At 36.8% G+C, this 72,089-nt stretch overlaps 3 protein-coding genes across 4 annotated transcripts in view; 2 read left to right on the forward strand and 1 right to left on the reverse strand.

The window, feature by feature from the left end:
- LOC131166664 (uncharacterized) overlaps positions 1 to 2,782 on the reverse strand; it is a 2,830-nt gene extending 48 nt beyond the window's left edge. Inside the window, exons 1-3 of the mRNA XM_058125241.1 lie at positions 1,940 to 2,782; positions 171 to 704; positions 1 to 57 (exon numbers count right to left, since the gene is read on the reverse strand). The exon at positions 1 to 57 is cut by the window's left edge and continues 48 nt beyond it. Of these exons, the coding sequence (XP_057981224.1) occupies positions 1 to 57; positions 171 to 704; positions 1,940 to 2,782 (1,434 nt within the window). The remainder of the gene's footprint in view (positions 58 to 170; positions 705 to 1,939) is intronic.
- An 18,465-nt stretch (positions 2,783 to 21,247) lies between these two features.
- Positions 21,248 to 53,610, forward strand: LOC131166329 (mechanosensitive ion channel protein 1, mitochondrial). 2 transcript variants are annotated; one of them, XM_058124784.1, is made up of 8 exons: positions 21,248 to 21,451; positions 21,725 to 22,586; positions 22,709 to 22,986; positions 42,214 to 42,314; positions 47,539 to 47,646; positions 51,980 to 52,201; positions 52,629 to 52,775; positions 53,201 to 53,610. In XM_058124784.1, exons 2-7 carry the CDS (start codon positions 21,799 to 21,801, stop codon positions 52,740 to 52,742), a joined length of 1,611 nt encoding a protein of 536 aa, XP_057980767.1. In that variant the 5' UTR covers positions 21,248 to 21,451; positions 21,725 to 21,798; the 3' UTR covers positions 52,743 to 52,775; positions 53,201 to 53,610. The 2 variants fall into 2 exon arrangements, with proteins under 2 accessions (XP_057980767.1, XP_057980768.1); XM_058124785.1 differs by having other exon boundaries at positions 21,278 to 21,451; positions 22,020 to 22,586.
- Positions 53,611 to 66,393: 12,783 nt separating this feature from the next.
- LOC131166155 (putative UDP-rhamnose:rhamnosyltransferase 1) lies at positions 66,394 to 68,083 on the forward strand. The gene has a single exon (XM_058124470.1). The coding sequence runs from the start codon at positions 66,528 to 66,530 to the stop codon at positions 67,923 to 67,925; it is 1,398 nt and encodes a 465-aa protein (XP_057980453.1). The 5' UTR covers positions 66,394 to 66,527; the 3' UTR covers positions 67,926 to 68,083.
- The last annotated feature ends 4,006 nt before the right edge of the window (positions 68,084 to 72,089 follow it).

Consider the following 72,089-nt stretch of genomic DNA (forward strand, 5'->3'; position numbering starts at 1 on the left):
CACCATGGTACCATTTTTGTTCGTGGGTAAAACCCTGCAACAGTTTCTTCTTGGGGACTGTAAATTAATTATAGACATGTTAATTACTATATAATTAATAAATTAATTAGATCCACAAAACAGCATATTCAGAACACAAGTGCAAGGTGTGCTAATCCACAATTTGTTACCTTGTCCCACACGTCCGGGTCGGGTTTCTTGTAGACCTCCACTATGTGGATCCGAGAAGGGCTGGGCATCTTCCACCCGCAGTGGGCCGCCGGGGCCCCGTGCCTAAGGTACTGGCTGGGCATCCGATCATCGAACAAGGCGTCGGAGAGGAAGTAGACGAAGGGCGCCTGGCACGGGTTCTTTCTGACGGGTCGGGTATTGAATGCAAACCCGGTAGGGTCCGCCTTGGGGTACCAGTTGAGGAAGGTCCGGGAGGGGCGCTCCATTTCGCGGGGGGTGAGGATGCCCCGGATGATCTGCACGGCGTAGCCCCAGGAAACGGATACGGTCCAGGAGCGGGTCGGGTCGTAGCAGATGGACTGCTGCATGAGGCCCGCCGAGTCGAGCCCAATGGGGAGGGAGAGGCGCTGCAGGGCGTCCACCCGGTCCATGTCGGGGAAAATGGGCTCCACTAGGTCCAGGTGGTGCAAGGAGACCAGCGGCGCCACTGGGTGGGCCGCCAGTAGCCCAAATAGGTTTCCGTACAAATCGCACTATTCAGAATATTGGATTGTTAAGACTCAAATATAAAATTTTTATGAAAAAAAAAATAGCTATTATTAAGGACTTAGGAATTGAATTTAAAATTTAAATTTAAACATTCTTTTCATATATTTTAAACATTTTTTAATTTAAAATTTTAATAATTTGTTTAGGAGTACAAATTTGATTATTTAAATTTAAATTTGTATAGATTTAAATAAAATATTATATTATATTGAATTTCTTTGAAATTTAAAAAAATTCAAATTCAAACTCCTAAAATTATTACTCCTAAACATTGGCTGTTTTTTAAATTTTATTTTTAGTAATTGAAAATTTTCTAATAAGTTCATGGTTTGATGACATAGGTAATACTTTAAAATTAAAATTATTTATTTTGAAAGTTTAATATAATTTTGTGATGTAATTTTTTAATTATAATGATATTTGAATTATTATTTTGTATAACCATTAATCATAATTAGACTAAAATTTTTTGTAATGCTAATATAAGTTGATGTGTATCAACTTTGTTAAATTTTTTATTTTATCAATAAGAACATATTTTTATCATTATAATTCTTTTAAAACTAACTCATATATAAAATAATTAGTCATCTGAAAATAATACAAAATTTTAGTGTAATTTATCTAACGTCTAATTATAATTGAATTAAATTTGTGCAATTTTTAATTAAATTAAATTTATTTTATAATAATTATTCATATTATGTTTTAAAAAATGGTTGAGTAGTCCTCCTAAAATTTATCATGTAAAAAAAAATTAAAATCCTATCTCAATTTTATCTCAAACTAAAATAAAAAATCTAATATAAAAGTATAATTTTGACAATAAAAATATCTCACGAAAGTTTTATCATAATATAAAATTTAAATTAATCAATCAGCTTAATAAGATCACTTATAATCTATAGTTACTAAAGATCAATTAGGCTCATTTAAAATTTAAAAATGATAAAGAAGAGGAAAAGATAACATATATGAATTCAATTTTTAATATTTAGTTATGAAGAAAATTAAAAATAATAAAAATATATCAAATTAAGGAATAAAAAATAATAATTTATACATCATTAATATTTAATGTTATCAGTTTCTAATTTTTTAAAAAATTATCCTTTTAACTTTTTTAGGAAAACCAAAAAAAAAAAAAAAACAGAACAGAAACACTTTCCAAAAATAGAAACAAGTTGAATTTGATTGAGAGACGGAGAGAGAGAGAGACCTGGTGGAAACCGATCTCCTTGGTGAGAGGGACGCCGAGCTCCGCCATGCAAGCCTGAATCCGGTCGTCGGAGCCGTACAACTCTGGATACCTCTGTATACACCTGTCCTGCATCTTCTCCAAAGCTACCGCCAGCGCGTAGCTAATGGCGAATCCGCCGCCTCCATACGCCATTCCATACGAAAACTCTATGTTCTGCAAATGACTCTCCGACGAACTCCCTATATAATACATCTCTCTGTGGTCGTACTTCGCCAGAACTCTCACCACATTATCCACCACGAACACCGTGTCGTCGTCCCCCATCACGAACCACCGCACGTCCTCCATCCCCAACCTCACCATCTCCGACACAATTCGCGTCAGCCGAATCCCCGACCGGTGCCCGTGCTTGTTCGTGTATTTGAACTCCGAAATGTCCCCTGAAATCCTCAATTCCGGAAGATAACCGTCGTCTCCGGCGTCGTCCACCGGCCTATCCAGCCACACGGCGCCTCGCATTTCGCCGGGTCTCCACCACTGCTTTATGTACTCCTTCCGGTGGTCCCATAGCTTCGCCGATGCTCCGATGCCGAAAACGATGTGCCGGAGCTGGGTTTTCCCGGGAATTTCGGGATTCGTGACTGCGTCCGTCTGATTCTGAGTCGACCCAAAAATTGTCGTGGCCTGTGCTGGGGATGAAGAAGATGATCTGAGGGTCTCATGAACGTTTGAAGATTTTTTAGAACAGGGATGGGAAGAAAAGAAGAATTTGCTTTGGGTCTGTGCGCAGAATAAGTAGAAAACAGAGATGGCGAGGATGATGAAGACCAATACTTTGAGACATTGATTAGAAGATCTCATGTTGTGATCCCAGGGAGGGGGTTTTTGAAATTTAGTTTGAGGATTGTGTTTCATGGCAGAAAGCAAAGGGTTTAAGTTGCAGAGATTTTTGAGAAGGAGATGCGTGTTTTTAAAAGCAATGGGAGAACAGAGCAACTTGGGAAGTAGAGGCAGAGTAGAACTCTGCAGCGAGTGCTCACGGTTCGGGTCGAATGTGCCCGGGCTTTAAATTTAAATTGATCCCATCTTATCAGTTCGACTTCAAGATCCGCTTAATTAAACATTGAGTTAGTTGATTTGGGTTGACCGTTTGACTTATTTTACAGCAAAATAGAAAATAATTTTTTTTGTCAAATATAATAACATAAATTAGTTTATTAAAATTAAATATATTAAATTAATAAATTTATTAATAAAAATAATACTACGAGTAACATACTAAATACTTTTCAATTCGAATTTTACATTAGCAATACAATGTAAAGAAGGTTGCGAATTTAATAAAAAAAATATTATATCTATTTTCTAACATTATACCATTAACAAAATAAAATTAAGAAAATAAAAAAAAATATGTCAATTTTCTAACATGTATATCATTAATAACTAAAATGACTAAAATATCAAATCAATAAGCATTACTACAATAAAAATAAAATTAAAAACATAAAAATTAAAATATTCCATACTGCATGTGTGTATCCCATGGTGTATCTTATGCATTGTTTTCATAAGTTTAAGTACTTGTAGGCATATATATATTTATGAGTTGGGCCAGGTGGCTTAGACGATAAACTCACTAATTGATTCATATGATTGGCTTATGTAGAATTGAAAATCGCTAACTGACTTGTCAACAATTTGTAATCGACTTTTCGGAGTGGTCGAATTGTGTGGGTGGTCGGATTTTTGAACACTCCTAGTAGTGATGATGAGAAATGAGAGTCAGCTCTCTTAATAATTGGAAAAGGAAGAGAAATTTCAAATTTAATTATTAAGTAAAATAAAATATATTATAAATTACTAAATAAAATTTTAATTTTATACATCACTAATGTTTTCTTTAATTTTTAATTTTATTAGGATGAATGTTTGTTTTTATTAATATTAAATAATTTTTTTCTTATTTTTCTTTTCTTTTTTTCCTAAATGAAATCCTCTATATTTTAAAGGAAAAAACTAAAATTAATTTTTTTGTAAAAATAAGTTTATAAGTTTTCTTTAATTGTTTTAATTATTAAAAAAAAATTTATTTTTTAAAATATTACTAATATAGAACAACACTATACAATATTACAGTTAATTAAAAATAAACAAAGAATAAAGAAATAAGACTTATTCAAAAAAATGTAAAGGAAATAATAAATGCATAAAGGGTAAAGGAAAATTTAACCTTAATGAATTTTTCCATTAGGATAATAACGGTTTATAATAAATGTCTAATCCAATTACAAATAATCGCAACTGCTCAACAGAAAAGAGAATGGATGGATGCATTTTAATTTTTAAATAAAATTATGAGTACGATTAGATAAATATGAAAATGTTAAGAAGGATGAAATCATAAAGAAAAAAAATATTGTTTTAATTGAAAACATCAAATATGTCAGAATTGATGAAATTAGATTATATGAACAAACTAAAAAATTAGCACAAAAATATGTCCATAAAAAGAAGAGGAAGAAATCAATAAAACATGAAAAGAATTTGAATATAATTTTGTAAACAATAGTCAAATTTTAAGGGTTAGCTATGAAAAAATTGGAGTCAAGTTTCCATAATCCTTCATTTAGAATTTGGAAAAGAAAAAAACAAGTAAAAGAATTTATTTTTTTGATTTTATTATTGAAAAATAATATAATGAAAATATATAATTAATAAATAAATTGTAACTTTAAATATCATTTATATTTAAATTTTTAAAATTTAAATATATTAGAATAAATTTTTAGTCTTAATAATATTTTATATCGAGAGAAAATATTAAAAATGAGTTTGCTTCTTATTTTTCTTTCTTTTACTTCCCCAAATGAAATCTTTAATCCAAGTAGGTCATAATATTTTAGAGGGGATAAACAAATCTTTCAAAAAATATTTTAAAGGGGGAAAAGGAATTTTAAAATTTTATTTACTTTACCTAGTTGCTAATTTTTTTTATTTTTAAAATATTATAACAGTGTCAATATATTTTTTAAACATTTATAAGACAATAATTATAATTTAATAAAATATGTTCTTTCATTTCTATATAAATAAAAATTTTAAAAATATGAAAATTTATTTTTTAAAAAAATTCAAGGTAAAAGTATATATATATATTGGTCCATAATGAAAAAAAAAAAAAGAAGCTAGTGCATGTCTATGACAAAAGATGCTACTAGTTGTCACAAATAAATACTTAGGAGAAGATTCACAAATTTATTTTTAAAAAATATTCTAATGGTTTCAATAGACAAATTCCAGTTATATTTCACTCTATTTAAAGTGTTTAGTTTGGATTCAGTTTACTTAAAATATATGTTCTCATTTATATATAAATTTTAAAAATTAAAAAAGTTCATGATTTGTTATTAGTTTTAAAATTTAAAATTAAATTTTATGCATATATAACTAAAGATACTACTAGCTTTCACAGATAAATGCTCAGGATAATATTCATGATTAATTCTTCAAAAACATCTAGGTAGTTCCAATACAAAATATTTCAATTTTACTTTATTAAAGTTTTTAGTTTACCTATACTCTTAAATAATAAAATACAACAAAATTTACCACCTAGATTTGTAGAAAATTTTAATATCAGAGTCCAGTGCTTAAAATAATTAGTGTTGCTGAATGAAAAAGTCGAATGACTTTCGAGATGCTTTCCGATCACGATCACTTGAAAAAAAAAATAGAAAGAAAGAATGAACGGCTTGAAGGACCCGGGGTGTGCTCCGAGGGATCACTCTGATGCCTAAGGAAGGGATTGACTCGAGAGGTTTTATGCAACAGTAGAATAGGTTAGACTAAGATGATTTACCTTTTCGTAGTGTCCTCCTTTTATATTAGCGAGGTTTGACTCTATGTGATATGTCATTTATGAGCGTATTATGGCGCTTGGCGTGAATCACTTTAGTCTTTATGGTCACTCTTGAATCGCTCTAACTAAGCAATTAAATTAGGTGGTGCCCTCATCAATGTAGTGCAAAGTCTTATCTTGATTTTTGGTAAGTCTATTTATATGGTGATATATTTTTGGTATATCAATTAGCTAGCAAACTTGATTATGTGAAATGTAACTTTGCGTTTGAAAGTATGAATTTTAAGATTTGGATTTGGATTTGAATGAATTTCAATACAATTTTAAATTATATCTCATTCAAATAGAATATAAACATAAATCTAAGATCTCTTCAAAAATAAGGTAAAGTTGAAAAAGTTTACAAATTTTTTGTAGCCCAACTTGTGCAACTCAACAAAATTATGATACTAATCTAATGGTCTCTTTATATATATATATATATATATATATATATATATATATATATATATATATATATATAATGAAGGCTTTTCTGTAATTGTTGTTTGTGACTCTTGTACTTTGATTTTCTTAAGTAAAGAAAGAAAAAAGAAAAACATGAAGGAGCAGCACAGCAGGAGATCGAGAGATCGTCTACGAATACCCTGTGTTTGTCGACGAGAGGACAGCAAAGACTCATCGACGAATGTCTGTTCTCATCGACGAGTGGTCTTCTATGGATCGTCGACGAATCCTTGAACTCATCGACAAAAGGCACTTGGGCTGCGAACAGTTTTTCTAAATTTTAAATTTTTGAACGTTGGGTAGTTGGGTAAACGGAGGAAACCTCCAAGGAACTATTATATATGTCATTATGGGCATATATTGATGAAAGTGTGATCATTTGAAAAGTGTATTGTGTACATTGTGATTTCCATAATGAAATTTGTGTATCATTACTTCCGTGGATGTAGGCTTTGCCGAACCATGTAAATCTTGTTGTTGTTCTTGTTTGGTTGTGTTATTTACTTATTGTATTTATTCCACTTTACATTTTAATTATTCGATCCATATCACAACAAATTGGTATCAAAGAGAGATTGTTGTTATGGCATCGGGATCGTCTTCTGCAAGATTTGACATCGTCAAATTTGATGGAATTGGGAACTTTAGTTTATGGAAGAGGAGAGTGAAGGACATTTTTGTGCAACAAGGAATGGATAAGGCTCTATTTGATACCCAACCGGAAGAAATGGATGAGGCAACATGGATAGAATTGAAAGCAAATGCCGCTTCTACAATACGCTTGTGTTTGGTCGACGAAGTTCTCTATCGGGTGATGGAGGAGGATTCTCCAGCGGCTATCTGGCAAAAGTTAGAAAGTCAGTACATGTGTAAGAACCCAACCCGAGATAGGTGAATTAAATAAATAAGAAAAAAATAAGGAAAATTAAAAAGGTAAAAAAATAGCAAGGCTCGTCGACGAGGAGATACCGAGGGATTTCGGGAAATCCTAAAATCTCAGGCTCGTCGACTAGTGCGCCTTAATGATGACAAACTTCCTTCTACGGCTCGTTTACGAGCACGCTATCTTGTCAAAGGGTCTAGCCGAGTCAACTTAGTTATAAATATCTTTTGGCTTTACTTAAGAGTTAACAAATCAAAATCTTTTTTCTCTCTCTCTCTCTTTAGGACTCGAACACTCTCTTTCTCTCTCTAGGATTTCTGACTGTCTATTGCCAGAATCAATGATCCGACGTTGCCACATAGACTAGGAGAAGAATCTCTTCGAGGATAGCGGATCGAAATTTCGCTTTAAGGATTTTTTAGTTTTGACCCAAAACCGAGGTAAGGCTCTAAATTCGTTTTCGTTTAGGTAGATTTGTAGAGAATAGTATTGCAAGGAAGTATTGTTCTTCATTGTTTAGGTTTTGGGAACTCAGTTCGTAGTTTTGGAACCGTAGAGTTTGAGTTTTTGGTATTTGGGGAAAGGTAAGGGGATTCTATTTATATCAGTTATTTTTGAAATCGGAATAAGTAAACGTGTAGTTTACGATTGTGTGTATGATTTTGCTACTTATTTGGGAAAATCTATCAGGTGAAAATACGAGATTTTTGGGTTATTGTTTTGGGAAAATTTAGGGGTTTCGGGTATCATCTCTATTTTAGTTGGAAAATCGTATGTTGTATAAAACTGTGATATTGAGATGACCATACCTATATTTGTATTAAATTGTATTCTCAAATTGGAGCGATAAGATTTGTTGTATACCAAATAAGTGTGGAATGAACTCTTCTATGTAAAAATGTTGTAGGTGTGTGAAAACAGTTGTGACGGCTAATTACCGTAAGCTGAGATATATAGGAATATAAGTTCCAAAATTGTTCCAGGTTTTGTGAAATTTTCCAAATTTAAGCTAATTACCGTGGGCAAACACTATGTCTCGGCTAAATACCACGGGCGAGAGTGTCCAGGTCTATATCCGAGGGTGTGAAATATCGTCTGCTTGTTTCAGTTGGTCACTGATGGGTGTGAGTTGACACCGTATTAGCAACGATATCTCTGTGGGGGCTTCGGCTAATGCCAGGTTATCAGGTGCTCCATGTAATGCGGCCGGTTTCGGCCGAAGAGTGTGACGACACTGACCGTATGTTTTGTATCGTATGTACTGGAACTAGATTGTGAAAATACTCGAACTATATCGTGTTATGTTTTATGTCAAAATAACACTTATATGCCACACACTGATATAACATGTTTCTTCCTTACTGAGAGGTGTCTCACCCCGAGTATACAAATATTTTTCAGGTCCTTCGAGTAGCCGTCACTAGCGTCCTAGCGTAACAGGAGCGTGGTTGTCAGTTAGCTACATATAGTACTTATGTAAGTATGGATTTTGTAACCGAGTTATCATTGTTGGGTTTTGTAGACACCCGGGGTAAAAACTGTATTTTGGAGCGTAGACTCTAGTTATGTATAGACTCTGGTATGGTACATTGTATGTATTAGAAAGAACATTTTCGCTGCGTATGTGATGTGTATGTATGTGTATGTGAATGTGTATAGGGTATACGTGTACCCCACGGGGGTCAGAACCTCATTCAGTGTAATATCATGTATGTTTTTAATTGATATAGAGATAGGTTAGGTTACTAAATTCACACCTAGGGCCCATCCGCGGGTTCGGGGCGTGAAAACATGTCTAGATACCTCAATAACAAACTTTTTCTTAAGCAACGTTTATATTGGCTTAAAATGGTTAAAGAATCAAACATGGATCAACATATTAATGCTTTTAATCAAATTATTGGCGCTTTGATGAGAGTTGATGTTAAGTTTGATGAGGATGACAAAGCTTTGATGTTGTTAAACTTTTTGCCCTTGACTCATACCTACGAAAATCATGTGACCACTCTTACGTGGGGAAAAGAAACTGTTGATCTAGAAGAGGTAATAAGTGTTTTACTAAATTTTCATCAAAGATTGAAAATATGTGATAAAGGGGAAGGACTTATGATAAAGGGTAATAACGACTGAGGCAAGGAAAAATCCAAACATGGATCAAGTCAGAAATTCTGAAATCAATTTAAGAAGAAGAAGGAAATCCGATGTTATAAATGCGGTAAAAGGGGGCATGTGAAACCGAAATGTTTGGATTGGAAGAAGGGCAATGCTGAAAAGCATAAGGGGATTTCAAAACCTGTGAATGTTGTTCAAGAAGAAGATTCAGCGAATGGTGATGTTCTATCAGTTTCAGCGGGGTCGGATAATTTAACGGACACTTGGATACTTGAGTTGGTATGTTCTTATCACGTGACTCCGAACAAGGAGTGGTTTAGCACTTATAGGTTAGTGAATTCTGGATCAGTTCTTATGAATAATGATGCTTCTTGCGAGATCATTGGCATAAGAAATGTAAAGATAAAAATGTTTGATGGTGTTGTGAGAACGTTGTGTAATGTAAAACATATGCCAGAGTTGAGGAAGAGTTTGATATCACTCGGTACTTTGGATTGTAATGGCTTCAATTACAAGTCCAAAGGTGGAGTCTTGATGGTATGGAAAGGTAATCTAACTATAATGAAAGGAAGAAACTAGATGAGAATATTTACATGTTGCAGGGAACTACCGTTGTAGGTGGAGTTGCAGTCGTGGATGCTAAATAAGATGAAACTATCTTGTGACATATGCACCTTGGGCATATGGGGGAACATGGCATGAAGGAACTACATAAGAGGAAACTTTTGAAGGGTTTGAAATCATGTCAGCTGGAATTTTGCAGGATTTGTGTTCTTGGAAAACAAAACAGGGCAAAGTTCAAATCAGCTAAACATAAGACGAAGTTATTCTTGACTATGTGCATTCAGATGTTTGGGGCCCAGTTAGAGTTGCATCAAAAGGTGGACATGTGTATTATGTGAGTTTTATTGATGATTACTCACAGAAGGTCTGGGTTTACTTCATGCGTCACAAATCAAGTATGTTTGTCAAGTTTGAGATTTGGAAGGCTGAAGTGGGAAACCTGATAGGGAGGAGAAGCAAATACTTAAGGTCGGATAATGGGACCGAGTACACTGATTCTCAATTTATGGAATTTTTTTCGGAGCGGGGCATTAAAAAACACTTTACAGTTTGTTGGACACCTTAACAAAATGGTGTGGCAGAACAAATGAACCGAACTTTTAATGAAATGGCTCAGTGTCTCAGGTTAAATGCAGGGCTACTGAAGAACTTCTGGGTCGAGGCAATGAGTATGACTTGTTTTCTGATAAATTGATCACCAAGGGCATCATTTGAGGGTAGAGTGGTAGAAGAGATTTGGACAGGAAATGCAGTAGACTACTCCGGATTGAAGGTATTCAGGTGTCCAGCCTATATCCACGTGTCTAGTGAGGAGAGGTTTAAGCTTGACCTAAAGTCTCGTTGTTGCATATTTTTAGGATATCCAGAGTGTATGAAGGGGTACAAGCTATAGGATCCAATGGCAAACAAGGTGGTGATCAGTAGGGATGTAGTCTTTGATGAGAAGACTATGGAGAAGCGTATTCAAGATTATGATGAAAACAAACAGGTGCCAAAAAGTTGGGGCAGTGATGAACATGTTGTGCAGGTGGAGTTGGAAGCTCAGGGCAACGGAAATAATCATGGTCCTATAATTGCATGGAGTTCTAGTTCGGGAAACCAACAAGTCAACAATATTCCTATACGGAAATCCAGATGCACTATCAGACCTCCACTAAGGTATGGATTTAAAGAGTTAGTATCTTATGCTTTCCTTACTAGTTGCAATGATCCAACTACTTTTCAAGAGGCAGTGCACGGCTGGGAGACAGATCGGTGGATGAGAGCGATGATTGAGGAGATGGAATCACCACATAAGAACCAAACTTGGGATTTGGTGGAGCTTCCAAATGGGAAGAGACCGATAGGTTGCAAATGGGTATATAGGAAGAAAGAGGCAATTTTAGAAAAGGAAGGAGGGAAATTCAAAGCACAGTTAGTGGCATGACACTGTTTGAGGCACTTTACGGTAGAAGATGTCATTCCCCTTTACATTGGGACAAGATGGGTGAGCGGCAAGTTGTGGGACCAGAATTAGTGCAGCAAGCGTATGATAAAGTTCAGCTCATCAGGGATAGAGTCAATGCAACTTAAAGCCGATAGAAAAGTTACGCTGATAATCATCGTAGAAAATTGGAATTTGATATCGGTGATCATGTGTTTTTGAAAACAACTCCGTTAAAAGGGGTTATGAGATTTGGAATGAAAGGTAAACTTAGTCCTAGGTTTATTGGCACGTTTGATATTTTAGAGAAAGTGGGGCCGGTTGCCTATAGGTTAGCTTTACCACCTATGTTGTCCAAGATACATGATGTATTTCATGTCTCCATGTTAAGGAAATACGTCTCAGACCCTTCTTACGTAATCAATTATGGTGAATTAGAGATCAGTGATTCACTAGTTTATGAGAAGGTCCTAGTACATATTCTGGACAAGAAAAAGTAGGAATTACGTAATAAGAAGATTTCTTTAGTGAAAGTCCTATGAAGAAATCACGCAATAGAAGAAGCATCTTGGGAACTCGAGGAATAGATAAGGCAGAAATATCCACAATTATTCAGTAAAGTCCAGCTGTAATCAGAAAGTGTAAGTAATTACGTAATATTTCTTCTGTAGGTTAATTAGTATATGTAATAGTTTAGTTAGTAAATAGCATTTTGGTTGTGGGAGAATTTTATTTTGCATATGTAATCTCTCAGAACTCTGAATGTAACCACGGTATTCCTCTACCATAAGTAAGGGTAAGTGATAAATAAGTAGACAATTTACCTTTAAGGGATGGTGAATCATATGGATAGTAAATTTCGAGGATGAAATTTTTATTATGAGGGGAGAATGTAGAGACCACCCGAGGAATTGTGGTATTTAAATAATAAAAGAGGAAGAAAAGGGAAGTTGTAAAGGGGGGGGTCACAGCAAGTCCTCATCGACGAAGTGGCTTATTGGGATTGTCGACGGGGACACATGTCTCGTCAACAAGAAGATACCGAGAAGTTATTTTTAATTCTGAATTTCGTCGATGAGGAATAGGTATTCATCGACAAACTTGCTTCATGGCCTCATCGACAAAGTGACGCGGCTTGTCGACGAGTGCAGGCGTATAAATAGCCTAAACTTGAATTTTTCTACAGAATTATGTGAAGAACCCTCTCTTTCTCTCTCATGTTCGTCCTTTCCCCCTTCTCTTTAAGATTCTGGGCCAGATTCTTGCCGGTTCGACAATCCGAGGCCACCAAGACACTCCTGGGAAAATTCTCTTCAAGTCTGCTGGAGTGGATCGTTTGTGGGGTTAATATTTGTCTTTCCCACAGTTGTAGGAAATGTAGTATTCGAAGAAATACTGAAATTTTGTTTAGAGAGATATTGTTTTCAGGGTGTTGAATGGGGAACCCTACGGGTGTAAGACTCGACACTGTAGGGGCTTTTCAAAAGTCAGGTAAGGGAATAAATTAAAGCAGTGATTTTTCATGAAAATTATTATTATTTAATAGCAGATTCATGTTCAGAAAACATGTATTATATTTAAGCATATTTATAGAAATGTATATTTGGGAAACTACTGCTGTTACATAGAAATATGTATTTTTAGTATGAAATGTCAGAAAATACGATTTTAGAACAAAATTTATGATTTTATTCAATATTGTGTGGCATGAATATTATTTTACGCAAATTGTATTATGTTAAGTCGATTTTACAGAAAAAGTATATTTACAGTTATTTCAGAATATATTATAAGCAGTACTTTTATTTAGATTAGTATGTATGTTATGTTTGACGCAAGGTCGTGATTGATAGCCGGCGCAAGGCCATGGATTATGCATGTTTTCGGTGCAAGGCCACAGTTATGAACATAATCGGCGCAAGGCCGCAATTATTTATGTTATTACAGAAATCAGAAAATGATATCAATCCATTTATGTTTAAACAATATATTATCATGTATTATATGTTATCAGAACCCAGCTGATAGTTCAGATCAGTTATCAGGAGCACGATACCATAGTTATACAGTTCAGTTTAATTCAGACTTGTGCTAACTGCCCCTACTAGTAGAGGGGGTGAGAGATGGATAGTCAATGTGGCTTTCAGTATAGGGTTGTATACGTCCACCTGGCAGTCCGGATTAGGGTGTGGCAGGCCCATCGTACTTATAGACATTTTTGACTCGGCAGTGGTCGGTCAACCATTGTCGGGTCCCTCCTTCAGGCTGCACAACCCCGTCATGGGAGGTAATACATGACATCAGTTAGCTATTCATCTTGAGTAAATTTCAGAATTACTAGTTATATCAAATGATTTTATGAACAGTGAAATATAATTTGATTTAGTAAACCATAAAAATTGTATGTTTACTTAATTATGTTATTATCCGTGTTTTTAAGTATGTGACATGTATTGTATATTCATTATAGCACGAAATATTCATGTTGTCATATAGCTGTATTTAGTTTATTTTCCTTACTAAGAGGTGTCTCACCCCAGTTTAAACCATTTCAAGGAACCTAGAAAGACAGGTAGACCGAGCCTGCTGTTAAGGTAGTATTATTACCCCGCTAGGAGGGTGAGTTTTTGGGTCATTAGGTTTTTGATTTAAGATCCTAGTTTTATCTTTTGATGTTTTGAGGATTGTACACATACAGTATTATGGTGGAATGTAATTAACTTTGGTATAATGTACTTTATGGTTTGGTGAATGGAATTTATATTTACTGCTGCTTAGGTTTCCGCTGTATGCGACAGGTGTGTCCCCGTTACCCATGGGTTCGAGTTGACTTTATTATGATTTAAATTAATGATAATTAATATAACTGAAATGTGGTAAATTAAGCACGTTGTTACAAATACAATATTTGAATTCTTAAAGAATCATAGTGATAGTATTCTAATGTATGTCTTATATAAAAAAAAATTTAAAATATTGACGTTCTTAAAGAAAAATTTCAAGGGGCTTTCCTCTAGAAGCATTTTTCAAACATGAACAAGAAAATCTATTATGCGAGCACCTATCATGAGCTCAACTTTACACTTCATTAATTTTAATTTTATTACCATTACTCAAAGGTGGATGATCATTTGAATTTGTTAAAAATTCAAGAGGAAATGTTCAGGTAAAAAGCAACAATTAATTGTTTAAAGTTGAGGATTTGAACAAAAAATTTTCTCCATGCTAGTTAATGATGAGAGAACTATATTTCAGATAAGGTCGTTTATTGGGTTCAATGAAAAATGTATTAAGACTTTGAATTAGTGGACATTTCAAAAGATATTTTTTTTATTTATTATTTATTATTTTTTTTAAAAAGAGGGCGACACCTCCATTTATTTATTAATATCCCCTCACTTTTGATGGAGGAATACTGTGATTATAGGATAAAACAAAAGGGAGAATACAGAAAAACCATCCAAAAAAAAAAAAAAAAAAACCAACACCAGCAACCAAACCAAACTAGGACAACAAAACTAAACATAACTAACAAAGAAGATAAAAACATAAACACAATCAAAATCAAATCAAAATACACCAAACGAAACTCTAGAGTTGAACTAACGACGAACGGAAACGAGACCCCGCATATCCATATGAAAAATACCTTTCAGATAATGTCGTAGAAACTGTTGTTCTTCGTAAATTACATTATTTCTCATTTCTTCTTCCTTAGCAAGAAAATCAACTGTGCTATTGTCTTCCCTATATTGATGCATCACCATGACGTTCACTCCCTCTAACTCCACCACGAGCTCCTCCCAAAATTCCCAAAGATACCACAAAGTGCATCTACCTTTCCGAAACCAATTAACTACAATTCGCGAGTCACTTTCAATAATCACATTAAAATAATGCAAACGTTTGCACAAACGAATTCCTTCCCTGATTGCTTTTAATTCCGCACTATTATTCGTACCATTGCCAAAATAACTTGAAAAAACCGCTTTTACCATGCCATGGCAATCCCGAATAATTCCTCCACCTCCTGAAGTACCTAGATTGCCCCTACAACTCCCATCACAATTAAGTTTTATCCACCCTGTTGAAGGTTTAACCCACAAAATAATTTTTTCAGGCTTGTTGTAAACTCCCTGATATTTAATTTGAAACTCATTCAAAATCTTAATGACCGACTTCTAAAATTTTTGAAAAGAATTGGTGCTCTTAACAATAAAACTAACCCAGAATCGAACACTTCTTCACATCTGATCTGCACTTTGATAAACTCCTTCTATTCTCGCTTTACATCTTCAATTCCAGAGGCACCACGTAATCAAACACGGAATTAGCCCGATTAAAATACCTTTAATAGACGATTTTTGAGCATAGTGGAACCAATTTGCTATTTTATTTTTCCAGGGAAGGGATCGTTGGAAAGGAATCCCTAACGCCACACTAGCCCGACGCCAAACCTCTAAAGCCACCTCACCTAAAGAAAGAATATGATCAACGTTTTCCTGACTTCTTTGAACGCAACAATCACACAAGCCGAAGCCATCGATATTCCTTTGGTCTGAATTCTATCATCTACAGTCAAGCATCTTAATCAAGCTCTCCATAAACACATTGAGATTCTTATGGACAATAAACAATGCCAAAACCAGTCATTCCACACAAAATTATCACTTTTACTCCTCACTGCCTCCCAAACCGTTTTTGTAGAAAAATTACAGTTAGGAGTAGACTTCCATACAAAAATATTCTGCCCACTTTTACCCACTGACACTTGGTGCAAAATTTCCATTGTGTTATCGACACCAACCAATTCTAGAACTAAATCAGAGTTCCAATTATTATTCAACCAGCAATCCTTAATACACAGTTTCTTGTTCAAAATATCCTCAGTGCTCACAGATAACGTGTAACGACCCCAAGAATATGGGTATTTAAATAATAAAGAGGGATAGAAATCGAAACAGTAACAGAAGGAGGCAACCGAGCGTTCATCGATGACATTGCACTTTGGATGTAATGATTCCAAGAAATTTTTTCAAACCTCGTCGACAAACACAGGAGTTTCGTCGATGAGGGTTCTTCAGGATCTCGTCGACGAGGTCCTGTATCATTGACGAGAAGATATCGAAAGAGGATTTTTGGGAAGTCTGAAATTCGTCGATGAGGGTGCAGGTTCGTTGACAAACTTTCTATAGGACTCGTCGACAAGGTGGCGTGGCTCGTTGACAAATCCCATAGTATAAATAGTCTAAATTCGGGTCAAATGCATAATTTTTTCAGCGAAATTCTCTCATTTTCTCTCTCCTACGGTTTCTCCTCTCTCCCTCTTCGATTTCGGCTTCGTCGTTCACCGGATTGACGATTTGAGGCCATCACGACGCTTTTGGAAAAGTTCTCTCCAAGTCTGCCGGAGCGGATCATCGGTGGGACGAAGTTGGATTTCATCCCAGATTCAGGGTAAGACCTTTTTGTTGAAATTTGACTTTCGAGCCGTTGTAGGAAATGCTATAGACATAGAAATAGTAATATTTTGTTCTGGGATAAATGGTTTTCAGGGTGTTGAGTGGAGAACCCTGCGGGTGTAGGACCCGTTATAGTAGGGGGGATTTTAGCAGGAATCAGGAAAAGGAAATATGCTATGCTAGACAGTTTTAGAATTATTTTCAATGTGAAATGTATATTTTACTAGGTTATTATTCATAACATAACTTTATACAGTTTATTAATTATGAATAATATGTTTTAAATTACTATGTGGCTTGAGAATATAGATATAATACAGAAACATGCTTTACAGTATTTTCAGAGTTATGTTTTACAAAATATACAGACAGTGGATATGTTTTACAGTAATTACAGAATACCATGATTATACAGTTTACAGTACCATGACATACAGTTTTACAGTTTATTTCAGAAATACAGTTGATACAGATACAATTTATCACAGCGTCATGGTTAATACAATTATTACAGAATCATGGTAAAACAGATAATTGTATATATAAATGTATTATAGAGTATCAGACCCTGATAGACCATACAAATACAGTTTACAAAGCACGGTACTGTTGCTATATACTGAATAGAGTGCAACCACCTATTTAGATAATACGTGGTAAGTAGGTCAATCAAATGCCCACGTATGGACAGGCTCCCCATTAGATATGGGTTGAGGAGGGCTCATCAGACTGATGGAGTATAGTTGTAGTGACCTGAAGAATAATAGTATTTAAATAATAAAGAGGGAGAGAAATAGAAACAGTAATAAAAGGAGGCAGTCGACTTTGCATTCGTTGACAACATTGCATTTTGAATATAATAACCTAGGGATTTCTCATGGCCTCGTCGACGAACACAGGGGGTTCGTCGACGTGGGTACAAAAGGGTCTAGTGACTCTCGTCGACGAGGGCAAGTTTCGTCAATGAGAAGATGCCGAGAGAAGATTTTTGGAAGTCTGAAATTCATCGACGAGGGTGCAAGTTCGTTGACGAACTTTCTACAAGACTCGTCGACGAATACTGTAGTATAAATAGCTCTAAACTAATTTTAATCGCAAAAATTTCAGTCGAAACCCTCTTTCTCTCTCTCTCTCTCTCTTTCTCTCTCTCTCCTCTACGGCTCTTCCTCCATCTCTCTTCGATTTCGGTCCCGTTAGTCGCCGGATTGATGATTTGAGGCCATCATGACGCCCTTGGGCGAGTTTTCTGCAAGTTTGCCGGAGCGGATCGTCAGTGGGACGAAGTTGGAATTCATCCCAAATCCAAGTAAGGTCTTCATTCAGAATTTGATTTTCCAGTAGTTGTAGGAAATGCTGTAGACGTAGAAATAGTGACGTTTTGTTATGGGATATATGGTTTTCAAGGTGTTGAGTGGAGAACCCTGCGGGTGTAGGACCCGTCTCAGCAAGGAGATTTTAGTAGAAATCAGGTAAAGGAAATATGCTATGCTAGGTAGTTCTAAAATGATTTCCAGTATGAAATGTATACTTTTACCAGGTTATTATTCATGGCAGGACTTTATATAGTTTATTAATTATGAATATTATGTATTAAATTATTGTGTGGCTTGAGAATATAAATATATTACAGAAGCATGTTTTATAGTATTTTTAGGGTATATTTTACAGAATATACAATCAGTGGATATGTTTTATAGTAATTACAGAATACCATGATTATATAATTTTCAGTATCATGATTATACAGTTTTCAGTACCATGACTTACAGATTACAGTTTAGTTCAGAAATACAGTTGATACAGTTACAATTTATTTCAGTGTCATGGTTAATACAGTTATTACAGTATCATGGTAAATCAGATAGTTGTATATAGAAATATATTATATAGTATTAGACCCTGTTGGACCCTACAGCAGAGCATGGTATTGCAGCTACAGATATTCAGTTTAGAGTGCAACCACTTATTTAGATAATACGTGGTAGTAGGTCGATCGTGCCCAGACATGGATAGGCTCCCCATCAAATATGGGTTGAGAAGTTGCCGATCTGACTGAGGGAGTATAGCGTTTACCCTGGTCGGCCAACCAGGGTAGATCCCGCCTACGAGCCACACAACCCTATCATGAGGGGTTAAATCATGACACACAGTTATCCACAGGGAAGTTTTTAGTTATTATTATGTGTATACAAATTTACAGAGATAGAGAATATACTTATGTACATTAAAAGTATTTTGAATAGTAACCTAAAATATAGATATGTTAAGTAACATGGAAATGATGGTGGTTTCTATTACTTGTACTGTATTTACAGATCCAGTTATACATGATTATAAAGAAACAGATTTTCATAATATTGTAACTCATTTGCCACACACTAGCAATAGCATATTTCGTCTTACTGAGCGTTGACTCATCCCTTTACTTTAACATTTTTCAAGTGACTCAGGTAGGCGAGCAGACCAGGCTCGTAGATAGAGGGGCTTCAGTACTGCCCAGTCAGTAGACAATGAGTATGTTTTTGGAGTATTTTTGTATAGCTCTAACCTAATTGAGTGTATCTTGGGGAACAGTCGTACATATATATTTTGGGAAACATTTTAGCACTCTGGTATTGTATATAATTATATATGATTACGTTCATTTGATTTCCGCTTCTCGCTGCTTAGGTTGATGGTTGAGTTTAATCCAGTTTGGTATCAGAGCATTATAAATGTTACAGTATATATAAAAAAAAAAACCCAAGTTAAATAGCAGGTCGTTACAATAGTGGTTTATTCTGGTCGGCCAGCCAGGATAGATCCCGCCTACGGGTCGCACGACCCTGTCATGAGGGGTTAAATCATGACATACAGTTATCCATCCAAGGAAGTTTTCAGTTATTATTATGTATGTACAGTTTCACAGAAACAAGGAATATATGTATATATTAAAAGTATTATGTGTAGAAACCTAAAATATAGATACATTAAGCAACATGGGAAGGTGGTGGTTATATTATTTGTACTATATTTACAGATTTAGTTATACGTGATTATATAGAAGCATATTTTTTCAGTATTGTAACTCATTTGCCCCACACTAGCAATAACATATTTCGTCTTACTGAGCGTCATCTCATCATATTATTTTAATATTTTTCATGTGATCCAAGTAGGCGAGCAGATCAGGCTCGCAGATAGAGGGCCTTCAGTACTGTCTTGTCAGTAGAGTGAACATTTTTTAGAATATTTATGTATAGCCCTAACCCAGTTGAGGGTATTTTGGGAAACAATCATATATGTATATTTTGGGGACACATTTTAGCACTCTGGTATTGTATATTTTCTTGATTGTGTTTATATGAATTCCGCTTCTTGTTGTTTAGGTTGATGGTTTGGTTTAATCTAATAGGTATCAGAGCATTATAAATTTTACAGTATAAAAAAAAAAAAATCAGAACTAGAAAAAAAATAGCAGATCGTTACATAACGGGTCTGATGATAGCCACTTGTCGAACCAAAAAAAAGAGTTCTCACCTCTCACCAAAATTTTAACATTATCCATAACTTCTGGAATGATGACCATAATTGATTTCTAGAACCGAGAGTCATTTGGTCTCCTCTTCCTTATTAATAAATGATCATTTTTGCAATATTTAGTTCTGAAAAAACCTGCTCTCAGATTGCTAAAGGTGAGCAATCGGAAGACAAATTTCATGAGAAGAAATTTTTGAACTTCCTTAAGATCTCTTAAGCCCAGATCCCCTTCCGAGGTAGATTTACAAATTTTCCCCCAAGAGCGTCAATGAATCTTTAAGTTCTATACAAAGCCTTTAGGCCACAAAAATAAAGTCATGTCCTATAAAGAGAATTGGGTTTTGGAGATTTGGATGATTGGATGATTAAATGATTGAAGTACACAATTTATATTTTTTCATAAGGCAAATAACATTTCTATATGAATACCAAAGAAACAATCTATAGTTCAACTTGTGAAGTGGAATATGTTTGTAACCACATCATGCATATGCCATCTAATTTGGTTTAGAAATTTGTTGAAGGAAATGATGATACAAGAGGAATCAATAAAGATATGTTTGGGTTACAAGTTTGCGATAATATTGATAAAGAATTTAGTATTTCATGATCAAAGTAAGCATATAGAATTAAGATTTCACTTCATTATAAAAAGCATTGGAAACAAGAAAGTAAAATTCAAATTTGTGAAGTTTTAGGACCAGGTTTCATCAAACCTCTCAAGTTAAAATAACTTCAACAAAGTAAAGAGTTTTTTTATATCTTTTCAATTGAGTGAGATAGAAAAAGTTAGAATTAGAATTTAAATGGATGCGAGGATGTAATTAAGGGATAAATTTAATTTCATTATATTCCTAAATATCAAATATGTAATTATATTATATATCCACTTCCTTCTATTATTTCGGTATTTCCAACTTCTTTAGTTTATGGGAATTTATGTAGTTTTTTTGTTTTACTAAATTACAAAAAGATAATTAAAACGAATCTAGGTGTCCAAAAATTTCTAGGAGTTTGGACACACACTGCCATTTATACTTTTTCCTCGGCGAAGCGATTCTCAGAAGACACCAACTCGTTTTGGGCGCAGAGTGATTGTGATCGGCGGGCTTTTCTCTGGTTAGTCTATTCAGGAGCTTGAAGCTCACGAAGATCAAAGAATCAAGCATCACTTCATCTCAATTTCATGTTACCAAAGGTCTCTGCTTATACATAATTTCTGTTATTGTTTAGTTTGGTTGCTGAGAAATTGAAGGAAAGGGAAGGAAAGGAATTAACGGAAAATGTCGGATTTAAGTTTTGTCAATATAGAGCCTTGTAAACTTGTGGGGGTTTAGATGAGTTGAAAGTGAGAAGAAAACTTTATTTTTTGACCCTTTTCTTTTCCACTGTTTAAATGCTTTCTCGGCAACCAAACAGAGCCTTGGAATGTGTCCGATGAGTTTGCCTTTCTGATTTTCATGTTTTGCAGATTGAGGCTCTTCCATTGAGGTTTTAGTCTGTTCGAGCAAAATGGTTTTGTAGAGTCTTTTGGAAGTTGGTGTAATGGCTCTTAGGTTCTCAATTCTGAAATCTCTTTGTACTTCCGTTAACTCATCTTCAAAAACTCAATCCTTTGCATCTTATGACTTTTGTATGAAAGTCGCAAGATGCTATAGTGGAATTCATGTAAGGGCATCATTGGCCCATGTAAACCACAATTTCCATGAATATGATACTCGTTTTAAAATGGGTACTGTATCTCCTGTAAATACTTCATGTTACAGAACCCTTTATGTGAAGACATTATCATCCACATTGTCAAATGTGCAATTTCGGAATAATGTTGCATTTATATCGGCAAGTCCCTTGTTAAACTATCGGTCATATTCATCCTATTTTGGTGGCAAAGGAGGTAAATCTCAGGGCCCAGAAGTTCCAATTTCTTCTGGTGTGGGTGAACCAGATGTTGCTGATGGCGGTGGTGTTGCTAGTGATTGGGTTGATAAGATTAAGGAAGCTTGGCAGTCTTTAGTCGATGCTGCAGCTTATACAGATCAAAAGGCTAGAGAGGTCTCAAGTGAAATGACTCCTTATGTGCAGCAGTTTCTTGATTCACATCCTTATCTTGAAAATGTGATAATTCCAGTTGGCTGCACTTTGACAGCTACTGTAGTGGCTTGGGTGGTGATGCCAAGGGTTTTAAAGAGATTTCACAAGTATGCAACGCGAGGTCCTGCTGCATTGTTAACTGGGGCCTTATTTGGGGTGGAAGTTTCATATGAGAAAAGCTTTTGGGGTGCTTTGGAAGATCCTCTGCGATATCTAATCACCTTCATCACATTCTCACAAATGTTAGTGATTCGAAATTTTACACATGCATCTTTTGGCATGATATTTTTATGATTATCTTATTATGTTTTGGAGTTTAAAACTGCCAATGAATGCAACATGTTAATATTTTTCTGATTTGCAGATGCAAGATGATAGCACCAACCACAATTGCATCGCATTACACTGCACAGGCATGGAGGGGTGCAGTTGTCCTATCATTTATATGGTTTCTACATCGTTGGAAAACAAATGTGTTCAGTCGTGCTTTTGCAGTTCAGAATGTGGCAGTAATTGATCGAGAAAAGTTGCTGATGCTGGATAGACTCTCATCTCTTGGTCTCTTTGTCCTTGGATTGATGGCTTTAGCTGAGGCGTGTGGGGTAGCTGTGCAATCTATTCTGACTGTTGGTGGCATAGGAGGTGAGTGATAACTGACAATTGCATTTGTTTTTTTCTTCATAATTTATGGTAATGGGAACAACTTTATTGTAGATATATCATAATGTACTTGTGATAGGCAGGGTCTTGCTGTAGTCAGATCTTTAATATCCACTTGAATTTTATAGCTATGTGGCTCTTATTCATGGCGTAGTATCATTATATCATTGTATGAGGGCATTTTAGGTTTTTCATGTGCGGTTTTATATACTTGTTTCTTGGAGATGTGGGTTGAAACCTTAAAAGTAGTTTTTATTTGATAGTGTAGTGGAGTGGAGGTTCTGATAGAGGCTTGGTCGATGTGGGCGCAATGGGAAACTACATAAATTGCTCCGTTCGTGTATTTCATTTGTTTTCTTTTCGATTTTCTGTGTGCATGCACATAATCCTAGGGTGTATTTTGCAATAGTTTACTCACCTTAACCTCCTTGTCTCAGTTTTGTTTAAATTTATGACACGTTATATCTTGACTGGTTCATGGTCTACAGCACAAATAATGAAAAAATTGCATATTATTGATCATTAGTGAAGTTGCCATTAATATATTTGTTCCTCTCCAATTCATCTCGTTGCATGTTATTGATTATTAGTGAAGTTGCAATTCATATAGTTGTTCTGATCAAGGTATCAAACATGCACTTGGATTTTGTTGCATTTCTCCTCACCTATAGATATAATGTGTGTTTTTGCATTTGTGGTGCAAAAATGCGAATTCACATTTTAGTGAACTTGCATGTATCCAATATGTCTAATCTTACATGCATTGAGGATGTCCTTATGCCTCCAGTATCTTGAAGGATATGACTTTGCAATTTGCTTTGCACCCACCTACATTCTAAGTGTTATAAGTGGGACATCCTGGATTGAGAGTGCTTGTTCTACGAAAACATATATCCACTAAGATGGTATGGGTGCCATTGTTTGATGGAGTGGTGGGCCAAAGCGATGCACTTTTTGGCAATTGGCAGTATCAAAATTTTCCCACATTGTATCATTTGTACTAATAATGCAAATGCTTATGCTAATCTGTATGCTGTTCATGGTGTTAACATAGAGCATTGGCATATCCATTTTGAACAGCTCCCTTGTGGGACCAGAGTTGCGTCTAACATGGTATTTCATGTATCATGGTAGTTAGACCCCATGGCAGTTGAATGAGCCGTGGTCCTACATGTGTTCAACACGTGGGAACCTAGGGACTCAACTCCTCGATGAGGTAGCAATGAAAATGTGTTGATGGTTTAATTTATCTTTTATTGGTTCGATGGAGTTTCCACTAAGCTATTATTTGCCCCAAGTGTGTTTAAGTCACCTAATTGCTTCCATTTTAAACAAAACCTAAGCTAATAAGGTAGGATTTATGGCCTGCAAGCCAGAGTTGAGTTTGATAATGTGTTTATTCAAAGAGAAGGCATTAGTGCTCCCAACACATTTATTCCATGAATGGTACCTACTTTACTATGTGCCATCACCAAATCAAATTGATAGGCCTTAAATCCTTTTTATTACCCTTCATTTTATTATTGAATCCTCCTGCATCCTTTCTCAGTAGTTTAATCAAGTATGTAGAGATCATCTTTCCTTTGGAGACCTTAGGAGAGTGCTAATGCACCGTCTTCATTTGGCTGTTGGTATATTGATTGTCAAATAGCTCCAAGCAAAATAAAAGTACAAGGAGCAAGTGAAAAGAATTGAAACACACATGGGTTAAAAGATACAATTGAGAGCATTCAAAAATATCCAAAGAAAAGATGAAGGGTTTAGAGTACTATTTTATTATTCTAGCTTGTTCTAAAATTTTCTCAAATTTTTCTTGATTTTCTGAAATTTTTGAAAAAATGTTTTTCATCTCTAAGGCTCTATACAAGGAAATAGGGCTACAGGGCCCATGTGCAAGCCTATGCCATGAGGACAAAGAAGGTTCCTGAACTACCCTTATTTCACCCACACTTGGGCTATCAAGCCCCAAATCCTTAATCATTTTATCTTTTTGGAATTTTCTACAATTTTGTGAATGTTTAAAGTTTAAAAACTTTTTGAGAATTTTGTGATTTTTATTTGTTTGCTGGATTTGGATATTTGATTTGATTTTTTTATTTTTTAATGATTTGAATAAAACATTAACAGAAAAAAAAAATTTAAAGAATTTTTTTTTTTAGTTTTATGTACTAAAACAACAAGCCTTTATATTTCAATGAAAATCTTATTTTTTTATTTTTATTTATTTTTTAAAATGATTTTTAGTGAGAAAATAAAATGCATCATATTAATATATATATTTTTATTGTTACTATATTTGTTTTATAAATAAATATATTCTAGACAATATAAAATAATTTTTTAAATTTATGATTTTTTTTTTCAAAATATTTTTGTTAAAATAAGGGGAAACAAGTCAGGTCAACCCAGCTGACCTGACCGAGACTGGGTTCTGCATGTCTAGCACAATCTTCCTCCCTAATTCTGCAGCAGAACCAGCTGACCTGGGCTGGTTGGCTGGAGCTGCTCTGAGACAATGGTGGCAACCACACAGCAAGGGGCAGTGCTGATTCTCCTTCTTCTCCTTCGTCACTTTTATTTTTCTGTTTTTCCATTGTTTCAATGTGTGTCTTGAGAGAGAAAGGGAGTGGATATTTATGGGGTGAAAGGGCATGAAAGATGGCAGGAAAGGGGAAATTTGCCAGGAAAATAGCAGAGATTCAGGCAAGGCACAGGAGGAAGACAAGCTGTCAGGCACATAGATCATGCCCCTTGCCTGCGTCACGCACAGGCATGCATGCAAGGTGCGTGCATATATGCACCCAAATTCATTTTTGTATTTAATTTTCAAAATTTTTTTTTTGAATTAAAACTTTAACTTGTGCGCATAAAAAATAATGAAAAATTCAAAATAAATTCAGGAGGACCCAAAAAACTTGAGAAGAAAAAACCTGAAATAAATATGAGAATTTTTGACCATGCAAAAACTTCTGAACAGTTCTGAACCACCCTAGACCATTCTAAAGCAGCAGAGGATGATAGATAAAGAGAAAAAAACTTGAAAATCAGGAGGAAAAGTAAGAATTGGGGGGAAGGGGTGGTGTGGGTGTTCCTATAACAACAATTAGCCTTGAGTCTCACTAGGTAGGGTCAGCTACATGAATTCTTTTCCGCCAATTCACATGATCAAGGGCATTTATTAAATCCTTGGCTAGTTTAAGAGCTATTAAATCCTTCCCCACGGTCTCATTCCATGTTATTTTAGGTCTACACCTACCCCTTCTACAACCAGTAACAACAACTAGCTCACTCCTCATCATTGGTGCACTACTTGGCCAGCGCTTCAAATGTCCAAACCATCTAACTTGCCTCTCCCTTATATCATCTTCAATTGGTGCTATGCTTAACTAATTGCGAATATGTTCATTCCTGAATTTATCCTTTAATGTTATTGCACTCATCCACCTTGGCATTTGCATTTTAGAAACTTTTACTTTTTCAGTTTTTCAATATGTTGTTTCTTACTTGCTCAACACTCTGGTCTTGTAGTCGTCTTATAAAACTTTCCTTTTAATTTTAAGGGCATTCTATGATTGTAGAGCATGCCCAAAGCACTCATCGATTTTACCCAACCTGCTTTAACTTTATATATATATCCTATTCAATTTTTCCTTCCGCTTGCATGATAGATCCAAGGTATCAAAATTTACTAGTGCTATTAATTTCTTGATTATCAAGTGTAATCTTATCTTCAATATTCATCTTTACGCGGCTGAAATTATATTTCATATATTCTGTCTTATTCCCACCCATCCTTAAACCTCTAGACTCTAAAGTTTTCCATAGTTCTTATGTTCAGTCCACTCCTACTTGAAAAATTGTTTAATTGGGAAAGCATCCTATGGTTTATGCAACTATGGTTAAGATTCTGTTTGGCAGCACTTAAAGGTAAGTGCTTATAGCACTTATCACTTAAAAAGTTTTGTTTTGCATGTTCCCTGGAAACCAATTCAATGAAGTGTTGAAAAGAAACCACTTTTTAAAGTGGATTTTAAAAAGCAAACCAAGATAGCTTTTTACCACTTGCAAGTGGCCATTGTTCATGCATGATGGCATTCCTATAATATTAAAACAACCACCCTCTCTCCTCTCCACTCTCTTGTTCTCTCTCCTCCCTATTGTAAAACTAGCCCTCTCTCCTTTTCTCCCACTTCTCTCTCTCTCTCTCTCTCGCAGCCAAGCATAGTGTTTTGAGCTCTTCAAAGTTGCAGATTTGAATTGGCAACCATGCCTTCTTTCTCTTAGTGTGTCACAGGGATGACACCATGGATGGACCTTGGCGAACTGCAGATCTGAAAAAAATCCAAAAAAAATCCTAAATACAGAAACACTCAGTTACCACTCAGGTTTGAGATGAGGGACCCAAGATTCATAAATGGGAGATTTCAAGGGAACTGAAATACCACTCCTTTCAGGAATATACAGGCGTAAAAGCTCATAATTTTGCTTTGGTTTCATTTGATCCTTGTACTCATCGTGAGCTGCCAATGAATGGAATCCGATGGTAATGCACCTGGATTCACCTCCTCCTCTGTAAGCCCTCGCTGGCAATTAGGGAGCAGAAAAGCCATTTATTTTATCACAATAATTTTTAATAATTGCTGTTTTCTCATTATTAATATATAGAAAGTTATAGTGATGAATTATATTAATTAGAAAAAAAATAATTAAAATGTTAATTTACATAATATTCAATTCAGAATCTAGCAGTCACAAGTCATCATTCATAATTCATAATCAGTGTTCACAAATGAACATCCAGCATACATAACCTATTTTTCAATCTCTTCCCTTTTGTCAACATAAAAAAGAAACCAAAAAATGGGGGAAGAGATAAGTGAACATACATAGTTGAGCAATTTAGGTACAAAATAAAGGTATAAATCCTATCCATAACTGCATAAAGGTTTTTACATGACACCAGCGCAGAAATGAATAAATATTAAGTAATCTGTTAATTAGGAAATACTAAAAATGTTAATTATAAAATTTTAATTGAACTGGTAATGAAAAATATAAGTGGTGTTTATTCATACGATAATAATATAGATTTGTCACTTATATTCATAGCTGTCAAATCGAGATTTGAATCATGAATTGAATTTCTAATTTTAGGAATAGATAATTGAGAATCAAATCAATCGAAAAATTCTGTACAAACTTCCAAAATCAATTGTAAACGACATGCATTTATTTATGTATAAACAAGAAGCAAAATAGGTAAAATACTTTTAAATTTTGCCAATTGTAAAGATCATATTTCATCTGTATGCTTTCCCTAAACATCGAAAAGTAAGGGAATGAGTTAAGAAACATTAATAAAAAAAATGAACTTTGTGATGTTTAAGGGAAGGAATGAAGAAAAATGAAAAAATAAAAAAACTTTTGGTGTTTATCAACACTTAAAAAATTAATCATGTTTCATGCTTATTCTTTTTTGGATAAAACGATGAAAATAATTGACTTAAAAAAATGAAATGATAATAATAAATATACTACTAAAAAACCAACTTTTGAATCTTAACAACACAACAAAACATGAGTATTATCTTAGCCAATGAGTGTTTTGCCTTTTCTTCTCAATGGCAGAACTCTATACTCCTCCAATAGGTGATGGATGGTTTTGTGAAGACAACATAAGACCTAAAGTTTTTTTCGTATCTTTTTTAGCATAAAATTGACGTAGACAAGGAATGAAAGGTAGCGTATAAAATAAAAGCAATAAAAAAAAGAAATGCTATTTTTTGCGGTTTTAAACTTGTTGGGTTTGTCAAGATATGATAGGTTCTAGAGATCGTATGAATCGATAGATTCATATCAATTTGCTAGGATAAATTCTGCAACGATTCAGTTGTTTTTAGATTCACTAGTAAGATTCGAATCGATTTAATGTGGATTTGGTACAAATCATATGAACTTGTTGTGCAAATCAATGCGCAGCGGAAAAACTCCCGAATTGTGTACTGCAGCAACTAACGATGAACAATACAAAAAACACAATCACACAGATAATAAGGAAAACAAATAAACAATGATACAAGAATTAACATGGTTCGGCAATGTGCAAGAGCAAGCAGCGGCTAAAATTCACTATCAATCCAAACCAGGGTTACAACATCATATATATGCAAACCCTACATGTACAAAGGGATTAGGAAGTTCCCCAAATACCCTTGTATCAATCCCTAGAAGATTTGCCTTTGAATCCCCAACCTATTGATCTTCCCAATTCAAAATTCAAAACTAGTGCCGAACAAAACCATCGACGGTTTTAGCAAACCATCAATGGTTTCTTGCTGACACTGAAACCGTCGACGATATAAGACAAAACGTTGACAGTTTCTTCATGAGGCTAAACCATTGATGTAACTATCAACTGTTTTTTCTTGTAGCCTAGTTTCCTTGTTTTTCCTTAGCGTGCTTTCTTGGTGCATGTGTTCCACTCAATATGAGCCATATACTCCAACAATCTCCACCTTGGCGAATATTCACCCCTTAGGAGAAATACAGAAACATAGCCCGTAGCTCCACTTGGGACAATAGGTTGGGACGCCTCCCATCTAGCAACTGGAGACAACGATCAAGTCCAAGCAATGCTTGTACTTGTCCATGGTATCAGAATTTGTCAACATATCTGTTGCATTCTCAGAAGTGTGAACTTTCTCAAGCAGTAGTTCACCAGAAGCAACCAATTCCTTGATCCTGTGGAACCTCGCATCTATGTGCTTGGTCCTCGCATGATATACCTGGTTCTTTGCCAAATAAATGACACTTTGACAATCACAATGTAGTTAAACTCCACCTTGTTGAATACCTAGCTCTTTGACCAATCTTGCAAGCCAAAACGCTTCCTTGGCAGGCAGCCTCAGCCACTGCCATATATCCCGATTTAGTAGTAGAACGAGTGACTGAACCATGGACCTCCAACAAATAGGCCCTCCCACAAGGGTGAATACATACCCTGTGGTAGACCTCCTATCATCCAAGCCCCCTGCATAGTTTGCATCCACATAACATACCATTGAAGGATCACCCTGTTGTCTGCTGAACATGATGCCATAGTCTGTAGTACCCCTCAAGTATCTGAAAATCCATTTGACTGCATCCCAATGCTGTCGACCCGAATTTGAAAAAAAACTTGCTCACTACTCTGGCAGCTTGTGCCAGATCCGGTTTTGTGCAAACTATAGCATACATCAAGCACCCCACTACACTGGCATATGAGACCTTTGATATGTCATAAATGTCATCGTCTGTCTTTGGGCACTGGGTGGTAGGCAACTGAAAGAAGAAGCGATTGGAAAAAATATTTCTTCATTATTTTGTTCTTACACACAATCCAATATAAAATACAATTATCTATTCTAAACAAGGAAACAATTTCCTATTGAATAAAATCAAATCCCCCATAATTACCCACTTTCCTAATTTGTATTTTATTTACAAAGATATTTGGGGTTGACATTTTAACACTCCCCCTCAAGTTGGATCATAAATATTAATCATCTCCAACTTGCTAATAAGATCATCAAAACTCTGTCGTCCCAAGCCTTTAGTGAGGATATTTGCAGTTTGTTCCTTGGTTGGTACGTAAGTCGTACATATAATTCCTTCTTCAATTTTCTCTTTGATGAAGTGTCTATCTACCTCCACATGTTTAGTTCTGTCATGTTGGACTGGATTAAGAGAGATGCTAATAGCTGCCTTATTGGCACTGTAGAGTTTGATAGGAAGGTTCACCGGTACCCGTAATTCCTCCAATAGTTTTCGTAATCACAATCCTTCACAAATCCCTTGAGCGACTGCCCTGAATTCAGCTTCAGCACTACTACGAGCCACCACATTCTATTTTTTGCTTCTCCAAGTCACGAGATTTCCCCAAACGAATGTACAATATCCTGTGGTGGACCTTCTATCTTCCACTGATCCTGCCCAATCTGCATTTGTAAAGATCTCTACTTCCTTGCTTTCACATTTCTTAAAGAAGAGTCCTCTTCTTGGGGATCCCTTGAGATATCTAAGGATCTTGTATACAACATCGAAGTGAACTTCCTTTGGTGAATGCATTTGTTGACTTACTACACTAACTGCCAATGCAATATCTAGTCTAGTATGTGATAGGTAGATCAGTTTACCAACCAATCTCTGATACCTCTCCTTTTCTACTGGTTTTCCACAATCTTCAACCCTCTTTTCTGTTTCTATCGGGGTTTCGCTGGGTGTGCACCCTAGCATGCCAGTTTCAACTAGGAGGTCGGTAACATACTTTCGCTGAGAAACACTAATCCCCTTTTTCGTTCTTGCCACTTCCATGCCTAGAAAATACCGCATCTGTCCCAAGTCTTTAACTTCAAATTCAGTAGCCAGAACCTTCTTCAATCTCTCCATTTCTACAGTATCATCACGAGTAAGAATTATATCATCAACATACACTATTAGAATTGTTTTCTTACCTTCTTCAGACTGTTGGAAGAATAGTGTATGGTCTGATTGCCCTTGTCGATACCCTTGATTCTTTAGTACCTTTGCGAATCCATCGAACCACGCTCTCGGAGATTGTTTGAGGCCATATAATGATTTCTTTAGTTTACACACTCTGTTTTCTTCACCTGTTCTACTGAATCCTGGTGGTATAGTCATGTAAACTTCCTCTTCTAATTCTCCATTTAAGAAAGCATTTTTAATATCAAGTTGTTGTAGTGGCCAATCTAAATTGGCTACCAGGGACAAGAGAACCCAAATTGTATTTAAGTTTGCCACTGGTGCAAATGTCTCAGTATAGTCGATGCCGTAGGTCTGTGTAAAGCCTTTTGCAACAAGTCTGGCTTTATATCTTTCAATTGTTCCATCAGATTTACATTTCACTGTGAAAACCCATTTACAACCTACTGGCTTCTTCCCTTTCGGTAGATCTGTCAACTTCCAAGTTCCATTTTTTTCTAGGGCTCGCATTTCTTCCAAGACTGCCTCTCTCCATTCTGGTATTTCTAGAGCTTCCTGAATGTTTTTTGGTACTTTCATCCTATCAAGATTAGAGACAAACGCATGATATCCTGTAGACAAGCTTTTATAAGACATGTATTTCGACCAAGGATATTGAGTACATGACCTGGTTTGTTTTCTGATTACAATAGGTAGATTGATATCATCAGGTGTAGAATTATCAGAGGAAGACTCAATTACCAGATTAGGATAAGTCAAGGGCTCATGATTATTTGGAGCCATCACCGGTTCCAACGCTTTTGGTGCCTCAGGTTTGAGATTCTCCCTCTCCTTTGTTTTTGGCTTTCTTGAGTAAACCAGTATGTCTGCGTTGTTTTGTTCTCCTGCATCTCCCCTTGAGGGTAAGTGTTCAGTTGTGTTTGGCAAGTCGGGAAGTAATGTAATGGAAGACTTAATAGATGGGTTAGGGAATGAAGTAACTGGAGTAACAATGGAAGACTCAATAGATGGGTCAGGGAATGAAGTAACTGGAGTAACTGCAGATTCAGTAGTAAAAGGATCAAAGAATCGATCTTCACTCCTCCATCTCTCCCCCTGAAGAGAGGGCTTTGAGAAATAAGGAGTGGTTTCAAAAAAGGTGACATCAAGACTAACGAACAGTCGTTTTGAGACCGGATCATAGCATTTGTAGCCTTTTTGGGTAGGTGAATAACCAATGAAGACACATTTAATGGCACGAGGATCCAATTTATCGCGATGGTGTGCATGGACATGAACAAAAGCAGTACAGCCAAAAATTTTCAGTGGGAGACTGGAAGGGAGTCAAGAGGTAGGAAAGTTTTCCTTAAATTTCTGAAGAGGAGTGACAAATGAGAGTGCTTGACTTGGCATTCGATTAATGAGATGTGTGGCTGTTAAGATGGCATCGCCCCAAAAATAATGTTTCATGTGGGTAGTAAACATTAAAGCCCGGGCTACTTCAAGTATATGTCTATTTTTGCGTTCAGCAACCCCATTTTGTTGAGGGGTATCCACACAAGAACTTTGATGAACAATCCCATGATCTTGAAGATAAGTTCCCAGAATGGTATTGAAATATTCCGTACCATTATCAGTACGTAGGATCTGAATATGAGTCTGGAACTGTGTATGAATCAAGGTATGAAAATTGATAAAAATGGAGCGGACTTCAGTTTTGTCTTTCAGCAAGTAGACCCAACAAAGACGAGTATGGTCATCGATAAAGGTCACAAACCATTTTGTATTGGTGCGATTTGGGGAACGTGAGGGACCCCATACATTACTGTGAAACATAGCAAATGGGCGAGATGGTTTGTATATGGATGATGGAAAAGAAGTACGACGATGTTTAGCAAGCTCACACACTTCACATTGAAACTCAGAAGCCATTTTATTTGAACAAAGAGAAGGAAACAAACGTTTTAAATATTGAAAATTGGGATGATCCATCCGTGAATGCCATAACAAAAGTTCACTATTTCTAGAAGTAGATGCAGAATCACAAATTGCAGTATTACATAGTTCACTCAAACTTGCCTCCTCAAAGTAGTAGAGTCCCTCATACGCTTTAGCAGTGCCAATCGTCTTTCCCGATGATAGGTCCTGAAAAACACAATGGGAGGAAACAAATTTAGCGGAACAGTTCGAGTCTTTTGTTAACTGGCTGATAGATAACAGATTGCACGATAACTTGGGGACATGTAAGACTGATTGTAAAGTTAAGGAATCAGATATGCGGATACTTCCTTTTCCAGCAACTGGTGAGAGAGATCCATCTCCAATTTTTACCTTCAAATTCCTGGCATATGGGGGAGTAGGATGAAAAATATTGATATGACCCAGTCATATGATCGGATGCACCCGAATCAATTATCCAAGGGCATTTGTAACAAGATGTGGTTTTTAAAGCTGACAGATGATTACCTCGATGAGCCAGAGAACCAGAGGAAGACTGACCCGATGTTTGCATTGATGAAAACATCTTATATAACTGATCCAACTGTTCAGGACTGAAGAAGCTGCCGGACGAGGTATCATTGTTCTCTCCTTGTGATCTTTCAGTTGATCCACCAGTGCTGGCCTGGTACCCAAGATTTTTGTGGTATTGTCTCGGTTTCCAGTCTGCCGGTTTTCCATGAATCTCCCAACAGGTATTTTTTGAATGACCTGTTTTTTGACAATGTTCGCACCATATTTTTCCTCTTTGTGGTCGTTGACTAGGTCCTCCTGGGCCTTTTAATGCAAGAGCTGAGGCATCCGGCCCAGCATGTAGCCCATCTAATTTTTTGGGCGGATCCATGTGCAGCCGGTCCAGCCTAGCGGATTCATTTTGGGGCCGCAACATCACCCGCCTCCTATTCTTCTCCCTCCTGACCTCTGCGAAGACTTCTCGGGTTGAAGGGAGAGGTCGCCGGCCAAGGATCTGTCCCCTCACGTCGTCGAGCTCTCGATTCAGGCCTGCAAGAAACTCGAAAACCCTCTCGTTTTCGAGCCTCCTTCGGTATCGCGTGCTATCGCCGGAGCACTCCCACTTTTCGTTGATGCTCAGATCGAGCTCCTGCTAGGGATGACTCATCTCCATGAAATACTTGGTAACCCCTCTCTCGCCTTGCCTCATCTACCACAATTGGGTCTTGATGTCGAAGATTTGGGAGTAACTTTCGACATCGGAGTATGTCTCACATACGGCTTCCCAGACCTCCTTCGCCGTTGGCAAAAACAAATAAATTTTTCCGATTGATGGTTGCATCAAATTGACGAGCCAAGCCGTGACAATGGAATTTTCGGACCTCCATCTTTGCAGGGCTACAGCGTCGGAAGGATCTGGTTTCCTTCGCTCACCGGTAAGGTAACCAAGCTTTCCTTTTCCCTCAATCACTAGTTTCATGGACTGAGCCCATTCACGAAAATTTTTTCCGTTTAGTTTTTCCAATGAGAGTGGAAAGACTGTGTTATCATTTGTACTCCCACTGGACGTAACCTTTGAATCGCCGGTGATGTTTGCAGAGGAGGTAGAGTCTCTGCTGTCAGCCATTGTTTAGCTGGGTTTAAGAAACCCTAGCTTTGATAACATGAAAGAAGAAACGATTGAAAAAAATATTTCTTCATTATTTTGTTCTTACGTACAATCCAATATATAATACAATTATCTATTCTAAACAAGGAAACAATTTCCTATTGAATAAAATAAAGTCCCCCATAATTACCCACTTTCCTAATTTGTATTTTATTTACAAAGATATTTGGGGTTGACATTTTAACAGCAACCTAAAATGATTCGCCAACGGTGCACTTACTGGTTTTGCATTATCCATGCTAAACCTCTCCAACACCCTCTCAACATAGCTACGCTGAGATAACCACAATCTCCTAGAAGCTTTGTCCCTGCGAATCTCCATCCCAAGAATATTCTTGGCCGCACCCAAATCCTTCATGTCAAACTCTTTGCTCAACAAGGTTTTCAAATTGTTGACCTCAGTCATACTCCGTGCAGCAATTAACATGTCATCCACATAAAGCAACAAAAAAATGAATGAACCATCATCAACGCTCTTCACATAAACGCAACAATCATACTCACGTCTCCTGTAGCTAATCTTGATCATGAAGGAGTCAAACTGCTTGTACCACTGCCCCGGAGACTGCTTTTGCCTGTAAAGTGATTTCCTCAGTTTACAAACCAAATGTTCCTGTCTAGGTTGACTGAACCCTTTTGGCTGTACCATGTAAATTAGCTCCTGCAAATCACAATGGAGAAATGTTGTCTTTACGTCCATCTGCTCCAAATACAATAACAACAACAAAACCAAGCCTTAGTCCCACTAAGTGGGGTCGGCTATATGAATCCTTTTCCGCCAATTTATACGATCATGGACCATTTCTTTTGATAGATTCAAGGATATTAAATCCTTATTATCTCCTCCTAAGTTATTTTAGATCTACTCCTACCCCTTCTACTGCCTCCCACAGTAACTAAGTTACACTTCCTCACAGGTGCACTATAAGGCCTACGTTGCAAGTGTCCATACCATCTGAGTCGTTCCTCCCTTATCTTATCTTCTATAGGAGCTACACCTAACTTACCACGAATATGTTCATTCTTTAATTTATCTTTTAATGTTATACCACTTATCCATCTAAGCATTCTCATCTTAGCAACTTTTATTTTTTGGATATTATGTTTCTTTCGTCGCCCAACATTCTGATCCATATAGCATAGCTGGTCTTATAGCTGTCCTATAAAACTTCCCTTTCAATTTTAAGGGTATTCTACGATCACATAGCACACTTGAAGCACTTCTCCATTTTACCCAACCTGCTTTAACTCTATACATTACATCATCTTCAATTTCTCCTTTAGCTTGCATAATAGATCCAAGGTATCGAAATCTACAAGTACTATTTATTTTTTCATCATCAAGTTTAACTTTGTTTCCAATATTCCTCCTATCATTACTAAAATTACATTTCATATATTCTGTTTTATTTCTACTTATCCTAAAGCCTCTAGATTCCAAAGCCTCTTTCCATAATTCTAACTCAGCCTTTACTCCGTCCCTAGTTTCGTCAATTAATACAATATCATCTGCAAACAATATACACCATGGAACCTCCTTTTGAATACTCTTAGTCAATTGATCCATCACTAAAGCAAAAAGATAAGGATTCAAAGCAGATCCTTGATGTACACTTATGGTAATTGGAAATTCTCTAGTTTCTCCATCTATAGTCCTTACACTAGTCATTACTCCATCGTACATATCCTTAATGGCATCGGTATACCTACAACATACACCCTTTTTTTCTAAAACCCACCATAGAACTTCCCTATGTATCCTATCATATGCTTTCTCAAGGTTAATAAATATCATATGCAAGTCCCTCTTCTTTTCCCTAAACTTTTCCATTAATCTTCTTTAAAGATAAATAGCTTCTGTGGTAGATCTCCTAGGCATAAAACCAAATTGATTTTCTGAGAGTTTCGTTTCTAACCTTAATCTTTGTTCAACTACTCTTGCCCATAGTTTCATCGTATGATTCATAAGTTTAATTTCACGATAGTTATTACAATTTTGAATGTCTCCTTTATTTTTGTATATAGGTATTAAAGTGCTTTTCCTCCATTCATCTGGCATTTTCATAGTTTTTACAATTGTATTAAATAAATTAGTTGACCATATAATTCCGTTATCACCTAAGCATTTCCAAACTTCAATTGGGATGTTATTTGGTCCCATAGCTTTCCCATTTTTCATCTTTTTTAGTGCAAACTTAACTTCGTTAACTCTAATTTTGCAAATAAATCTTATATTTTTAGTCTTTTTTTCATTTGACAATTCTAAGTTTAAGCCTTCTATTTGGTTTTCGTTAAACAACTTACTAAAGTAACTTCGCCATCTTTCTTTAATATCTTCGTCCTTAACCAAGACAATATCATCCTTACTTTTTATATATTTTACATTTCCTAAGTCCTTGCTCTTCCTTTCTCTAGCTTTAGCAAGTTTAAATATATCTCTTTCCCCTTCTTTTGTACCTAATCTATCATACAAACTATTAAATGATCTATATTTAGCTTCACTAACGATCCTTTTTGCGTCTTTTCTTGCCTCCTTATATTTTTCAAAGTTATCTTTGTTTCTACATTTTTGCCACGTTTTATACCAAATTCTTTTTATCTTTATGACTTTTTGTACATCTTTATCCCACCACCAACTTTCTTTGCTATTCGAAAAATCTCTTTTGCTATCTTTTTAATAGAGCTAGCTAATCTATTCCAAAGAGTATTTGTATCTATCCCATCCTCTGAGGTCCAGGTCCAATCCCCATCTTTGATCATTTTATCATTAAATTTTATTATATTTTCTCCTTTTAGGTTCCACCTTCTACTTCTCCTACACTGGTTTATTTTATCCTTTTTCTTCCATTTTTTAATACATATATCTAACACTAAGACTCTATGTTGTGTGGTTAGGCTTTCACCTGGAATAACTTTACAATCCTTGCATGATAAACGATCTACCCTCCTAGTTAAAAAAAAATCTATTTGACTTTTATTTTGTCTTTAAAGGTTATTAAGTGTTCTTCTCTTTTCTTAAAGCAAGTATTCATTATACTAAAATCATATGACATAGCAAAGTCTAAGATCATCTCCCCAGACTCATTTTTGTCTCCATATCCATATACTCTATGTATCCTCTCATAATTTTTATTATCTCTTCCAACGTGTCCATTCAGATCTCCTCCTATAAATATTTTCTCAGTCCTTGGTATGCCTTGTATAATACTATCCATATCTTCTCAAAATTGTTTCTTAAGATTTTCTGCTAAGCCAACTTGAGGAGTATAAGCACTAATGGTATTTATTATCTCTTGTCCTAACACCATCTTGATTTTTATAATTCTATCCCTTACTCTAGTTACATCCACAACGCTATCTTTTAAGTTTTTGCCTATAATAATGCCTACTCCATTCAACACTACCCTGATGGAAGTGTGTTTGACCAAAGGGGAGAAGATCTCATCATATTCAACTCATTTCCTCTATGAGTAACCCTTTGCTACTAACTGAACCTTGAACTTTTCTCCTTCTTTTCCTGATACTGCTTCCTTCTTCCTATACACCCATTTACAACCTATCACTCTCTTCCCCTCTGGAAGCTCCACCAACTCCAATGTCTGGTTCTTATGCAAAGACTCCATCTCTTCTACCATAGCACCCATCTATCTACTTTCTCTTGGCTATGCACCGCCTCTTGAAAAGTAGTAGGATCCTCGCTGCTAGTAATGAGTGCATAAGAAACCAGATCAGCAAATCCATACCTAGAGTGTGGCTTGATAGTGCATCTGGGTTTGTCTATAGCTATACTGTGATGTTGCTAATCTCTTGAGCTAGAACTCCCTGCATTCTGAACATTGTCATCTCCACCTTGAGTCTCTAGTTCCACCTACACCACATGTTCATTGCTGCTGCAGTTTTCTGGCACTCATTTCTCTTCTTCTTCCTGAGTACCTTGCAACATGACTTTCTCATCAAAAACCACATCTCTACTGATCAGCACCTTGTTTGCCTTCGGATCCCACAACTTGAACCCTTTCACTCCTTCCTGATACCCCAGAAAGATGCACTGTCTAAACTTTGCATCAAGTTTCGATCTCTCCTCACTAGAAATGTGCACATAGGCTGAACATCCAAACACTCTCAAACCAGAGTAGTCTATCGCGCTGCCTGTCCACAACTCCTCTACAACTTTTCCATCTAGTGTTGCCCTTGGAGATTTGTTAATCAAGAAAACGCCATATTTACTACCTTTGCTTAGAAGTTCTTTGCAAGCCCTACATTTAACCCGAGACACCGAGCTCTTTCAGTTATAGTTCAGTTCATCCTTTCCGTCACACCATTTTGTTATGGTGTCTTGAGTACTGTGAAATGTCTCCTAATGCCATGTTGTTCGCACAACTCCATGAACCTCGAATCAATATACGCAGTACCATTGTCGGACCTGAGGCATTTAATCTTCCTCCTGGTCTGGTTTTCCACTTCAACTTTCCACAATTTGAACTTGGCAAACGTCTCTAACTTGTGCCCACATGAAGTACACCCAGGCCTTTCGTGAGTAATCATCAATAAAACTCACAAAATACATATGTCCTCCTCGCGATGCTACCCTTACCGGCCCCCAAATGTCTAAATGAATGTAGTCAAGAATTACCTCTGTCATGTGCGTGGCTGTCATGAACTGTACCCTATTCTGTTTCCCAAGCACAAAATACCTGCATAAATTTAGCTTGCATGTTTTGACACCCTTAAAAAGATTTCTCTTATAAAGCTCCATCATCCCATGCTCACCCATATGCCCTAACCGCATATGCCACAAGACTGTACTATCTGACTTAGACTCTGTAGTTGCAACTCACCTACAACTGTGGTACCTAGCAGTGTATAGATATTCCCTGTTAATTTTTGCCCCTTCATCACAGTTAAAACACCTTTACTCACCCTCATTACCCTACTTGCAAACTTGTAACTAAATCCATTACAGTCTAAAGTGCCCAATGAAATCAGATTCTTTTTTAACTCCTGTATATGCCTAACATTACATAATGTTCTAACAACACCATCAAACATTTTGATTCTGATATTCCCTATTCCGACAATTTTGCATGAAACATCATTTCCCATAAGAACAGAATCAGAATTTACCAACCTATAGGTGGTGCACCACTCTTTGTTTGGTGTCATGTGATAGGAGCACACTGAATCTAAGATCCAGGAATTCGTGAGACGATCTAAACCGGATGAAATTGAAAGCATATCACCATCACCGCTCTCTGAGTTTTCTTCTTCCACTACATTTTGCAGATTTTGATGAACCCTCGTTATTTTTTGCATTCCCCTTCTTCTCTGGACAATCTGGTTTTATGTGCCCCTTTTTCACACACTTAAAACACCGTACATCCTTCCTCTTCTTGGAAGTGGATCGAGAATTATTGTTACTCGGTCCACTCCGAAACTTGCATCTCCTACGATCCTGGTTACCCTTCACCACAAGTCCTTCACCTTATGAATTCTCATCGTTGACCTTCTTCCTTTGATAAAAACCCAAAAGAGCACTCGTGATTTTCTCCAATTCCAGAGTTTCTTTTCCCCATGTTAGAATCGTAACCAAGTTTTCATATGTAGGAGACGTAGGTAGGGAAGTATCAACGCCTTGTCTTTGTCTTTGAACTTCACATCAACCCGCTTCAGATCATTGATGATATGATTAAACACGTTGAAGTGTTGATTCAGATCCGAACCCTTTGACATATTAAGCCTATACAGTTTCTACTTTATATACTACTTGTTCATCAACAACTTGGACATATACCGACTCTCCAGTTTCAGTTAAACTTCCTCTGGCGATTCCTCATCCATGACGTGATACATCATGTCATCAGCAGACAAAGCTTGATAGTCGCCACAACCTTTGCTTCCAATTCCTTCCAACTCATGCCGTTTATGCCTTTCGACTGCCTTGTGTATAATACCTTCACCATACCTTGCTGTACTAACAAGTCCTTAACCCTCCTCTGCTATAGTCCAAAATTTCCTGATCCATTGAACTTGACAATTTTGAGCTTTGCAGAAAAAATCCCAGCCATTGTAACCAATAGCTTTGACACTAATTTGTTGTGCAAATCAATGCGCAACGGAAAAAACTCCCGGATCATGTAATGCAACAACTAACGATGAACAATACAAAAAACACAATCACACAAATAATAAAGAAAGCAAATAAACAATGACATAAGAATTAACATGGTTCGACAATGTGCCTACGTCCACGGGAGCAAGCGGTGGCTGAAATTCACTATCAATCCAGACTTGGGTTACAACATCATATATATGCTAACCCTACATGTACAAAGGGATTAGGAAGTTCCCTAAATACCCATGTATCAATCCTTAGAGGATTTGCCTCCAAATTCTCAACCTATTGGTCTTCCCAATTCAAAATTCAAAACCAGCGCTGAACAAAACCATTGACAGTTTTAGCAAACCATCGACGTTTTCTTACTAAGACTGAAACCGTCAACGGTTTCAGATAAAACATCGGCGATTTCTTCCTGAGACTAAACCGTCGACAGTTTCTTCTTGCAGCCTAGCTTCCTTGTTTTTCCTCAGCATACTTTTCCTGTACATGCGTTCCACTCAATATGAGCCACATACTCCAACAGAACTGAATTGTGAATTGTAAGATTTTAAAAACTATGCTTGTAATAACAATAAGTGTCCAAATATCATTTATTTAATAAGAAATTTTTTTAGATACAACCAAACAATAATTGTGAGTTTTAGCATTTTCTAGTTCAACACTTATTATTGGAACTTATTAAATTCAGCACCTTTTTAGGAAAAACACTTTTCAATAAGTCTCTTGCTAGATCTAAATCAGAGATTCAAAGTGTATTTTAGAACCATGCTCCATGCACCACTAAATGGACTTGCCTTCTCATTTATCTCTTGAACAAGAGATCCGCTTGTTAATGTATCTAAAATTTTTTTTATGATGTAAAAATGAAAATTTTTTAGGTATTTGTTTTGTTCCCCAGTCTTTGGATTTATGTTAAAAGAAAGAAAGAATGATATTATGACTTTGATATTTTCTCTTTGTGATTTATTTTACTTGTAACAATTTGACTTCTCTCTTTATATCTGCTGTGCAGGAGTTGCCACTGCTTTTGCGGCTAGAGACATCCTTGGGAATGTGCTCAGTGGATTGTCTATGCAGTTTTCAAAACCCTTTTCACTTGGAGATACAATAAAAGTATGCTGCATATGTTATTGGTTCTTTGGATTATAATCTTCCTTAGCTGATTCATTCCACTGTTTTTATTTTAAACAGGAAAAGCATTTGTAGGAGTCGCTGTGGACTTAGTAAGAAAACAGGCCATATGCACAATTGAACAAATTTTTTTTGGTTATTATGCAATAATGGAAAGAGCAGAACCATTTTAGAAAATCTTTTGAATTATTATATTTGATATTATAGATCATTATGGAAATGGGTGCGATTGATAGATTAGCTAAGGACGGCCTTTTTTGAGGACATTGTTGGTAGACTACTCCAGTTGTCCAATGAGTTTGAACAAGTTGTCTTTAAGGAAGAGATGATTTGGAGACAGAAATCTAGAATGAATTCAGTCAAATATGGGGATTGTAATTCTGGACTTTTTCATAGGGGTGACAATTGGTAGGAAAAGAAGGAACCTTATTAAAGAACTTGAGGATGATAGGGGAGATATTATTAAGGATTCTGATCATATTGAGAGTTTGATTACAAATTTCTGTAGGAACCTTTCTCTTGAGGAGGATGAGGGAAGATTCATGGTTGATTGGTTGGGTTGGTGTCCTATATCAACTGATAAGGCTGCTTGGTTAGAGAGACCATTTTGAGGAAGATCTGATTAAAAGATCGATTTTCTAGATGGATGGAGAAAGGGCTCTTGGACTAGATGGGCCTTACAATAGCTTCCTTTCAGGATAGGTGGGAGATAGTGAAGGGAGACACTCTTAAAGTTTTTCTTCAATACTTCTATAAAGGAGTTGTAGGAGTATGAATTCTACTTTTATCACCTTGGTGCCCGAAAAAGAAGGTGCTGTTAAGGTCAAGGATTTTAGACCAATTAGTTTGGCTACTAGTTTTTATAACATCTTGGCTATTGTGCTATCCAGAAGATTGATTACTGTTATGGAGGACACTATCTCTATAAGTCAGAGCGCTTTTATAGATAATGGACAAATCCTAGATGCTGCCTTGATAGCTAATGAGATGGTTGAAGTTGCTCTTCAAAGAAATAAGAGGGGTCTTGTGTTGAAATTGGACTTTGAAAAAACTTATGATATGGTGAGGTGGGGGTTAATAGATTAGAGGGTGTTTATCTCCTGTGGCCTTTTCTGTCTTCATTACTGACGAGGCTACATTTTGGTTTCGTGCGTCTAGGAATCTAAGGCAAGATGATCCCCTCTCGCACTTTTTTTTTTTGCTATTGTGGTGGGTGATTTGAGTAGAATGATTGGGAGAGGTGTAGATAGAGGGTTGGTGGTGGGGATAGAGGTAAGCAATGAGGATTGCACCATTTCACATGGTCAGTTTGTAGATGCTACTATTCTCTTCCTATCAGATAATGAGGGATGCTTCTCTAACTTGTTGGCTATCTTATAGATCTTTGAGAAAGCGTCTGCTCTGACAATTATTTTTTCTAAGAGTGGTCTGGTGGGTCTTGGTATTAATGTGGATCCTTTTGTTAGGCTAGCATGATGTGCCATTTTGACTTGACCAATAACATATCTAGGTGTCCCTTTAGGTGGTAAATTGGTAATCCCAATGCTGACTTCTTCTAGAGCCTCTTTTTAAGAGAGTAGCTAGGAGATTAGAGAGTTGGAAAGGAGCGTTCTTCACTCTTGGGGGGGCCTTATTACCCTCAATTCACACTTCTTTATCTTCTATACCTTTGTGTTACCTCTCTCTTTTCAGAATCCTTGTGAGATTGGCATGGAGGCTGGAGAAGTTAATGAGGGATTTCTTATGGTCGATTCAGGGAGAGGGTAGTAGAGATCAATCTTGTAAGGTGGGAGACGCTGTGGAGGGCTAAAAGGGTTGGAGGCTTGTGTCTGGGTATTTGGTGTCCAAAAACATCTCTTTGATGGGGAAATGGTTATGACGCTTTCCTTTAGAACGTAATTCTCTTTGGCATAAGGTAATTCAAAGTAAATTTGGAATACTGCAAAATGAGTGGGATGCTAGAGTGGGAAAAGTATTACTTATTCGAGTCGTTGGAAGCCTATATCTCATATTTATGACTATTTCCTTCCTAAAGTCCAGTAGCTAGTGGGAAATGGGGAGCGAATTTGTTTTTTGGGAAGACCATTAGGTGGGGGAAATACCTTTGTCTGTTAAATTCCCTCATCTTTTTCGATTATCTAATCAATACCCCCATTTTTGCTTTTCTTATTCTGCAAGGAGAAATGCATTCTTGGAATTTCCATTTTGGAAGAAATCTTAATGAGAGGGATTAATGAGTTGGCCCTTTTGACTAGGCTGCTTGATTCTTTCCCTACTCATTTGGGGAGTGATGAGTTTTTGGGGCTTAGACATTTGCGGGGGAGTTCTCTTGTAAATCCTTTTTCTCTTATTTGACATGTGACCTATTGCGGGTAGTTTTTGTTTTTCGTATCCATTGATTTGGAAATCCAAAGCTCCCTAAAAACTAAAAGCTTTCATTTGGACTGTGATACTCGAAAGAATTAATAGCATTGACTTGCTTTAGAAGAGAAAACCCAATATAGCCTTGATTCGGATATTTGTATCCTTTGTTTGAGGGATGGAGAGACTAGTGCACATTTGTTTCTTCATTGTCCTTACACAGTGGCTGTTTGGAATAAATTATTTGGTATATTTGGCGAGAACTGAGTGTGCCTGCCCACATTGAAGGTGTTTTTCTATCATCACGAGAGGATAGGAAAGCTTAATGGCGATGCTCTATTATGGCTGCTATTTGGCATGTTTGGTTGGAAAGGAATGCTAGAATATTCAAAGAAGTGGTTATGTCAAATAACTTGCTTTGGAGTAGAGTGATTTATCTTTCATCGTTTTGGGTGCCAGCTAATGGGTTCATTCACCACATCTCTTTGGATGGGATGCAGCAGGACTGGTTGGCTCTATTGCATTGAGTTTGGTTTTGGGTTGACTGTGAGCTTTGTAATTATTTAATTTTGATGTTACTTTTTTTATTTTTTTCTTGTACATTCTGCCTTTTGTAATAAATTTTCTTTGTTTATTAAAAAAATAATATTATAGATCATTACAGGTGTTAAGACCTGAAATTTTCCAAAAAAATTGAAAAAGTGAATTTATATTTGTATTATGGATTCTACTTTATGTAATCGTTTCTTGTTTTGATAAATTGAAGGAATTTATGGCATGTTTGGTTGGAAGGAACTGAGGCTCAAACTGAATCCTAATTCCAGCCTCGATTCCTTTCCACTGTTTGGTTACTTAATATATCATTGGATCCACGATTCCTTTGAAATAAGCATTCCCCTTATTAAAGGAATGAGCATTCCACCGGCTATACATTGTAATGGAGCATTCCATTCTTGACTCTTTGTTCATAAAGAGAAAAGTGCCCCTTTGAAAGATTTTAATCCACACACATTCCTCCCTATCCCTGTGCGTCACACACATGTTCTTCTATCAATGCCACCCACTCTCTCACTCTTAATCTCCAATCTCATGGTTGTCCTTCTATAAAGAGAAACAACTCTGTTGTTTCCATTGTCTCTCTTATAATATTTCTCATAAAAAATTAATTACATACATTCTTTAAACTCAGTTACACTGTTTTAAAAATTAAAGATAGGGTGTCCCCGGGCCATAAAGGCTCCCCGTTTTGCGAGGGTGAGGGGAGGGTTGTCACAGTGTATGCAGCCTTACCACTGAAATTCGCATGACCTGCCCACTGCCCAAGCTTCACAGTCATTTTGGGAATGAAATTCCTGAGGGAGACTAAGGCAGTGCTGATGCCTTTTGCTGGTTCCCTGTCTGATGCGAGATCACTCTTGCATGGTGCTAGTCATTGGAAAGAAAAGAGACGATTGGAAGTTTCTTTCAGCTATGCAACTCAAGAAGGGATTGGGAAGGGGAGGGTGAGTGTTCATCAACTTGAATACTCACTAGCTATTGTAAACGTGTTTAGCCTACTTGCCTCCCTTGCTAGACACACATTGTTAACAGAGGTGTTGATAATGAATTATGTTGCTTCAATGTTTACTGCTTAAGCGTCATTGCTTTCATAAGTTGCTTATTGCTTCCGCTTATATTTGTTTGAACTACAATGAAAGTGTTTTGTTGGTGAATTGTGGTAAACGTTAGGCTGGCTAGTTAAACAAGAGTGCTTTAGCTAGTGCCGCATGGTCCTTTCACAAAGGTGTGAAATATTCGGCCCGTGACACTTGCTCTATTAACTTTCTTGGTAATAGCACATTGGGAGGTGTCCTGCCTGCACACATGAGTATGGGACCCATGTAAGTGTGAAGCCCGCCTTTATGTGTAGAGTCAGGATGTCTACTGGGATGCTATGCTTAATTAACCATTATTTACATTAACTTACTGACGGTAAAGTTAGAATTTAGTTTTGTGAAAACTCAAGTGGGAATTGCTAGGTCTGTTCATGTAGTTTTTGTTCATTCTCATGTCCTCTAGAACAATATTGTGCATGTAAATAGGAAATATTGAGGGGAAAAAAACTAATTTGACACATTTTAAGGGTACATTCTTCATTTAAAAGTTACAATGGGCAAAATGGTAACTTGGTAGTATAATACCAAACACTTGTTCAAACTTAAAACATTATTTTTTTGTTCCTTAGGGGTCATTGGTTAAAGCTTAGAACTTCCATGGAGATCGCAGGTTCGAGTTTTGAGAGGGGTTGGAAGGGGCATGGGATGGGATAGCCTACCTCCTTTTTTGTAGCTAGGCCTCGTGTGGGATTCCAATCGACCAATATATATATTGTTTGGGAGCTGACATTGGGCCTGGCTACACAACAGGAGGTAGGCTATCTCTGATGATATATAAATATAATATTCCATTGTCAATTTTATTATATGTAACAAACACTGGAATGAAATTATACTTGCATTCCAATCCTGTTGTTATTCCATTCCTCCATTGATTCCATTCCCCATAAACCAAGCAAGATGTCAGTGTCTATCAGTTCTTGGTATCTGCAATTATCCTAGTTTAGCATTTTTTTTTTGTTTCCCACAAATTGCCATAGTGTTAGTTTGACTATTTCAGTAAGTTGGCTCATAGTTTTTATCTTCATAACATGATAAGTGCAGGCCTATCAATTTTAGTAATGTCTTGGGCAATTGATTCTGAAAAATAAATAAGAGAAATTATGCTTTCTATGCATTTGTTATGATTAATCTTTAAGCAAGAACCATAAATTTAATTCAGTTTCCACTTGTCTGTAAACTTTCTGCAGGCTGGTTCTGTAGAAGGTCAAGTTGTAGATATGGGGCTGACAACCACATCTTTACTGAATGCTGAGAAATTTCCTGTCATAGTTCCAAATTCACTGTTCTCTAGTCAGGTGATCTCTTATATTTTCTCCTGTCCAGTCTCCAAGTTATCTCGTGGAATCATGGGTACTTACACTTGCACACCACTATTATCTATTTGCTAAATAGCTCTAAGACATGTTACCTCAGATGGCTTCTTTGTCCAATTTCATAATGCATGCCAATGTCATATTGATGTAGAACAAGAAGTAGCGCAATGGATAGACTCTTGTTGGAGGCTGATTAAGAAGAATTGGATAAAAGAATTATTGGATTTCAGCTCAATAGATTTAGGATTAAGTAACTAGGATTATGTTAATTAAGGCTTTGTTTTTAATTCTGTGTCTTATTTTTTTTTTTTTTAAATTATAAAAATTTGAGTCAGGGAACATCTGTAAATTTGTATATTTTAGTTTTTCTTTATATTTTGGTGTGTTTTATTATTGTAGGGAGATGAATATGAATTTGAATTGAGAAATCATACTTGCGTGTTTGCCTTCTATCTTTTTCTTCCTCCCCTCTCCTCTTCTTCCTTCCTTCTTCCTTTTTCTATCTCTCCTTATTTTCCCTTTGGATAGTACCCTTACTGCTGTTCTGTATCACCTTAATCTGCTCTGACTCATTTGGTTCAGAGCCCAAACTCGATCTCCTTGCGCCCTTCTGAGTTACTCATCTTCGGCTTCAATCATTTCCTTTCTGCCAATCTCCCACATTCTTCCGCTCCACCAATAATTTCTCCATCTTTGATCTTCTCCATTCGTCACTCTGTTGAGGATCCGATCTCCACACCATCCATGTTACCAGTCAGATTTCAGGAAAAAATGGTTCACCTGAAACTACCACGCAGCTCTGCAGTTCAATGACAAACATTCATCCTCTCTGCTGTAAAATTTCAGTAAAAAAAAAAAAAAAAAAAATCCAAAACTTTCAAAACTCTTCAATCTTTCCAGTCTTCTTTCACAATTTTATCCTGCAAACCATCATTTCCTCTTCTTTTTTATTTTTTAAATTTAAAAATGCCCTGTAAAACTGTTCGCCGCTCGGCACTACCCCACAATTCAAACCCTAATTTCTAGCCATCATTTTATTGCACCTCCCTTACCATTAAAAACAGAAACTGCAGATCAGCCTCACCCCCCAATTTCATTGCTGTCTGACCATGCATGTGGTCCCATGTGCCAACAGAAGACTTTCCAGTCATCAGCCTTCCAAAATCCCCAATTTGTGTTTCTTTCATCACATCACTACTACCACTGAACTTGCCACCCTTTGACTTGCCAAATTTTCATTGCTGGAAAGTCTGCACTGGTGACTTGCGTGCCTCACGCGCGTGAGAAAAAGTTTTCCAGATCTCCTGCAACTTCTAGACTCACGATAAATTTGTTCCAGCCACAATATCTTGGGTTTTTGCCCAGAGATTTTGATCTAAAGTGTCATTTTGATTTTGGACTTGATATCTTGCAAGCAAACACGATATTTTGATATGAAAAGCTAGAAATTGTACTACCAAATTGTTCTGCACTTTGGAGCATCAATTTGACTGCCTGCTTTAAGAATTAGATTTTGCTGCACTTTGTGAGTTTTCTAAGTGATTGATCCTCCAACATTTCAAAATTTGGGGCCAACTTTTTTGTCCAACTGATGGAGATTTGATGTAGGGCAAGAAGCTGGACCATGGATAGACCATTGTTGGAGACTAATTTAGAAGACGGGTCAGGGGATGTTGGGTTTAGTTAACAGTTTATTGTGTGTTTCGTTTAATTAGTATAGGATTATATGTATTTGGGGGCCTGTTTGCAATATTTGTTTATTTTAGGGGAGTGTTTGTAATTTCTTGTATCTTTAGGGGTGCATGTGTAATTTCTTGTATCTTTAGGGGTGCATGTGTAATTTCTTGAATTACAGGATTTCTTGTATATAGTGTGCGAAAGCCATGTAAGAGGTGGTTTTTTGATGAATTTGAATTGAAAGTGAACGTGTGTTTCCTACCCATGTATCTCCTTCCTTCCCTTCTATGTCTCCCAAATTATCAGTTGGCTGTAGTTCCATGATGCTGTCCTGCGTCATCAAGCACCTCTTCACATTGCTACACCTTCACTCGTCATTTGTCACATAACCTGCCATCTGCAGCCATGCAATTGACACGTCAGCTGACTGGCCACATAAGAGTACCATGTCAGCAAACCAGGCATGTAAGTAATTGTTCCAGACAGTTAATTGGCCTGAAGGTCTAACTCAAACCAGACAGCTGCCATTAAAAAGAAAAAACAGCAATATTGGGATAAATTGTTGGACAACGGAATGCCTTTTTGTCCTACTTTGGGCACAATATCAAGCCTTCTCACACATCTCTCAAGTGTGGAGAATATGTTTGCAGACTCATTATTGATAGAAGATGTCCTGTGAGTGTGGTTTCTAGAAACAGCTGAACTCATATACAGCTTCATATCCTGAAACACACCCACAACCTGACAGCATGTGAGTTGATAACACAACATTACATGTCTATGGAAGCCATTCTGTTCCTATCCAAATAGGTGGTTATTTTTATAATATTTGGTGTGATCATTCCTATGAATATTGGCCATCTACTCCTTAGTTCTTCTTGGTTGGATGATTTTTAAGTGTTGACTGAAGGACATGAGACGGGTATTTTTCTCTATAATGATGACTGGTAAGAAGATTATTTTGAAAACAGCTCTGCCAACTAACCTAGAAAAAGAATCTGACAATATTGATCATGTCAAATTACTCAACTTGAAGACACTACAAGCAAGGAAATGTATGTGTTTGAAGATATCAAAGTGTTCAAAACATTCCTATTGTTGAGTTCATCATTCCCAATGTGTTCATTTATGTCAATTCTCAATTCAACTCTTTTCTTTCTTTTGTGCTATCGAAGGAACAAGGTTTCTTGCTTCATTTAAGCACTAGATTTTGAAGAGTTCAAGTTCATTGCGGCTTGTTTTTTAAGCCTCCAACATTTCAAAATTTGAGGCTGAATTTCATCCAACTGGGGAAGATTCGATGTAGCACAAGAAGCAGAAGAAGAATAGACCCTTGTTGGAGACTGATGAAGCAGAATTTGGTTAAGGAATTATTGGATTTTAGCCCAATAAATGCAGGGGTTTGTTCTTTTTTTTTTAGTGTCTTAGTTTTTATTTTATTTTATTTTATTTCAAAATTTATGTAATGGGTTATTGTTTTTAGATATTTTAGTTTTTCTTTATATATTGGTGGGTTATATTTATGTAGGGTGATTAATATAAATTTGAATTGAGAAGTTATGCAATGGGTTATTGTATTTTTAGATATTTTAATTTTTCCTTCTCTCTCATCCCTTTCTTCTTGCTTCTTCCTTCTTCCTTCTTCCCTCCTCTGTTTCTCTCCTTATTTCCATATGGATAATACCATTGCTGTTGTTCCGCTCACCCTTAATCTGCTCTGCAATCCCGTATGCTTTGCTTTAGATGCTGGTTGCAAATTTTTTTTGGGTTCTTAAATCGAACTAGTTCAAAATGCTGAAATGTGCACTGGGCTGTCAATAAGGCAATGATTTAGATACACAGAGTTTGGTTATTTGAAATCCAAGTTTCTTTCAATCAAAACTATCTATTGGAAACGACATGCTCTTTTCTGTTGGGGTTATCATTAGAAGAGGTGTGAGTTGAATAGAAAATATAATTAATATTTCAGTGTGTCTCTGTTTTACATTAGGGACATTTTTTGGAGAACCTGGTATTTGTTTGCTTTCATGGAGAGCAAAGACAACAGAGGCTTAGGTTAGAATATAGATGCATGAGTCCGAACTCTCGTTAGCTATCGTAAATTACCACTAACTAATTCCATTTTTTTAGTGAATGAATATCAATAGATACTAATTTTCTGAAGCCTTTTATTTTCAAATTGATGTAGCAGCTTCTTGGTGATGGAAGATATGGTTGTCCATTAAAGGAGGGATTTGAAAGTTTTTTAAAAAATCTCTTATTTTTACATGTCAAGATTATTTTTTGTTTTTAAAACTAAAATGCTAGGAAATGCATCATGTGGAGTACAAAGTTTAGAGGGAGAAGTGAATATCTATCACAATTTTACATGGCTCTTGAAGAAGTCCCATGCGGACATCCATTCAGATCTCTTGCCCATATTTGCAAAATATGCTCTTTCTCTCTAGTCTCCACCTCTCTCTCTCTCTCTCTCTCTCTCTCTCTTGTTTGCGCACACTTGCACATAAAAAATATCATTAATAGTAACTTGCACAATGTTTACATATTAATCTTGACATGATATGTTCATTTTATCCCCTTTTTTTGTATTACAAGTAAGAAAATTTTCTTTGTTTTGCATCTCATGTAAAATTTGTAGGTAATTGTGAACAAATCACGTGCCCAGTGGCGTGCAATGGTTGCCAAGATCCCTTTGCAAATTGATAATTTCGAGAAGATTCCCCAGATGTCAGATGATATAAGGAGTATGCTAAGATCCAACTCAAAAGTTTTCTTGGGAAATGAGGCTCCTTATTGTTTCCTGTCTCGAATAGAGAGTTCATATGCAGAAGTGACTCTTGGATGCAACCTCAGAAAGATGGTAGATTTTCTCTGTTAAATATTGAGCCCATTTACTATTTCAGTGGTTTTGTAATTTAGTTGTGTTTCTTGAGTGCTGTGACCTTTATGTACTCATTAGATCCTGCAGTCTCAAAAACAGGGTTAGTTTCTTGTTTGGATGGCTGAAATATTTTTCTAGAAGCATACTAGAAATATTGTTGGGAAGCAGTTTTGGTTCTTTTTACTCCTTATAGAAGTGGTAATAGAATACTGTTCATTATACTTGTATGATTTTAATTTTCATTTGATTTTAGTTTTTCTCTTTTCTTTCCTTCTTCCAGAACCCTGGCTTCAACCCCTAACACCTGAAAATCTTCCTTTTAAAAGTGTATCATCCTTCAGCATGTACTTTTGTACATCTTTTCCATTTTAATAACACATGCTTTGATGCTCAATTGTGCTTCTAGAGCAAAGATGAATGGTACTCCACAGAGCAAGATATTCTTCTACAGGCAGTCCAGATAATTAAGCAGCATGGTGGTAGCCTGGGTAGTACCTTGCAAGATTTGACTGGTCAATAATGCAAAAATTGATATGAGAGATACTGTACAGAGGTATTACTCGACGCGTATATTTATTTAGTTATATCCAGTATGCTTGATATTTGCATTTATTTAATGATATAAATTATGACATTGTAAAAAGATTGATTTGTTCAAAGTCGATATAAATTCAGGCAGTTTAAATCAACCTTCATTGTCTCCTAGGAAACATCTTAATGTTCAAAGCTTGAGACATCCAAGCTTGAGACATCCTTGTTGGAGGTCTTGGGTTTAAATCCTGAGAGGAATGAGAAAGGATATAGGATGGGAGATGGGCTGCTTCCTGTTGTGTAGCCTAAGCCCAGTATGGGCTTCCAATTGACTAAATATATATATATATATATATCAAGCGTCATTACATCTTTGTGGTCAATTTTCTGATTCATAAGTTGGTTTATTCTTAAAGTACTAGGGTGGTTATGCTCTTTTGTCTATAGGGAAGCAGTGAACCTTGTTGAATGGTGAAAAGTGGATTACTTGGTAAAGATGGACATAAAGCTTGCTAGATGGGTTTCTGTTCACATTTCCAGCGAATTGGCTGAAAGCTTGCTCGAATATCTGAAAGGTCAATTGTTTTTCAATCACATTTCTAACAAATTAGGAGACTTTTCTGTTTGTTTATGTTCTCTTGTAAATGTTTATAGTTGGGGTTGAGGCAAGCAAGCCTACCAAAATTTTGGCATGAATGATCCTTCTAACAATTTTTTTTTTTTTTTACTTCTATTTATTTTTTAATGGCTCATGATACTATTGTAATGAACTTTTGTGCTGTTAATGGGAATGTGGTAGGATCATGCATTGTAAAAAACTACTCTGTTCAGTTATATAGAAGTGAATTTGAAAAGCATCCATAATCCCAATAGAAGTGAATTTGAAAAGCATCCATAATCCCAGGCAGCTTTATCCATGTGTTCTTATTCGCAAAGCATTTTTTATTTTTATTTACTGGAATTGGAATTCCTTAAAAGTGAAACCAATGCTCTGCACCAAAAATTGCATCACTTCCTAGCCCCTGATTGCAGATGCTGAACAAAACAAGTTGATGTTAGTGGTCAAGATGTAGCTTATCACGATGTAGCTTATGATTCCCAAGAACTGCAGCAGCTTCTCTTGCACGAACCCTCAGTGGCTCTCCTTCCGGATAAGCCATGGCAAGTCTTAGTGACCTCGCAACGTCCTCTCTGGTAAATGACCCGTCTTCATGTCTTTCCACTTCCACGGCCAAACCCTTATGTACCAGCAGCCTGGCATTCACTCCCTGATCAAGGATGACAGGCAAGACAACCAGACAATGCCCAAATTGCAGGGTTTCTACTATAGAACCCCAACCCTCATGAAACAAAGATCCTCCAATGGATGTGTGTGCCAAAATTTGCAACTGCGGTGCCCATGCCATGAACACCATTCCTTTTTTTATTAGAGAGCTCTAACCCATAGGCAAATTAGAGAGCTCTAACCCATAGGCTATCTCGTAAACTTGATCCTTGTTCAGCTTACAACTCACTGCCAAACCCAACAGACAACTGATGTGGGTTCTTATTCATTATGATGTAAAATGGAAGAATAAAATGATAAATTTAAAAACAAGGGAAAACAAAGTTGGAATGAAAACTATACTGCTTCATTGATAAGGAAATGACCATTATATTGGCTAAAACAAATGGTTACAAGCACAAAAATAGGCACCACTAACATCATGCTACCACTAACATAATGCCAAACAACTCCTAGGTACCACTAACATCATGCTAAACAACTTTTAGGCATCACTAACATCATGCTACCACTAACATCATGCTAAACAACTCCTAGGCACCATTAACATCATGCTAAACAATTTCTAGGCACCACTAACATCATGCTAACTAACTCCTACAAACTAGGTAGAAAATAAAACACATTTGCTGCTATTAATTTATTCAACAAACCCTCCCTTAAACCGATGTTCCATACATAACATCAGTTTAATAAGACTCAAACTTTAAAGTGTCATCCCTCAGATAAAGTCCTTTGAACTGTAAACACCAAGTAATTCCTTGAGCTTCTGAAATGCTGGAAATTTGAGAGGCTTTGTTAGAATATCAACAATTTGGTCTTCACTTCTATAGTAAACCAGATTAATAACTCCATCATTTGTGAGATCTCTCAAGAAATGATACTTCACATCTATATGCTTGCTTCGACCATGTAGAACAGGATTCTTTGAGAGCTTTATTGCTGAACTCTTGTCACAGTAAATGAGAGTAGACTCATCTTCTTTGAACTGTAGCTCTTCAAGAATCTTCTTCAGCCAAATAGCTTGACAAGAACAAGCTGTTGCTGCAACAAATTCAACTTCAGTGGTTGACAATGTGACGATTGACTGCTTCTTTGATGACCATGAAACAACTCTTGTTCCCAACATGAAACCATACCCAAATGCGCTTTTACGATCATCAGAATCTCTTGCATAATCACTATTTGTAAAGCCAAACAAATATGACTTTTCTCCCTTTTTGAAGAACAATCCATACTCCTTAGTACCTTGTAAGTACCTAAGAATTCTTTTTGCAGCCAAAAGATGAATCTTTGTTGGACACTCCATGTATCTACTAATGACACTTACATCATGCATTATATTAGGCCTTATTGCAGTCAAATACATTAAGCTTCCCACAATCTGCTTGTAAAGAGTACTGTTAACCTTTTTTTCCTCCATCATCTTTGTTTAGCTTCAAACCAAACTCAGATGGTGTATTCACAGGATTAAAATCCTTCATCTGAAACCTGTCCAAGATTTCTCTCATATATTTCTTTTGAGAAATAAGAATGCCGATAGAAGACTGCAACACTTCTATGCCAAGAAAGTAATGCATCATGCCAAGATTAGACATGTCAAATTCAGCCATTATGGATTTCTTAAAGCTTCCAAACATGGTTGTGTTACTTTCAGTATAGATTAAATCATCTACATATAAGCAAACAATGAACATTTTCCCTCCATCCTCAACTTTTATGAAAAGTGTATGTTCATAAGGACATTTTTGAAATCCTTCAAAAAATAAGTTTCTATACAATTATACCAAGCCCGTGGGGCTTATTTTAATCCATATAGAGCATTCTTTAGTCTATACACTTTATGCTCATTTTTAGACTTCACATAACTAGGAGGTTGATCGATAAATACCAGTTCCTTCAAATCTTTATGGAGGAATGCCGACTTCATGTCTAGCTGAAAGATAGGCCATGAAATCTGAGCTGCTAATGCAATCACCAATCTGATTGTGTCATGCCTTGCAATTGGAGCAAAGACTTCTTTATAATCAACACCGCACTCTTGCTTATAGCCCTTGGCCACCAACGTGCCTTGTACTTGTCTACTTCACCATACTCATTTAGCTTTGTCTTGTAAACCCACTTCACACCAATTGTTTTGTGCCCTTCTGGAAGGTCAAATAACTCCCAAGTGTCATTCTTTTCGATGACTACAATTTCAGCATCCATAGCCTTCTGCCATTTTGATTCTTAGACAACACTTTCAAACATCGTAGAATCACAATCTGAAAAATAAAGCAAAATGAGTGATTTGGTCTTCAGATTGATCAATTCTAGTTACCTCATAATTTGACATCCATGCTGGCCTCCTTCGAACACGATGAGAACGTGATTCAGTTGCTGCTTCTGGTGCTGTTGGAGTGACTTCAAAGGTTGCAGAGGTTTCATTTTGAGGATTCTCAAATGCATCAGTTGCTGGAGCAAGGTGTTGCTGCGGCTGGTTTGCTTCATCACCATCTTCTCCATCAAAACTAGTTGGAATTGGCTCTCCAACTACATTTTTGCTCCATTCTCAAATTTAATCTTCATCAAAAACAATGTCTCGATTGATAAGTATTTTCTTAGTGTTAGGATTGTAAAACTTATAAGCTTTTGACTGATCACTGACACCAAGAAAAATACATTTTTCTCCCTTATCATATGGCTTCTCCCTCGTTTGATCTGGAATATGGGCATATGCAACACACCCAAAAATTCTGAAGTGATCAACAACTGGTTTCCGTCCGCTCCATGTTTCCTCTCGTGTCTTATTTTGAACAGCAAGTGTTGGTCTTCTATTCAATATATGAATGCTCTAGTTAACTTCTTCAGGCCAAAAGCTCTTTGGAAATACAACTTCTTATTAAAGGACTTCGCACCATATTTAGAATAGTACAATTCTTCCTTTCACAAACGTCATTTTTTTGGGGCATATAAGCTGCTTCTTGATTCCATGAGTCTCATAGAAACTTGCAAATTCATGTGAGTTATATTCTCCACCATGATTTGTGTGAATAATTTTTATGGGACTGCCAACTTCTTTCTCAATCAACACTTTATAGCTTTTAAAGGCTAGAAAGGCTTCAGACTTCTCTTGCAAAAAATAAACCCAACTTTTACGACTAAAATCATCAATGAAAATAAGTATATATCTCTCACCTCCATTAGAGCATGGAGTTATTGGCCCACAAATGTCGGAATGAACAAGCTCCAGTGCAGCAGCCTTCGCCTTCTATGATTTCCCTTGTGGGAATTAATTACGGTGTTATTTGCTAACAACGCATTCTTCACAAACTTTAGAAAGAGCTGTAATTTGAGGAAGACCTGTCACCATATTCTTCTGTTGTAAAGTCTTCAACCCACCAAAGCTAAGATGCCCATAGCAAAAATGCCATCGCCATTCCTTCTCTCCCACTCTTGTAGAAAGACATGAGTGAGCGGTGTCATGGAGATACAATGGAAACATTCGATTGACTGTTATGTTGATTTGAGCTATCAAGCCCAACTTCTCATGTTCAATTCTGTAGACTCTATTTTTTATAGAGATTCCATATCCCTTTTGTAAGAACCCGAACTGTGATAATGGGTTTATATATATATATATATATATATATATATATATATATATATATAAATATAAAAGGGGTAAAAGACGGAATTTTGCAGACTTTGTTGACGAAGCTGTAATTCGTCAACGAAGGTAGAAGGATTTTCGTTGACGAAATTCAGACGTTCGACGAAGAAAAGCCGAGAGGCAGAAATTGGAAATATCAGGCTTCGTTGACAAAATCTCCGATTGCTCGACGAAATTCTTGACTTTTCGTCGACGAAGACACCATTTCGTCAACGAAATCGGGTCGGGTCAAAGGGTTATAAAAGGAAATTTCCTTTACTTCTTCATTAAGTTACTTCAAGTTTATCTCTCTCTCTCTCTCTCTAAACTCTCCCTACTCTCTCTCTCTCTCTAGATTTCTTCGCGGATCGTTGACGGAATCGGAAAACGGAAGCTACCACGAGGATCGTGGAAGGATTCTCTACAACTTCAACGGATTGGAATCTCATTTCGGAGATTTTCGAGTTTTGGCGTAAAATCGAGGTAAGGCTCGGTTCTCAGTACCCTTCCCCATCGTTCTCAGTACAAATTTCACAATAGAATTTTCATACTGAGCATCCCTCTCCATCGTTCTCAGTACAAATTTCACAAAGGAATTTCCATACTAAGCATCCCTCCCCATCGTTCTTAGTACAAACTACACAACAAAATTTTCATACTGAGCATCCCTCCCCATCGTTCTCAGAACAAACTTCACAATAAAATTATCAGTAGTCATTTTACAATATCCACATATTCTCAAAAATTCCGGAACCAGTGTAATGCCACCACTTTTACCATATAATATCCTAAAAATTCTAGCAGGTTTAATTATGCAATATCATAAATTATTCTCATGCCACACAATTTTGAATAATAATTATAATTTCATAAATTACCTGAAAAATTCTTATATATATATATATATATATATATATATATATATATATATACACTGAGTAAATTTAAATAAAGATGCGGGCATGATCAATTTCACCTATTTAATTTAATTCCAATATATTCCCAAAAACTCGAGTTGATCAAAATCTTGCAGTTTAATTTAATTTAAATATATTCCCAAAAATCTAATTTGATCAAATCCCTGCAATTTAACTTAATTTAAATATATTCCCCAAAAACCCGATCTAATCAAATCCTTGCAGTTTAACTTACCTCAGGCATATGAGAATAATTGAATTTACAAAATAAATTTAAATTAGGAATATATTTTCAAAATAAAATGACATAATCTATTTCCCTTACCTTAGCCCTGGAGTGGTGCGTATGACGTCCAAACGACGAAATCACTCTGGTTAAAACGTTAAGGAATGGAGCTAGGACCTGAAAATGATATTTATTTTTCAATTTGGCCGAGAAATTTAGAGAGAGAGAGAGAGAGAGTGGAGAGGGGGGGGGGATTACAGAGAGTGAAAATTGTGAGAAAGATTTTCATTACACATATGATTCAAATCAAGTTATTGTGTCTTGGGGCAGGCAAGTTAAAGTGAAGTTCTACTGCATCGGTTCATAGGTTAAGCCAAAAAAAACTGCAGAGGGCTTAAAACTCCTTAAAGAGAGTAAGATATCTATGCCTCAGTCTAGTTGTGAATCGTGTGTGTGTGTGTGTTTGATTTGTCTTGAATTTTGTTTTTTGTTTTTTTGGGGTACTATATTTCTAACAATTTTTAGGAGATTCAAAGAAATATAGACTCTATAGTTGAAAAGACTAATGAAAATGTTGGAAATCTCAACAAGCCCTTTTGGTTTAAAGGATCTCATTTTAAAATATGGAAAGACAAGGTGCTTTTCTACCACAATTTTCTCAAGGTTGCCTATGTTTTTACAGAGAATCATCCCAATAAAATCAATACCGACAACATGAATGAAGATGAGTTAGTCGATCATCATGAACAGTTGGACCAATACAAAAAGGATGAGTATAAATATAAGTTTTATATTTTAAATTGTTTTGTTGATCATTTTTATGATTATTAGGATACTACTTATTCTTTTGCGAAGAAAATCTTGAAGGCTTTGCAAAATAAGTATGATACGAAGGAGGTAGGGGCAAAGAAATATGTAGCTAGATGATTCTTTCGCTATCAAATGGTGTATGAAAAATCAGTTGTAAAGTAAACACAAGATTTTCGGATGATAGTGGCAAACGTTGCATCCAATGGCGTCAAGATTGGAGACAATCTTGTTGTGACTGGAATCATTGACAAGTTACCCCCATCTTGGAAAAAATTCTAAAAGAGCATGTGTCACAAGCAGAAGGATATGTCTTTCGAAACTTTGATAACTCAAATCCATGTAGAGGATGAGGCAAGAGGCAAGATGTGCTCATGCATGAAAGCAATAGTAATACTACTAATAATAATACCATTGTTGACACCCCATTTTGTTAGGGGCTTATATAACAAAAATTGGGTAACATTTGGAACAAGTAGGTATTTGGACATGTGCATCAGAACATTTAAAAATTGGAGGAAAGTAAGGAGGTTCTAGTGGCTCACCTTCAGGAAGGGTATTTGCTAGAAATTGAGGAAGATTTCTTTCTTTCTAAACTTGAGTTGGAAGCTTGGGAAAAGAGGGAGGAGATTCATATTTCTCATCTAGCCAAAAAGAAGTAATTGGAGGCGGGGGATAATAATACAAAATTCTTTCATGCATTTGTGAACCAAACGAGGAAGAAGACTATGATTCATTCATTAAAGCTTCCGGATGGAGAAGTGTTGGATTCTATGGAGGCTGTTCATGAGGGTGCAGTAAGGTATTTTCAAACTTTCTTAATAGGTGCAGGACCCAGTCGACCAACTTAACTTGATGATATTGTATCTCCTATGGTTTCTGAAGAGGAGAATATTGCTCTTTGTTGTGCTTCGTCCGAGGTGGAGGTAAGGGATACTATTATTTCTATCCCAAGAAATAGTAGCCCAGGTTCGGATGATTTTGGTTTGGCTTTTTTACATGATTATTGGGATATTGTAAAAGAAGAGGTGATCGATGCAACTAGAGATTTTTTTGCCAGGGCTTCTCTTCCTAGATTTTATTCTGCATCTTACATTGTTCTAATCCCAAAAGTTTAGAATCCCCAAAGTTTTGACAAGTTCAGGATTATTAGTCTTTGTAGTGTTATCTACGAAATTTTTTTAAAAATTATTGTTGCAAGGATGACAGGTTTATTGTCTGCATTGATTTCTGCGGAACAGGGAGCTTTCATTCTCAATAGAAGTATATTTGAAAATATTACATTGGCACGAAAAATGATTCATTCTCTGCATAAGATGTCTAATGGTGGAAATGTAATGATCAAAGTAGACATGACTAAGGCTTATGATAGGGTCGATTGAGATTTTTTAAACTTGTTTATGAAAAGCTTTGGATTCTCCCAAAGATTCTGTGGTTTAGTGAGAGGTCCACTAATACCCTTACCTGATTTACTGAGAGGTCCATTAATACCCTAAATCATATGCTCCTTGGCGTTCGTAGCTCAAAAGCCTGAAATTCATTTTTCCCCAAATTATTCAACACAACCTCCACAATATTGAAATTCCATATTCACTAAGCTTTATTTACTCCAAATTAACCTTAAAACTCTAAAATACCCCACTTACCTTAGTTTTGGAACGGTGCCCTGTAACCCCAAACTGAAAATCTGCTCCACCTAAGTTGGAGAGAATCTTCCTAGGAACCTTGTGGTGGATTCGGATCGTTGATTCGGATTACGATCGGAGCGGAATCGTAGAGAGAAGGGAGAAAGAGAGTCATGGGTTTGGGAGAGAGAGAGAGAGAGAGAGAGAGAGAGAGAGAGAGAGAGAGAGAGAGAGAGAGAGAGAGTGTGTGTGTGTGTGTGTGTAAGAACCCGAATCGTGATAAATGAATTTAATTAATTAAGAGAAGGGTAAAATGGTAATTTAGTAGGCTTCGTCGACGAGGAGAAGCCGAGGGGTTTTGAGAATCCGAAAATCCTAGGCTCATTGACGAGGTCATCGTCTCGTCGACGAATTGTCTTTAGTGCCTCATCGACGAAGACACCATCTCGTCAACGAGGGCGGCCAAGTTAAAAGGTTATAAATATCTATTTTCATTACTTCTTAACTAAGAAATCTCAAATCCTCTCTCTATCTCTCTAAAAACTTAGAATATTCTCTCTCTCTAGATTTCTTTGCTGTACGTTGCTGGAATCATCGATCTGAAATTACCACGAGGATCAGGGAAGGATTCTCTATGAGATTTATAGATCAGATCTTCGTTTTGGGCGTTTTTGGGTTTTGGCTCAAAATCGAGGTAAGGTTCGATTTTCAATTCTGATCCGGTAGTTATGTAGAGAACATAATTGTGAGCATGTTTTGTACTATGGTTGATAGGTTTTGGGGATTCAGTTCGCTGTTTAGGAGCTATGGAGTTCAGAATTTGTCATTTGGGGAAAGGTAAGGGGATTCAATTTATGTCGGTTATTTTTGAAATCGGACTCGGTGAAACTGTGGTTCACGGTCTTGTGTGCGTTTTGGTTACTCATTTAGGGGAATCTAATGGGTAAAATTATGAGTTTTTCATGTTACAGTTTTGGGAAAAAGGGGGCATTGGGTTGCATCCCTTGTTTTGTTGGAAAATCGTAAATATATTGTGATATATATTGTGTTATAGGGATGACCATGTCTTGACTTGTTTGAACTGTATATGTTTGTAAAATCATGGTTTTAGATTACCAAATGGGTGTGATTTGTTTGGTATAAGCATGCATGGTAGTGTTTTGTGGAAATGCAATAAGAACTGGGTTGTGAATTGTTGCAGGTATTGAAAGAGTGTCTGACTCTATATCTGAGGGCATGATAAATCGCCTACCATGTTTGGCAAGAGTGTTCGGCTCTATATCTGAGGGCGTGAGCCTTACCGATTAATCACCGAAGGGTGTGGATCCACTAGTTGTAACGGTACGATGCCATGGGAGCCTGGGGCTATGCCATGTGCTGGGGATGCCGTGTAATGCAGGCTGGCTTCGGGTTGAAGGGTGTGAGGACACTGGGTTACTTGATTATGTGTGTGTGCGTGTATGCACTGTACTAGAACTGTTTTGTGAAAATACTGGAATTGTATTTAACTGTGTATGTTTTGTATCATGATAACACTCATATGCCACACACCGATATAACCTGTATTTGCTTTACTGAGAGGTGTCTCACCCCTATTGTATGTACATATTTTTCAGGTCTTTCGAGTAACTGGAACTAGCATCCTTGTTTTGGGAGTGTAGTGGTTGGTGTACTGTGAGAGGTACTTGGGTAAGTACTAGGAATGTATCGAGTTGTCTTTTGGTGGTTTTGGTTGACACCCGAGTTGTATTTTGTATTATGGATCCTAGTTTCTTTTGTATAGACTTTGGTATGGTACGAAGTATGTATAGAAAGACCTTTTTTCGCTGTGTATATGGTTTGTATGTGAATGTGTATAGCATGTTTGGGAACCCCACGGGATCGGACCCTCATTCATTATGGTGTATCATGGACGTTTTGTCTGATACAAGGACAGGTTAGGTTACTTATTCACCTCTGGGTCCCTTTTTCGGGTTCGGGGCATGACAGAGAGGTTTTGTTTTGTTATAAGAAAAATGACTCGCGGGATTTCCTTATAAGGCTCACTGCTAGCACTCAGAAAACCGTCGTCGATTTTCTATTAACCGACTCGTTTTTACCATTTACCTGTTACCAGCCCGCGATAAAATTCCATAATTGTTGATGAATTTCTTTTCACTCCACAAAATTGTCGCAGCTTTTCTCCTCTCCTAGCCAAAAACCTCTTTTCCCCAATTTCTTTTATTATTTTATTTTCTGGGTCTCTACACTAGGTGCTTTGAAAATTAGAACGAGCCTGGTGTTTTAAAATGAAAATGGGCTTTGAGGGTTAAAGTCTCAAATGGGCTTCTATTTTAAAATCTGGAAATGGGCTTGAGAATGTTGGGGAATTCGAAAGGGAGTTAGGGTATGTGTTAAATGGATCTAGGATTGGTTTGGATGCAGTGATCTGAACCCAAGTTTGGGGTCTGGGTTTGCCTCATGCTCAGTTGGATATTAGGTTTGAGTGTGAACCTGACTCCTAAGAAGGATCATACCTGCACTTAACTCTCACACAATTTATATGAATTGAACAAACCAAAAGTGAGTGTTCTGTATTCTACCTTTCCTTCTCACTCCTTCTTTCTTCTTTTCCCTGCTCTAAATCTGTCCGGGTGCCTGTTTGTGGTCCTTAGCTCTCTGCAATTTTTCTTAGTTCCTTCTCTTTCTGTAGGGCTTCTTTCTGTTCTCTGCACGTTCTAGTGCAAAGCTCTTTTTCTCCTTCCTAGCTCTGTAATTCAGTAGAGTTTCACTATTCCTCTCTGAATTCTACAATTTCTCGTAGAGTTTCCTTACTTCTCTCAATTGCTCTCTTTTCTCTCAATTTTTGCAGTGTGCTTCTGTGCTCTTAGTGGGTGTGTAGCTACAATGCGAGACCTCCCCATATAGGGAAGCTCGGGGGTTCAATTGGTGCCAAAAACTCCCTTACAACAGAATTCCTTGTGTTGGCAGGGAATACTTTATTCTCTCCACGTGATTTGTTTTTATTTTATTTTATTTTTGAATTTCTTTCTATTGCTAACTAACTTTTACTCTCTCCTCCATGTGCAAGTGATTTGGAGTACCCATATGGCAGCACAGGAATGGCGGGTAGGGAATTCTGGCCATGTGTTGCTTCAAGAATGGAGGGCATAGGGTTTTATCTTGTTTTTTAATGTGTTTTTTTTGTTGTTGTAATTTTTCTACATTTTTGTATTATTTTCTGTATGCTGATGTATGTACCCCTGGGCTTTCTTTCCTGCAACATTTATTTGTACCAGTATTTCTATTTCCCACTACTTACCTATTGTGACTTGTATTTTATCTGTAACCCTTATTTCACATTTCCTATATGTTTCCTATGTATTTGTACCTCACACGTGCACACGTACCCCCCCTTACATGTAACATTCCCCAGCGTGCACCTCATTGTGCACATGCTTGTCATTAAGTAGAACTTGTGACGTATTTTATTTTTGACTCTAGGGTTGACCAATTTTGACCCCAAGAAAAATCCTGATAATAATGAATGACTTTGAGACCTCAATAAAATAACTAGTATCAAAATTAAAGACCCACTTTTAAAACTTAGGATAAAAAAGCTCAATTTCAAATTGTGAAGGACTTAAGAAAATAATTTCAAGAAAGAAACTTAATTTGCATCCTAATCGAAGCCAAAGACTAACCTTTGAAAACTTCAGAATTTGATTCAAAGAAATCAATTCGAAGATTAAAATCAAGGACTTAGATTTATGGGATTTTATGACTTAAGACACAATACCTAGTCTAATTTGAGATTACGGGACTTCAACTAATGAGATTAATTTTGCAACTTAATTAAAAACATAGCCTAACAACTTGGTTTTGAAGATTTGACAGACTTTATTTTGCAAGACCCCGTTTTGAAAAGATTTTTGAGGAACTCAACTGACCGAAGTAAAAAAGGACTCGATTTTAAAATTACGAGGACTTATTTCACGAAACCTTATGAAAAGAGATTAATTCTGCAACTAAGGAAAAACTAGGCTAGGATTATACAAGTTGGGTTTTGAAATTAAAGGGACTTGGACAACCCAAAAAGACTCAATTTTTGGAAAGGGGGACTTAGGATCTTATTTTTGAAAAAAAGGGTCTATCCAGGACTCAATGTCAACCTTTATTATGCTGGGTTTTCTCGGGAAAGGTGCCTTGTTAAAGTTGGGGTGTTGACAATAATAATGTCAAAAATATTTTTTTAACCAAAGCAGAATTTTAAAAAGTGATTGTCGAGAAATACCGTTTCTAGTTTCAAGTTAGTCTTTTAGGATTGGAATAGTGTCTAACATTTGCATAATAATCGTATGTCATTGAATATGTTTGCGTACCTAGAATCAAAATCACTTGACATTTCAAAATAAAGAAATAATGTGAAATCTTTCAATGATTTGGTGAGTCTATTAATTATGATCTCTTTAATTAGTTGAGCATAAAAAACAACACAAAATGGGGTTGGCAAGAAAAAGTAGTAATTAGATAGAACCATTAGAATTGACTTTGATCATAACAATTGGCATAACAATATTTTAATGCAGTGAAAATATGTGCATTTTGAACAAAATGAATGGTGACAATGTACCTGTACATATGTTCAAGCCAAATATGCTACTTTTTATATTATTCCAAAACCTAAACTCAACTCCTTATGGTTTAGTTGGAATGATGCTATTCATGAATTTGTTTGAACATTTTCCTTCTCTATTATAGACTTATTAGAAACTCCCTACATATTAAGTCGTAATTAATTAATGCATTACCATTTCCATTGTGTTTGGATTGTTCAAAGAGCAAGTAAATATCTTTTCAACCTCTCAAAGTTTTCAAGACAAACTATCAAAATTTAACATATCAAAATTCTTCTTAACTAGGAGAATCGCTTTTTAGAATTAGAACATCATGGTTAGGTTTCAGAAATTATTTTTTCAATTAATAAAATATTTAATCTATTGTGTAAAATATATGACTAGGGTATTATGGTAAAATAAATAAGGGATAAATAATTCTAAATTTTAGTGGACGGCTCATTAACTTCAGAATGGAATGGTACCATAGCATCGGATGCTTCATAAATGAAGTGTTATTTAAGACACATTTGCAAGACCCTTATTTTATCTCTCTCTTCATCCTTGGTCTTCTCATCTTTTAATTTTGTTTAATTTCTTGTCTTCGAGCTGGTTTGTAAGAGACTATAGATCTGTTATGGGTCTGAGCGAGTTCAGAGCTTTGTTGGGGTATGAGCTGAGTTTCTAAATGGCAAGCCCTCTGCATGTAGTAATGCTTCCATGGTCGGCCTTTGGCCACATGATTCCATTTCATCAGCTTGCCATTGCCCTGGCCGAAGCTGGAGTCCATGTTTCCTTTGTGTCAACTCCAAGGAACATCCAAAGATTCCCCAAACTTCCACCCCATTTATCATCTCTGATAAGTTTTGTGCAGTTTCCATTGCCAACTCTGGGCGATGAACACCAATTGCCAGAGGGTGCCGAGGCAACGGTTGACATACCTGCCGAGAAAATTCAGTACTTAAAGGTCGCCTACGATCTCCTGCAACATCCCTTCAGGCAGTTTGTCGCAGAAAGCTTACCCGACTGGATCATAATTGAATTCAGCGCTTACTGGGCAGCTGAGATTGCAAGAGAACATCAGATTCCGATCATCCATTTCTCTGTTTTCTCTGCCGCCACACGTACATTCGGTGGGACACCCGAATACCTTGTTGGGGAAGGCCAAAGGAGACTTCGGCCATCGCCGGAGAGCCTTACATCACCACCAGAATGGGTAACTTTTCCATCGCCAGTAGCCTTTCACAATTATGAAGCGATTGGCTTTCACGCAAGCTTCTTTGGACAGAATGCTTCTGGCATAACCGATGCTGAACGTGTCGCTAAGACCCTCAGTGCATGCCAAGCTTTGGCCATCCGCAGCTGCAATGAGTATGAAGGTGAGTACCTAGATTTACTCCAAAAGACTGTACAAAAGCCAGTCATTCCTGTAGGTTTGCTCCCACCGGAAATAAAAGACACAGAGGGGGACTGGAGTGAGATCTCTAAGTGGCTCAATGAACAAGAACCCAGATCAGTTGTGTTTGTTGGGTTTGGCAGCGAGTGTAAGCTGAGCAAGGATCAAGTTTACGAGATAGCCTATGGGTTAGAGCTCTCTGATTTACCCTTCCTTTGGGCCCTTAGAAAACCCAGTTGGGCAGCCACGGATCTTGATCCTCTACCCCCCGGTTTCAGCCACCGGACTTCCAAAAAAGGAACGGTGCTCATGGCATGGGCACCGCAGTTGCAAATTTTGGCACACACATCCATTGGAGGATCTTTGTTTCATGGGGGTTGGGGTTCTATAGTAGAAACCCTGCAATTTGGGCATTGTCTGGTTGTCTTGCCTTTCATCCTTGATCAAGGACTGAATGCCAGGCTGCTGGTAAATAAGGGTTTGGCTGTGGAAGTGGAACGACAAAAAGATGGGTCATTTACCAGAGAGGACATTGCGAGTTCTCTGAGACTTGCCATGGCTTCTCCGGAAGGAGAGCCACTGAGGGTTCGTGCAAGAGAAGCTGCTGCAGTTTTTGGGAATCATAAGCTACATCGTGACCACTACATCAACTGTTTTGTTCAGCATCTGCAATCAGGCGCTAGGAAGTGATGCAAATTGTGGTGCAGAGCATTGGTTTCACTTTTAAGGAATTCCAATTCCAGTAATTAAAAATAAAAATGCTTTGTGAATCAGAGCAACTGGATAAAGCTGTCTGGGATTATGGATGTTTTTCAAATTCACTTCTATATAACTGAACAAGTAGTTTTTTACAATGCATGATCCTACCACATTCCCCTTAACAGCACAAAAGTTCATAACAATAGTATCATCAAAATTCAGCAGTCTCACAGACATTAAAAAAAAAAAAAAAAGTAAAAAAGAAAATGTTATAAGGATCATTCAAGCCAAAATTTTGGTACGACTTGCATGCCTCAACCCCAACTATAAACATTTACAAGATAACATAAATAAATTGAAAAGTATCATAATTTGTTAGAATTGTGTTGAGAATTTCACTTGTGAGCTTGTTCCACATTGAAAAATTAGAGTGGATCATGGGTGCTTATATATATGGTTGGACCCAAAACCCAATATGCTTAAACTTTTGGGTCAAGTTGGTATTCGTCCATGTATATCAAACCCTCCCATAGGCTCCTCTGGTCCTAACAAGTGGTATCAGAGCCGACGGTTTGTAATTATGGGCGAGCGACATCATAAAAGTCGAGACATGAAACTATTTCTCCTGACATGCTAACAGTTGGAAGACCAAGTGTATGACTGAGGCCAATAAGGATCATGTAGCCTTGGGATGGATTCGAATAGGCTCAAGACGTGAGAGGTAGGATTGGTTAAGAGGCACATGGAATGCAATCTGAGGCATGTAAGGCGCGAGTGGTAAGACCCACTTGAGCAATTGTTGGGGAATTGAGATTTCTCTCACAAAGGAGATGGTTTCCGTTTAAGGGGGAGCAGTTGGAACTCACAAGTGAGGGGAAGATTGTTGAGAATTCCACTTTTGGGCTTGTCCTACATTAGAAAATTAGAGTGGATCATAGGTGCTTATATACATGGTTTGGCCTAAGACCCAATAAGTTTAAGCTTTTGGATCAAGTTTGTGTTCACCCATGTGTATCAAACTCACCCATAAGTTTTTCTGGTCCTAACAAAATGTGATTTGGAAAACAATTGACCTTTCAAAAACTCGAGCAAGCTTTCAGCCAATTTGCTGGAAATGTGAACAGAAACCCATCTAGCAAGCTTTATGTCCATCTTTACCAAGTATAATCCACTTTTCAACATTCAGCAAGGTTCACTGGTTCCCTATAGACAAAAGAGCATAACCACCCTAGTACTTTAAGAATTGTTGGGCTTTTGTGGAGCTTAATTGCCTTCAATCTGGATGATGACTCAACTTTTCGGAATCCTGTGCGCAGCATATAAAATGATTGTTTTTGGGTGATTAGCATAAGAGGTCACACGTCGCGCGAGAGAGAGAGAGAGAGAGAGAGAGAGAGAGAGAGAGAGAGAGAGAGAGAGAGAGAGAGAGAGAGAGAGAGAGAGAGAGAGAGAGAGAGAGAGCATTGTATCACCGCACTCTGTATTTTTCTTTTTGATAATAGTGAAATCCCTGTAATTCCGTGAACGTAGGCAAAATTGTCGAACCACGTAAATACTATCTTGCGCGTGTGATTGATTTTTCTTTGGCGTGTATTCTTTATCTATTTTGTTTCTCACAGGTTTCGGGAATTTGTTGTTAATTCCCAACAAGAATAAACCAACATATGAATCAGAAAATTGACCTCAAAGATGTAATGAAATTTGATATTTTTTTTTTGGGTCAATTGGAAGCCTATAGTGGGCTTAGGCTACACAATAGAAGGCAGTCCATCTCCCATCCTATATCCCTTCTCATTCCTCTCAGTATTTGAATGGGAGACCTCCAACAAGGATGTCTCAAGCTTTAAACAGATTTGTACAAGTATAACTAATGCACTTCAATATGATAGGATATTATAAGATCAATGAAGATTATGTAACTACTCTTAAGATAATGCAAGCAAAGCAATCACAGTGTGAGAGTGTATGTGCAGGGATCTTTGATTCAAAATAACAATATCAATCACAATGCTCAATATCAAAGATCTGAAATACCCAAGCAAGAATCTCATAAGTGTTTTTAAAAAATAAGCACACGAGATATTTTGAAAATCAGCTTGTCGAAAATATTTTCTTCACAACAGAGGACAAGCTCTTGAGTCTTGCAACAAGAATGCAAAGACTCACAAGCTTATGAAAGATTCCCCATGAAATAAATTTATGGATTAAATCATGGGGGAAAACTTTTGGCTTACTTTCACTAAAATCACAAAACCAATCAATACAAATGGGAGTGTAAGCTTGTAGTGGCAGTGTAGGTTATCTCAAAATACTCTCACCAAAGTTGTTTTTGCAAAGAATGAAAATGGAAGGAGTATGTAAGCTAGAATGTGAAAGTAGGGCTCAAGGAATTTCAAAGGATATTTTTTATAAACAAAGTCTTAAATCAATCACTAATTTTTTAAAAATATACCCATTAGGACACAAATGGAATTATTAAAAATATTTAATCAATTTTTAACCTCAATTACCCTTAATTACCCACGGTAAAAATATGGCAACCCAAAATTTCGGTCGCTTGAACAAACACAGATAGAAAAGTTAATTTTTCAAGTTCAGGTGTCACGCCCCGAATCCCAAAATGGGACCCAAGGGTGAAAATGTAACTAACTTGTCCCTGTATCTGCTAAAACATCCAAAGATACAGTACAATGGATGAGGGTTCGACCCCGTGGGGTTCCTCGGCACCCTAAACACATCCCATCACAAACATATACGTAGCGGAAAAAGGTCATCTATATACACATATGCAGTACCATACCAAAGTCTATACAAGAGCAGAACATGGCTCTAACAAAACGTACAAACGGGTGCCTGAAACATCTCAAAATGGCAACCCATCAGAATACAGTCCTAGCACTTATCCAAACGCTAAACGCAGTACACTGGCCACTACGCTTCCTACACCAGGACACTAGTTCCAGTTACTCGAAGGACCTATAAAAATGTACATACAACAGTGGTGAGACACCTCTTAGTAAGGAAGAACACAAGTTATATCGGTGTGTAGCATTTGAGTGTTATCATGATGCAACATACACGTAGTTGAATGCAATCCAATACTAGTTCACACAGTGCATACACGCACGCACACACACGATCAACAATCCCAGTGTCATCACACCCTTCGGTCCGAAGCCAGTCCGCGACAATTCGGCATTGGCCCGTAGCCAACCCGTGAAGCATGGCACCACTGACACATGGTTAGTCCTCGACTCCCATGACATCATACCGGCGCTAATTGGTGGATCCACACCCTTCGCTTGATCTGCCGGAACAGGCTCACGCCCTCAGATATAGAGCCGGACACTCTTACCTATGTGGCAGGCGATAAACACACGCCCTCGGATATAGAGCCGGACACTCTCAGTACCTGGAACAATTCGGAACCCCGTTCCTACTAGCATTTCAACAGTCACACACACATGCATGCTCATATAACCAAACAAACCACACCCATTTGGTAATCTAGATTATGGCTTTCCAAACAAATACAGTTTAAACAAGTTAAGGCACGACCATCCCAATCACGCAGTATAAATCAACATATACATAGGTTTTCATCAAAACCAGGGATGCAGCCCGTTGCCCCCTTTTTCCCAAAAATGTAATAATGAAAAATCCATAATTTTCCCCATTAGATCCCCCCCCCCCAAATGAGTAGCCAAAATACACACAGGACTGTGAACAATAGTTTCACCGAGTTTGATTTCAAAAATAACCGATATAAACACAGTTCCCCTTACTGTAACAACCTCAAATAAAATATAACATAATAATTAAAATGGTCAACCCAAACTCGTGGGTAACGGGGACACCTGTCAATCACAGCGGAAACCTAAGCAGCAGCAAGTATAAAATCTAATAAACATCCATCTATAAGCATAATACCAGAGTTATCTATTTACATTCTTCCAAAATATTTCAAAATACATCTAGGATCCCATAATCAAAAACAATTCTGAACCTAGTACAAAATCTCACCCTCCTAGCGGGGTAATACCACTGACTCCATGGCGGCTACGACCCGCCGGTCACTCAGGGTTTCCTGAAAAATACATTTAGTTCGGGGGTGAGACACTTCTCAGTAAGGAAAAATAAACTAAATACAGCTGT

This window comes from Malania oleifera, chromosome 10, assembly GCF_029873635.1.
Source record: "Malania oleifera isolate guangnan ecotype guangnan chromosome 10, ASM2987363v1, whole genome shotgun sequence".
In the NCBI taxonomy this organism is placed as follows: Eukaryota; Viridiplantae; Streptophyta; class Magnoliopsida; order Santalales; family Ximeniaceae; genus Malania; species Malania oleifera.

Coding starts and splice junctions, on each gene's coding strand:
- LOC131166329 (XM_058124784.1), top strand. CDS start 21,799: ATGGCTCTTAGGTTCTCAATTCTGAAATCTCTTTGTACTTCCGTTAAC. Junction 22,987..42,213: donor GACTGTTGGTGGCATAGGAG/GTGAGTGATAAC, acceptor TCTGCTGTGCAG/GAGTTGCCACTGCTTTTGCG. Junction 52,202..52,628: donor GATGCAACCTCAGAAAGATG/GTAGATTTTCTC, acceptor TTGTGCTTCTAG/AGCAAAGATGAATGGTACTC.
- LOC131166155 (XM_058124470.1), top strand. CDS start 66,528: ATGGCAAGCCCTCTGCATGTAGTAATGCTTCCATGGTCGGCCTTTGGC.